Consider the following 72,089-nt stretch of genomic DNA (forward strand, 5'->3'; position numbering starts at 1 on the left):
ATATCCTGGAGGGGATGTAGAAAAATTGGGATGCTAATGCACTATTGGTGGAATTGTGAAATGGTCCAACCATTCTGGAGAACAATTTGGAATTATGCCCAAAAGTCACTAAAACTATGACTACCTTTGACCCAGAAATGACAATATTAGGTGTTTATTCCAAAGATAACAAAGGAAAAGGAAAAGGAAAAGGACCCTACATATGCAAAAATATTTTTAACAGCTCTTTTTTTTGATGGCAAAGAATTAGAAATTGAGAGGATTTAGAAATTTAGATACCCATCAACTGGGAAATATCTGTGGCATATGATTCTGATGGAATACTATTGTGTTATAAGAAATGATAAGTAGGAGGCTTTCAGAAAAACCTGGGAAAACTTATATGAACTGATGCAAAGTAAAGTAAGAAGAAGCAGAACAATGCATCAGTAATACAACAGTAACAGGAATGTTGTACAATGATCAATAGTGAATGAATTAATTATTTTCAACAATACAAGGATTTTTTTTTTGCAAGACAATGGAGTTAAGTGACTTGTCCAAGGTCACACAGGTAATTAGAAAGTGTCTGAGGTTGCATTTGAACTCAGGTCCACCTGACTCCAGGGCCCATATTCTATCCACTGTGCCACCTAGCTACCCCACAAGGATTTTTAATGAAAAATGCTGTCTACTTCCAGAGAAAGAGTAGATAAAGTTTGAGTGCAGATAAAGCATTATTTTTTAATTTTCTTTATTTTTCTTGCTTTTTTGAAACATGACTAATAAGGAAATAGGTTTCACATGATTTCAAATATATAATTGATCACATTTCTTGCCTCCTCAATGAGTAGGGGAGGGGCTGGAAGGTGGAAGAGAATTCAGCAATTTTCAAAAAATAAATAATAAATTTGTAAATAATCTATAAACTGTGATTCTTAGCATCCTTTGCTCCTTTTCCCTTCTGTTTGATACTATTCCTACAGATGATTCATCTTCTAAATTCCAACTTTTGCCCAGTCTTGTTATTTAGCTGTGAGTCAAGGAATACAATAGTTTATCAGCCACACGGCAATGGAGAGGAGCATGGTAGTTTGAGGAGGCTGCAACACAACACAAATGAGAAGGAAGAATGTTCAAGATAAAGGATATCATCAAAAAATGAATAAACAAAAAATGATTGCATGATTATACAATGAGAAAAAGGATTACTAGACAAACTATTGCATGTCCTTGCAATGTCAAAATTATATAGGAAGCCCTTCAGCATTCTATATGAATACTGAGTGATAGACTGAAGGGGAAGTTATGAGCAAGTCATGCAGGTCATTAAGCATGAAAAGGTTGCTATCTACACTGAAAGAGCACCCACTTCAATGAGATCACAATTCAATTTGAGCACTCATTTGTCTCTGGCATGTCTCACAAGTTTCAGAACATTTTAGACTTTAGTATTTCTCATAACAGCTCTTACAAGATAGTACTATTCCTAAATAGTAATCATCTTTAATCATAGAGGAAGCTAAATAGCACAGTGGATAGAATGTTGAACCTTCATTAGGAAGATTTGAGTTCAAATTCTGTCTCAGACACTACCTATGTGACCCTAGGCAAGTCAGTTGACCTCTAACTGCCTCAGCTGACCATCTGTAAAATGGGGATTTTAACACCTACCTCCCAGAATTGTTGTGAGGATAAACTGATATATTTATAAAGAGTTTTGCATACTTTATAGCTTTATATGAATGCTAGATATCGTTATTGTTGTCGCTGCTATTTATCCCTAGGTATTTGTTGTTGAAATTAGCTTCCATACATCTTTTTAAAATCTGAATTTGTTAGAAGTTCCTTGTACATTCTAATCAGTATCTTCATTGGAATCATTTTTATTTATGTTTTCAGAATTTCATTGCTGAGAATCTTTCCTCTTAGGTGAAATTCATCAAAATATTAGAATTAGTTCCCCCCGTCCCGTTGATTAACTGCTTAAAAACTGCTCTCCAAAATATAAAATACATGTGAGATTGGGACTGACTTCCCTCTCTCTATTGTTTACCCTATGATGTAACCTTCCTATATCATTTCTACTTCAACAACTGGTTCCTTTTTTTGGCAAGGCAATCAGGGTTAAGTGATTTTCCCAGGTCATACAAGTAAAAAGTGTCAAGTGTCTGAGGCCAGATTTGAACTAAGGTCTTTCTGACTCCAGACCTGGTGCTTTATCCATTATGCCACTTAGCTGCTCCCAACAACTGGTTCCTTTTGATTAATCAAGATCTGGTCCAGAATAAGAACTTTGTCATTTGATGAAATTCTCATTAAGGCAAGTCCCAATTCTACCAGTATAGCTTAAGTCCAACATCATTATATGTGAGGTTTAGGATCAATTTCTTCATGTAATTCAGTTGATCTGCATTTTTTCCTGCATTTTGGTCCTTTTGCAAAATATTTCCCCAGTGTTTCCCCTCTTAAGTTTTTGCATTTCCATATAAAAGTATATGATCTTAATATAATGGTACTCCTCTCACATTTTTTTTCAGCTAGTCTATTCTTTTAAAATAGAGTATACCCTTTCAAAGCTAAATTAAAATCACAAGTCTCATTCCATCAAGTATCGGTGTGATTCCTAAGAAAACAAATTTGCTTCCTTATGTGACAATTTCCATTTTGCCCTTTTTATTATCGATAATTTCTGCATAATGACTGTCATGTTGGATATGATTTCATTAATCAACAGACAAATGCCTACCACAGACCAAGAACTGCTAGACAATGGGGAACAAAGACAAAAACTGGTTAGTGCTCTCAAGGAGCTTACATTTAAATAGAAATGACATGTCCCCATTGAAACTATACTATACCAAACAGAGAACAGATACTAAGTAACTTTGTGACTGAGACACTAGTAACCAAAGGAACCAAGCCAGTATTGAAGGAAGCCAAAATACGTCACAATGTAGAGAAGAGGAGAGAACACAGACATTGGGGACAACCAGGGTAGACATAGAGATGGGGACTGGAATACCATCTGTGAAAAGCAGTACCGAGGCTAGGTAAACTAGACTTTATTGTATGTGGAGAGCAATGCTATTTAATAAGACTAGAAAGGTGGAGTGGGCCCACCTTTCTATTCCTTGTACTCCTTCCAAGAGTGAAGAACTTTAAAGAGGTTTTACATTTGGTACTAGAAGAAATAGGGAGTCATTGTATTTTTTTGAGGTGGGAAATGAGACTGGAGATGGGACATGGTTTGACCTAGACTTTAGAAAATCACTTCAGGAAAATCTACTATTATGTATCCTTTTGTTTTATATATGTTCCTCTCTGTTGTGTCATACCTTTTCAGATCATTTTTTCCATTATCTTTCATTTTAAATAACTGTTCACTAGATTCACAAGAATACAATAAATATGCTCTTACTTGTCCTTGTCAGGACCATATTCCATCTCTGATCAAGATGCCATAATTTATCTATAGTATAAGTCCTTGATTAGAAATCTAAATCCTGTACTCAGGAAAAAAAACTATTGGGGAATGGCTGAACAAATTACAATATATAATAGTGATGGAATACTATTGTGCTATAAGAAATGATGAATTAGGGGTGGCTAGGTGGCATAGTGGATAAAGCACCGGCCTTGGAGTCAGGAGTACCTGGGTTCAAATCCGGTCTCAGACACTTAATAATTACCTAGCTGTGTGGCCTTGGGCAAGCCACTTAACCCCATTTGCCTTGCAAAAATTTAAAAAAACAAAAAAAAAAAAAACAAAAAAAAAGAAATGATGAATTATAAGAAATTGTGAAAATAGGCTGACAATTCTACCTAAATTAAATTATTTACTCAGGGCAGTACTAATCAAACTACCAAAAAAAATTTTTACAGAGTTAGAAAAATGTAACAAAATTCCTCTGGAGGAGCAAAAGGTCAAGAATATCAAGGGAATTATGAGAAAAATGAAAATTAAGGTGATCTATCCATGCCAGATCCAAAACCATAATATAAAGCAGCAATCATTAAAACTGTCTATTATTGGCTAAGATATAGAGAAGTGGATCAGTGGAAAGAAACAATAGTAAATTACTAAAGTAATCTACCGTTTGGTAAACCCAAAGAACTCTGATTCTGGGATAAAAAAAAAAACTCACTATTTCGCAAAAAAACCGCTGGGGAAAACTGAAAAATAGTATAGCAAAAATGAAGAATAAACCAATACATCTCACGTCCTATTCCAAGATAAGGTCAAAATAGGGACAGCTAGGTGGCATAGTGGACAGAGTCAGGAGTAACTGAGTTCAAATTCAGCCTCAGACACTTAATGATTGTCTAGCTATGTGACCTTGGGCAAATCACTTAAATCCTTGCCTTGCAAAAACAAACAAACAAAAAAAGATAAGTTAAAATGGGTACAGGATTTAGACATGAAAGGTGATGCCATAAGACAATTAGGAGAGGAAGGAAGAGTATATTTGTCATATATATGGAGAAAGGAAAAGTTTATGACCAACCAAGAGACAGAGAACATTATAAAATGCAAAATGAATAATTTTTTACTACATTAAATTAAAAAGATTTTGTATAAATAAAACCAATGCAACCAAGATTAGAAGGAACACAGAAATCTGGGAAACAATTTTCACAGCTAATATTTCTTTTTTTAATAAATATTTTATTCATTTTTCCAAATATATACAATGGTAGTTTTTACTAATCATTTTTTTGTCAAGGCTTTGAGTTTTACAATTTTTCTCTCTTCTCTTTCCTCCTTCCAGCCCCTGACAGAAAGCAATCTGATAAAGGCTTTACATTTGTAACCATGCTAAACATAGATCAAAATTAAACGTGTTCTGAGAGAAGAAACAGATCAAAAAGGAAGAAAGAAAGCATTAGAGATATCAAAATTACATACTTCATAAGACAACTTTGAAAAATACAGATATTTCTAATGCAGAACTCATTTAAAAATATAGAGAGAACTAAGTCAAACTTACAAGAATAAAGTCATTCTCCAATTGATAAATGGTCAAAGGATATGAACAGGCAGTTTTCAGATGAAGAAATTAAAACAATCTATAGTCATATAAAAGAAATGTTCCAAATTACTATCGACTGGAGAAATATAAATTAAAATAGCTTGGTGGTATCACCTCATACCTATCAGATTGGCTAAAATGACAAAGAAAAAAATTGATCAATGCTGGAGAAAATGTGGGAAAACTAGAACACTAATGCAATTTTGGAGTTGTGAGCTGCTCCAATTATTCTTGGAGTTATGTCCAATTATGTACAAAGGACAAAAACACTGAACACACCCTTTGATCCAGCAATACCACTACTAGGTCTTAGAATGAGTCTGAAGATTACCTGGCAGGAGAAGATACCAGACACTGAAGTCCTTTCTTTGTTTTTTGTTTTTTGTTTTTTTGTTTTTTTGTTTTTTTGCAAGGCAATGGGGTTGAGTGGCTTGGCAAGGCCACACAGCTATGTAATTATTAAGTGTCTGAGGCCAAATTTGAACTCAGGTACTACAGACTCCAGGGCCAGTGCTCTGTCCACTGTGCCACCTAGCCACCCCTGAAGTCCTTTCTTGAGCTAAACTGCCAACCATTCAAACATTACTACAGAGAGTGCAACTAGGATAGATTGGGCACATTTTTCAAATACTAGAAGTATGTTTGCCAAAAAGACTATTTTATAGAGAACTCAAAGGGCAAGTGCTCACAAGGGGGTCAGAAGACACAATACTGGGACACCCTAAAGATCTCTCTTAAGAACTTTAGAATTAGAGTTGTGGGAAATCTGGGACACTATTGCATTGTTGGCGGAGCTGTGAACTCAACCAACCTTTCTGGAGAGAAATTTGGAACTACACCCAAAGGGCAACAAAAATGAGCATACCCAGCAATACCACTACTGGGTCTATACCCTGAAGAGATCATGAAAAAGGGTAAAAACATCACTTGTACAAAAATATTTATAGCAGCCCTGTTTGTGGTGGCAAAGAATTGGAAATCAAGTAAATGCCCTTCAGTTGGGGAATGGCCTAGCAAACTGTGGTATATGTATGTCATGGAACACTATGAACAATAGAATATGTTCTAATAGAACATATTAGAAACCAGGAGGGACGGGATTTCAGGGAAGCCTGGAGGGATTTGCATGAGCTAATGCTGAGATGAGCAGAACCAGAAAAATACTGTACACCCTAACAGCAACATGGGGGTGATGATCAAACTTGATGGACTTGCTCATTCCATCAGTGCAACAATCAGGGACAATTTTGGGCTGTCTGCAATGGAGATTACCATCTGTATCCAGATAAAGAACCATGAGTTTGAACAAAGTTCAAGGACTATTCCCTTTAATTTAGGGAAAAAACCAGATATTTTAATGTCTGATCTTGTTATCTCTTAGACTTTTGTCTTTTCCTTAAGGATATGATTTCTCTCTCATCACACTCAATTTGGAACAATGTACAACATGGAAACAAATTAAAGACTGACAGATTGCTTTCAGTGGGGTGGGGGTGGGGGAGGGAAGTAAGATGGGGGAAAATTGTAAAATTCAAATAATATCTTTAATAAAAATAAATTTTAAAAAAACTTTAGAATTGATTGCTATAGCATGGGAGACACTGGCACAGGGCCACCCAGCATGGCATGCCCTCATCAGTGAGGATGCTGCACTCTATGAGGAAGGCAGAATTGAAGCAGCTCAAAGGAAATGTGATATACTTAAGTTTAGAGTCTTCACCCCGTGTGTTCACATGGACTATTTGTGCCCAACCTGTGGTAGAGCATTCCAAGCTCATATTGGTCTGATCAGTCACAGTCAGACATACTATGATTTGTTTCAAACATAGTGATGTCATTTTGGTCTTCTTGGATAATGAAAGACAAGAATCAACCAACATGAACTGACACAGTAATAGCAATATTATAAGGTGACCAATGTGACTTAGATATGCTCAGAAATACAATGATTCAAGACAATTCTGAAGTATTTATGAAGAAAAATGTTATCCATCACCAAGGAAGGAACTGATGGAATCTCAGTACATGTTGAAGTACACTTTTATACTTAATTTTTCTTTCTTTTTTGGGGGATCGATGTTTTACTTTACAAGATGACTAATGTGCAAATATATTTTTTTCATGACCACACATGTATAACCTATATCAAATTGCTTGCTTTCTCAATGAGGACAGTATGGAGGAAGGGAGAGCATTTGGAACTCAAAATTTTTAAAACTAGTGTTCAGAAAGAAATCATGATCATGGTCATCTGTTCCCTTTCCAAATTTGCCTATTTTGGATCTTCTGTTCAATATAGGAAATAGTGATGAAATAACCTGTCCTCCAAAGTCTTTTTTTGTCCTGAATTTCATAATCCTTAGCAATGCTTTCTATGTTGATTAGAACCAACTGGTGGCATCATTTGTCCCCACATGAATTACTAGAAGTGAGTTGTAGTTACCAGATTTGACAGTTCTCTGGAAGGTTTCTATCACATTACTCAGATATGTTCCAGGAAGACAACAGATATCTGATGCTTATGTCAAGTTAGCAAATAGCAGACTTAAAACCACTGAGCAGGGAGTCACCACCCACTTTCCAATAACTGTTCACTGTTTTTCTTCTCTTTTTTTGGTCATTACTGGATTATCTATTATATAACATCACTTGTGTAGCTGTATTTTTTTTAAGAGCACAAGAACCTATATTCATAGTATAAGACTCTCTCTGGGCAAGAAAGCTTGTTAATCATAGTTTAGTGAAGTAATGTGTGTCTTCTCCCTCTCTTTCAGCCCAGGGGATAGTATGATGATACTATTTCATGTTTGGTTTGAAAGTAGTAATCGATTTTCTCCATATGATCTTAATGAATAGACATGCTCTAAAGCTACATTTTGTTCTAGTGAATCAAAAGCTGTTTTTGTTCTAAACAAACAAAAAAATTCAGCAAGACCATATACTTTCTAAATCTTTCAATCAACTGTATTCCACTGAAAATAGTGAAATGAGAAAATTTTTTGTGAAACTCTGATTATTCCTTTATCATATTTTCATTAAAAACTACTTTGGTACATGTGCATATTTTTCTCATTAAAATTTTTACAGAAATTAGAAAGTAGGCATAAGGATCAGGAGTTATTATACCTTCTCAGTCACTTGTGACATATGTGTGTGTGTGTGTGTGTGTGTGTGTGTGTCTTGGAAACTTTATGATTTTTTTTTCTAAAGTTGGTATCTGCCCCTCCTCATTCAGATATTTTAAAAACTGATTTTTGAATGCCTTCAGGTTTTAATTTTGGCATAGATTTTTTTCTTATGTGTATCTTGTAAAGCCCAGAGCTCTTCCTCAAATCATTTTTTTGACCTTCTCCATCAATTTCCTCATTAAGTACCAAGGTGTTCAAATACAAAAACTCCACTGTCAGGAGTATACACACATATTACCATAAAGATGCTTCAAATCTGTCCTATTTTCTATCTATTTGTTGTGTTCTTTTCAGCTTTATGTATAAATATTTCTGAGATGATTTGACTTCATTGGACCTCAGACCATGGCTCTCCATTTCTTTTCATTGTTTTGTAAATGTTCATAATCTTCTAACAAGCCTTCTAATTTTGTATTTTGTAGTAATGTTGATCTTGAATTTCATGGATTTGATCTATAAATAAAATGTTTGGTGATTCATCAGTTATTTTAGTTTCTTCACACAGCAACTGTTTTACACAGGTTAAATTTATCCACAATATGAAGCTAACCAGAATCTCTGTCTTTACTTTCATCTAATTCTCATTTTTGTTATCTAACAGCTTGTTTAAATAGGTTGCATTAGAGTTATTGTAATTACATGGTGTATCTTGCATTCTTTTTTAATTTTGTCTTGGATTAGTTCTTTGCTACAACCAATCAGCTGAATGTCAAATTTTCTGTCTATTTAGATATAGCAATTTGTGACACTCAGTAATGTCCAGTGTTTGCCTACTCTCTTCTGAATATTCTGTAAATATTCAATATCGTGGTGCTTGTGAAAAATCTTTGAGTCTTCAACTTATTTTATTTTTTTAAACTAGGTCTTATTATTCCAGTCTCCTTCCCTATGTTTACCTTTGCAGTGAAGGCACTGAGTATCATGACATACGTGCACTTCTTTAGGAGAATCATATTCTTCTTAGAATTTTCTTGTTTCTCCATTTTTTCAATGGATATAGGTACATAACTATATTCATAGGGATTTTTTGGTCTCTCCTTATTATGAATGCTATAGAACTAGATAACCAAGTATATCATGAAATCATTTTTTCAGTGGAGAGCGAAATTTATCTGACCAGTTTTTTCCCATTACTCTGAGGAAATTCTGCAAAATGTCTTTACAATTTGCTATTACATAATTGTGTCTTTTGTTCTATTTATGCTATTAATCCATTTATCTTATCTTAGGCTCCTAGTAACCTTCCATATCTCCTTATGCCTAAATCTCCTAAGTCATTTCTTCATCCTCACTGACCTAGAATGCATCTGATCCTCAGAACTTTTCCCCAAACACATCAATATTATTCCAAGTTATTTTTCCTTTCTTCAAAACTTGACTCCATAGTTAACCAGTTCAATTACATTCTGTCTTCTGCTCTCAAATCCTTTGTCTATTCTGGTCACCATTCACCTCTTATCAAATCCCAACCCTAGCTTACTCCCATCATCTGCCTCTCCCATTTCTATTTGTATGCATCCAAAGTTGAAGAAAAGCATTATCCACTTTGACTGAGTCCACTGTAAATTTATGAGATCATATTATAATATTGTCTCTCAAATTATAACCCTCAAATATAAATTCTGATAATACTAAAATTCCAAAGGCAGGCAAAACAATACATAAAACCAAACTGAAGCACAATTCAATGAAATAACAATTGAGCAAGTAATCTTGAGAAGCTGAGTAATTCAGAGAAAGAGAAAAACTAAAACTCTATGTGGTAAAAGACTAAAAAGAAAGGGGGGAAAAAGGAAGGAACTTTGAGAGAAGCTTTTATTTTAATTATATTGGGAAAAAGATCAAGGAAGGAATAGACTTGCCATTCAGGGTAGACAGAATGACAATTTTACAGGAAAAAAAAACAGATTTACTCAACTTTTATTTTACTTCTTTCTCTGCAAAAGAGAATAATCTTTGGAAAGGAAAGAAAAGAATCAAAGAAATGCCTTACAGGTAACTGAGCTTAATAGAAAGATATTAAGAGAGCACTTAGGGTCCCTTTATGAGTTCAAGTCAACTGATCCAAATAAATGACATTTTAGAATACTGAAAGAATTGGCAGTTTGATTGCTAAGTTGGTTGTTGATCTTTAAGAGCTGATAGAGAAGAGAAGGGCAAATGTTAACTTAATGATCCAAAAAGAGGAAGAGAGTAGAGTCTACAAACTAGAGGCCAATGAGCTTGACTTTGATTACTGGAAAAATCATAAAAAATATTTTTCAACAACCATATGAAAAGATGCTCTAAATCACTAATCATAACAAAAATTCAAATTAAAGCAACTTTGAGGTTTGACCTCATACCCTTTAGTCTGGCAAATATAATAAAAAAAGAAAATAAAGAATGTTGGGAGTGCTTTGGGAAAACAGGCAGACTAGTTCACTCTAGGTGGACATGCATTGGGCTAGCCAATTTCTGGGAAGTCATATGAATCTATGCCCAAAAAGTCACTAAAATGTACCTATCCTTAGATCCATCAATAACATTCCAAAACCTATAGGCTAAACCCCAAAGAGATTTTAAATAAAGACAAAAGAACTTATATGAACAAAAACATTAGTAGCACCTTTTTTTATACTACCCCAAATTGGAAACTGAGAGGATGTTTTCCTATTGATGAATGGTTAAACAAATTAAGATGTTTAAATGTGATGGAATATAAGGAATGATGAAGTAGATAGCTTCAGAGAAAACTGGGAAGACCTCTATGACCTGATGCAAAATGAAGTGAGCAGAACTAAAAGAACAAGTTAAACAGTATTAGAAAAAGAACTTGGAAAGACTGTATTTTTTTTGTACTTTTTTATTCTCATTTTGTACAAATGTTTTTTTACATTAATAAAATATTCTTGTTTAAGAGTAAATGAAATACCCCCTCCCCCCCATAAATATAGACTTGCTTGAGTGATAAAGTAAAGGGGAGAGAAAAAAATTAAAACTAAAAAAAAAAATAATAGTAATAATTGTAGGTATGGCCAAGTGGTGCAATGGACGAAGCACCAGCCCTGGAGCCATGAGCGCTCGAGTCCCCATCCAGCCCCATAGACCCAACAATCACCCAGCCGGGTGACATGCAAGCCACCTGATCCCCACTGCTCTGCAAAAAACAAAAAGAAGAAAAAAAAGACCCAAAATAAAATAAAATAATAATCATAGTAGGGGTGGCTGGGTGGCAGACAGAGCATTGGCCCTTGAGCCAGGAGCACCCGGGTCCAAATCCGGCCTCAGACAACCAACAATCACCCTGCTATGTGTCTCCAGGCAGGCCACTCAGCCCCATTTGCCCTGCACCCTCCCCCAAATAATAATAATAAAAAATGTGTTTCAGTCTTTGTTCCAACACCAACAACTCTGTTATGGGTAGATCGCATTCTTTATGGTAAGTCCATCGCAAAAGTTACTTCCATATTTTTCCAGCGTTGCCATTGCTGATCGCAAATCCCTCTTTCTTATTTCTCCACTACCATGTACTATATTTTCTTTCTCCTTTCACTCTGACTCTGCTGTAGGGTCGCTGAGTGGCACAGCAGACAGATCCCTGGTCCTGGGGCCAAGAGGCCCTGAGCCCCCATACCACCTCTTAGGCCTAGCATCCACCTGGCACTATGGTCCTGGACAGGCCTTCCAATCCCAGCCCCTTGCAAGAAGTAAAAAAGAAAATGTGTTATATCTGACCACTCTCCCCCCATGGTCCATCCTTTCTTCCTTTATTCACATCCCCACCACTTCCCCCTGCTCCCCCCCTCCTTCTTACTCCAGATGTCTATACCCCATTGAGTTGGCTGTTTCCACTCCGATCCACCTCTGACGAGAGTGAGTGTTCCCTCATTCCCCCTTGCTTCCCCCACTTCTATATCATTGCCAATAGCTCATTGTAGTAAAAAAATCTTATTATATGAAATATCTTGGTCTATTCCCCCTTTCCTTTCTCTTTCTCCCATCACATTTCCCTTTTTTTTCTATTGACTCCATTTTTACACCATATTTTATCTTTGAATTCAGCTTTCTCCTGTGCTTCAACTATAAAAGCTCTCTCTACCTGCTCTATTAATTGAGAAGGTTCATATGAGTATTATCAGTGTCATTTTTCTTTGCAGGAATACATGCAGTTCATCCTCATTAAGTCCCTCATATTTCCCCCCTCTCCTCCAATCTCCATGCTTCACCTGAGTCCTGTATCTGAAGATCAAACCTTCTATTCAGCTCTGGCCATTCCAAAAGGAACATTTGAAATTCCCCTGGTTCGTTGAAAGTCCATCTTTTTCCCTGGAAGAGGGCATTCAGCCTTGCTGGGTAGTTCATTCTTGGCTGCATTCTAAGCTCTTTTGCCTTCCAGTATATTGTATTCCAAGCCCTACGGGCTTCCAATGTAGTTGCTGCTAAGTCCTGTGTGATCCTGACTGCAGCTCCACGATATTTGAACTGTCTCCTTCTGGCTGCTTGTAATATTTTCTCTTTGACTTGGGAGTACTGGAACTTGGCTATAATATTCCTAGGGGTTGGGTTTTTGAGATCTCTTTCTCTGGGGGATCGGTGGATTCTCTCCATTTCTATTTTGCCCTGTGCTTCTAGAATATCAGGACAATTTTCCTGTAGTAATTCTTTGAAAATGATCAAGGCTCTTTTCCTGATCATGACTTTCAGGTATTCCAATAATTTTTAAATTATCTTTTCTAAGTCTGTTTTCCATATCAATTGTTTTTTTCAATGAGATATTTCACATTTTCTTCTAATTTTTCACTTTTTTTGGGTTTTGAAGTGTTGATTCCTGATTTCTGGTAAATTCATAAATCTCCCTGAATTCTATCCTTTGTCTGAAGGATTTGTTCTCCTCAGAGAGTTTTCTTATCTCTTTTTCCATCTGGCCAATTTTACTTTTTAAAGCATTCTTCTCCTCAATAACTTTTTGAACTGTTTTATCCATTTGACCTAAGTTGGGTTTTAGCATGCTATTTTCTTCAGCATTTTTGGGGATTTCCTTGACTAAGCTGCTGACTTCATTTTCATGTTTTTCCTGCATCTCTCTCCTTTCTTTTCCCAGTTTTTCTTCTAACTTCCTCATTTGATTTTCAAAGTCTTTTTTGAGGTCTGTCATAGCCTGAGCCCAAGTTCTGTTTTTCTTGGAGTCTTTAGATGCAGGAGCTCGTGCTTCCTCATCTTCAGACTGAGTATTTTGATCCTTCTTGGGCTCATATGCAAAATATTTCTCAATGGTCTTCCTCTTATTTCTCTGCTTGCTCATTTTCCCAGCCTGGGCCTGGTTTTGGGGTGCTTCCTGAGCTTTTGGGACACTCCCACAAGGGTCTCAGTGTGTGAGGCTCTGTCCTCCCTCCTGATATGTGAATGACCATAAGCACCACCCCCTCTGCCACGGGGCTGAGGTGGAGGGGGCCCTGATGTTCTATGGGGGGGCCTAGACTGCAATCAGTTTCTGAATGTGGTCAGAGCCCCAGAGTCCTGTTCCAGGGGCAGAGGACAGAGCTCTGCAGTCTCTCTCTTCACTCCCCTCCCTCAGCTCAATGGGCCCATGCCCTGGGGGCTGCTGCTTCCGGGCTCTGCCTGCTTCTGTTTCCTGGATCTGGGCTGAGGTGGCCACTCTGCTTGCTGTGTGCCCTGAGGGCTGGGCTCGCTCTGGCAGAGGTCCCCCGCTGTTCCCCCACTTTGTGCCCCATGCTCCCCAGGGTGTAGCTCAGAAGACTCCCCCACTGCTGTGAGCTGGGGTTCCCAGTGCCCTGGGGCTGCCTCCGGGAGGCTGAAGTTCTTTCACTCTGGCGCGCCACCCCTCTGGCAGGCACCCCTCCGACCCTGGGGAGCAGAGCCTTTCTGCTCTTTTCCAGGTTACCTTGAGTAGGAGAACTGCCGCACTGGGTCCCTCTGTGGGTTCTGTCTCTCGGAAGTTTAGTTAGAGTCCTTAGCTTATAAGTTTTATCAGAGAGCGCCTAAGACCTGATCCTTTCTTGTCACCATCTTGGGTCCACGGGAAAGACTTTAAACATGACTATGTATATTCAAAATAGATACATTTATAACACTGAGTTACACATATATGGCACATGTACATATATATGATAAACACAGTATGTGGGAATACACATGAAACTCCAGACTGGGTGAATCAAAAATTAGAATTAAGGTTGCCAGAAGAAATATCAACAACCTCAGATATGCAGATGATACCACTCTGAAAGTAGATGGTGAAGAGGAATTAAGAAGTGTCTTGACGAGAGTGAAAGAAGAGAGTGTAAAGCTGACTTGAAGCTAAACACCAAAAAAACTAAGATTTTGGCAAATGGTCCCATCATTTCTTGGCAAGTAGAGGAAGAAAAATAGAAGTAGTGACAGATTTTATATTCTTGGGCTCAAAGATCAATGCAGACAGCCACTGCAGCCATGAATTTTTAAGCACTTGCTCCTTGGGAGGAGATCTATGGCAAATCTGAACAGCATACTAAAAAGCAGAGGTATCATCTTGCCAGCAAAGGTATGGTTATTCCAGTAGCAATGAATGGCTATGAGAGTTGAACTATAAGAGATTCTTTCAAATTGTGGGACTAGAGAAGATTTTTGAGGGTAGCTTGGACAACAAAAAGATTAAATCCTTTAATACTTAAATTCATTCAGGCTATTTGCCAGAAGCTCAAACACTGAAGCAGAAGTTTAAATACTTTTGTCACATAATAAGAAGACAGACTTAATGGAAAAGTCCCTGATGTAGGGAAAGACTGAAGAAAGAAAAAGGGGATAGCAGAAAATGAGATAGTATGGAAGCAACAAGCATAAACTTGAATAGATTTCAAGAGGTAGTAGAGGATAGAAGGGCATGGCATGTTATGGTCCACAGAGTCATGAGGGATCAGACATGATTGAATGACTAAACCACAGTATGATATCCATGTCTAAAGCACACACACACACACACACACACACACACACACACATATATATATATATATATATGCATATATATGTATATATACAAAGTAAATTGAAGGTAAGCTCAGAGAGAAGGCACTAAAATTAAGAGGTACCAAGAAATGCCTGAGATAACATATATAAAATAATACAGATCTACAGTTTTCCCACATCTACTTTAGCTTCCTTTTCTTCATAAAAGGAAATAACATTTTCTGGTATGATTTTCCATTTGTGATCATTGTTTCCTTTTCTTAAGTGCTCATAGATCAACTCTAGAATTTCTCCAAGAATTAAATTTAAGCTCAATTTGAAGAGATGTTTTTGAAAATCAAAACAATTTTTTTCCATCTCTGGAACCATGATAACTTCTGCTATTCCCCACGATTCAAAGAAAAAAAATTTCTAAAACTTCAAAACTTTCCTCTGACAATTTTTTCTTTTCTCTTTAAATAAAATCTTATTGTTTTATGAGGAGATGAGGGGAAGAACTGATAAACTTGATTTTTATTAATTTAAAGCAATAGGGTTAAGTGACTTGCCCAAAGTCACAGAGTTAAGTAATTAATCAGTGTCTGAGATGAGACTTGAGCCCAGGTTCTCCTGACTCCAGGGCTGGTTGCTCTACCCACTGCACCACCTAGCTACCCCCAATCATGATTTTAAAAATCATTTCTCCTTTATTTCTATCTTGTTTAGTATTATAATTTAGACAAAAATGGAGTACACAATGCAAGACTGGGGGAGGACAGCAAGGGTACTTTATGACATGACTTTTTGTTAATATACATATTTTAAGTGCCTGAAAATTCTACTCTCTATCGATCAAGGTGTTTATTTGGTGCTTTTTAACCAGGTGTTAGGATGAGGGTTCAAAACCTCTGGCAGACTGTTATCTATCAATTATACCACATTGTCTTGACCTACACCATTATTGTAATATGCTTTCTAATAAGAAACTAATCTAGCTTATCTAATAATAGATAATAGATAATCATTTAATAGATAATAGATAAGGGGCAGCTAGGTGGAACAGTGGATAGAGCACCAGCCCTGGAGTCAGGAGCACCTGAGTTCAAATCTGGCCTCAGACACTTAATAATTACCTAGCTGTGTGGCCTTAGGCAAGCCACCTAACCCCATTGCCTAGTTAAAAACCTAAAAGAAAAAGATAATAATCATAATAATAGATAAGTCATTTCAATTCAGTTCAGATAAAGTCATTTAACAGATCTATTAAGCACTCAAATAGCAAGGCAGCAGCTAACATGGTTCAGTAGATAGAGCTGCTATAATTAGAATCAGGAAAATGAGTTCAAATCCTCCCTCAGACGCTTACTAGTTCTGTGACCCTGAACAAGTTATTTAATCTCTTTGTCTCAGTTTTCTCAATTGTAAAATAGTGATATAATAATAATACCTACCTCTCAAAGTTATTATGAGAATCAAATTAGATATTTGTAAAAAAATAAATAAATACCTAAAACAGTTTTATCTAAATGGTTACTCCCCTCTTTAAATCCTTGTTCAGTTATTCAGTTATGTCCCCTGAATCAGAATACCTCCAGGCCTTAAGGAAAATACAAATAAAGCACTGACAGGGTTCTAAAAGTGGGTGAGATAATGTTTTCCACCAAATTCTGTGCTCCTGTTGGTATGGACCCTCCCTTCACCTACTAAAATGCAACACTGATTCTTCCTTCCTTCCTTCCTTCCTTCCTTCCTTCCTTCCTTCCTTCCTTCCTTCCTTCCTTCCTTTCTTCCTTCCTTCCTTCCTTTTTTCATGTATTTTTTATGACTGAAAAAAAATTTCTCACCTGGTAGTCAATGCTTTGGTGGTGAGACACTTAGACTGGTCTCAGTTAGAAGATATCTAGTCCCATGCTGGTCCCACACTCAGAAACATTCCAGCTTAGACATGACAGACCTTGAGCTCCACTGGATTCACTTTTGAAAATCCAGTGTTATTTCTATGACATGCTGAGACACAGAAGGAGAATTGAAAATGCAGGGACACAGGTATGTCAGTCATAAAAATGCAAAACAAAATGATGAAAACTGAGGGAAAGGTAAATAAATTTAAAGAATTTAAATAAATAAAATTTAAAGAAACATAATTGACAATAGAACTAGACTTTGGAGGATGGGCACCATAGTCTTGAACATTGTTCTGAAAATTAATTGAAAGGATTTACAACATCTCCCACCTTTTCCTCCTTACATTTTTTTCCCCTTCTGTCTTCAGTAAAAATCAAATTCTGATTGGTTGCCATGACTTGCAGGTTTGGAAAAGTTGAGAGTTAGGCCTAGCACAGAATTATGCTTGTATCTGGGGAAGATAGGTTTGGAGGAGTTCTAAGAGACTCAGGATAGCAATTTATGTTTGTGGAATAAGTACATGGACAAAATCGCTGATTCTTTAAAAAAAAATTTTATCCTACATGTTACAACTGAGTATCTTAAACCTATGTGATGCACAGAGTAAATTCAGATAGTCTGATCTTAAAAAATTGTTTGGTAACTATTTTCAAGACAAAGACAAGTGAAAATGGATATTGCCATTCAGTTGCTTTTCTGTCTTGTCCAACTCTTGGTAACCCTATTTGTGATTTTCTCAGCAGAGATACTGAAGTAACTTGTCATTTCCTTCTCCATCTCATTTTACAGATGAGGAAACTGAAGCAAAAGGGGTTAAGTGACTTGTCCAGGGTCATACAGCTAGTCAAAGTCTGGGATGGGATTTGAACTCAGGGAGATGAGTATTCCTGACTTCAGGCCCGGTACTCTATCCATTGTTCCACCTAGCCACCCACAAAGACAACAAGTGGTATAACTAAAATACAAAATAATTCTATCTACTGCTATGAGTATGGTAAGGGAGAGATCTTAGACCAAATAAGAAATCTTTAAGATAGTCATGAGTTTTCATATACATATATATATATATATATTATATATACATATATATATAATTTCAATAAACATCCTTCAGGATAGGAAATTTCAAGTAAAAATAATTATATGCCGTAATATGAGCACTATTGCTTGCCAGTTAAATATTTCATTGTAACTGGTATATACAAATATGGACTGGTAAATGTTAAACAAACCACTCTCCAGGGGAAAAAACATACAGAGGAAATACATTAAACTTAAATCTGCATTATTAAAATGTTCTCTATCACTTGCTTAAATTAGACAACCAAGAAAATGATAAATATAAATAAAATAAAATGAATAACAAATATATACTGATTTTTAGTGTTTGCAGATTCTGAAAATTAAACAATCCTTTCTAGCTGGTTAGCTACAGCACATTCCTGTAGGATAAACCTATACATACATATACATATATATTAGATACAAATAGAGGGATATGCATAGCTATTCATACTCATGTAGATATAAAATAATCATGGATATGGATTTATATTTGGACAGGATTGTGCTAGAGTAAACTCTAATTCAGTCTGAAAACATTATTAAATTTTCAGAATGAGTAGTTACACTTCAAAAATTTGCAGTTACTAAAAAAAAGGATTTAATTTGTTGTTTTGTTGACTATATTTATATATCTTTCTCAGGAAATTGGGAAGACATTGATAATGCAGGCTAACCTTTAAAGTATGTGTACATAATTTCTTTTAGACCTCAATTATAATATATTTATCAGCACACTTCTATATTACTCTATTACTATTTAAGCATTCCTTGTGGTTAGCAGGAGTGAAGTCAAAGGTTCATGGAGTAGTTCATGAAGGAAAGGTAGATCAAAGTACTAGGTAACAGTCCAGCTGAAGAGAGTACAGGATATTCCAGTCCAGTCAGAGGCTGAAGGTGGAAATAAAGAACCATTAAAGAGTCAGCCTTTCAAAAAGCTAGCCCAGCTTAACACTTTGAACTTTGTGAAGACCCTCTAAAGAAAGAAAAGATGTTGAGACCATGTAGTTCCAGAGTTATGAATCATCTGGTGTACTTCAAATTCTTCCCTTCTCCTGGACTCCAGATATATTTGTTGGGGAAAATTACTTTGTAACTATATTTTCTGCTATGCCACTTGATTAAATACCTTTACTAAAGAACTAAAGTCTACTGATTGATTAAGGTAAAGAACCTGGTGGGGGCTCATGATCTAGCATTTGGGGCATGTAGTCACTTATAAAGTTACCCCTAGAACCTATGGAGTAACAGTCACTTCTCTAAGGACCCAGTGGTAGGATGAATAAAACCTCAAGGGAGGAATTCCATTATGTCAAAAGTTCCTTCAAATCCCCCCAAAAAAACTGTAATTCTCTTCAAGAGCCTGATCATCTTCTTTCTTTTCCTTCAGTAAGCTTTTTAATGAGCAAAACATTTCCTTCTTTTTGGAAGGACTATGATTTGAATTGGCAGTTGGTGGGAGGTGTAGACAGAGGTGAGATATTGGTATGGCTCTCAAATCCCTGAAAGGCCTACCCTTTGCCCATCTGTTCAGTATCACCGTTCTCTAAAGCAAGCACCACTGACTGTGGTTTCTCTGGACTTGGGAGTGAAACAGAGTGTGGTATTGCCGAACCACGGCTGATGTAATCATGGTGGTCAGAAACATTTCTGTTACAGCTATATTACATCGAAGTCTATAATTAGGGCTGACGGTTCTTCCTCTGAAGAACTTCCAGAAGATGGTCTGTGATGGTAATTGCACCATTTTATCTCAACATGTGAATCTAAAGACTGATCTCCCAGGCTTATGAAATTACAACAAACATGTTATTTTCTCCATTTGCACAAAGCAAATATGAGATGATCTCTGCAAAGATATATATATATATATATATATATATATGTATGTATAGAGTCTGACTAAAATATTTGTTTCCCCATTAACTAAAAACAAAAGAATCTAACTCTAATCACTTTATGAGCATGACTTACACCCTTAAAACAATGTTTTGTAGTGTAGTAGCTGTTTAATGCACATTGGAACTGAAAAAGAATGTCTTTGAGGCAAAATTGTCTTTTCTTCCCCAGCCACACACATGTGTTTATAGAGAGCATTGCTGGAATTACAGCCACTTCTTCCAAGCTACATCATCAGTTTTTCCACATTGTACAGAATGAGCTAATTTGTTAAGCCTGTGTGGGATGCTATCCTGCTCTCTGGAGTCATTTTCCTCTTCTTCTTCCCTGTCTCCTCTGTAATAGCATCTTGAAGAGTCATTGAATTGCTGAATGTTAGAGCTAGAAAGGTCTTAAAGGAACATGATTGCCAAGACATACACTTTAAAACAGTTTTGTTTTGTGTTTGTTTGCAAGCATGAAATACCTTATATTTGGAATTTCAGCATTAAAAAGGCTCTTGGAGATGATCTACTATAATCCATTAGAAAAATGCTCTCATGCTATCTTTGAGACCCTTCAGGCTACATCTGGGATTCAGCTGAATACAATTCAATAAATATTTATTAAGTACTTAATATATTCCAAGTAGGCACAGTGCTGAGTGCTAGGGATACAGATAGGAAAAAAGAAAGGTGGCCCCTACCCTCAGGGATCTTGCAACCTAACAAGGAAAGATACACCAAAGGAAACTGCAAAACTGGGGGTGGGGAAGATGCAATAACTACACTGTGCAAGGGCATCCTACATCATGAAATCTGGACCAAACAGAGCTGCTGATGAAAAGTGGAGAAGTAGCAGGAAAATTCAGATCCCAGACCTGAAGTGAGGAAGGCCAGAGTTTCAGAGTCCCTAAGTCTAAGTTGTTAATCTTTACTTTATTGTTGTTAATTTATAAATTGTTCTCCTGGTTCTGCTCACTTCTCTTTGGATCAATCCATACCCAAAAAGGGAAACTTTTTATAAAGTTTTTGAAGGTAATGGGGTTAAGTGATTTGCCTAAGATCACACAGCTAGGTAATTAAGTGTCTAAGGTTGAATTTGAACTCAGGTCCTCTTGATTCCAGGGCTGGTGCTCTATCCACTGCACCACCTAGCTGCCCGCCAAAAAAAGAAACTTCATTTTTCCTTTTAAAGATTTTATTTATTTTGAGTCTTACAATTTTTCCCCTAATCTTGCTCCCCTCTCCCCCACCTCCCACAGAAGGCAATTTGCCAGTCTTTACATTGCTTCCATGGTATACATTGATCCAAATTGAATGTGATAAAAGAGAAATCAAATCCTTAAGGAAGAAAAATAAAGCATAAGAGATAGCAAGACTACATAATAAGATATAGGGGATTTTTCCTAAATTGAAGGGAATAGTCCTTGGTTTTTGTTCAAACTCCACAATTCTTTCTCTGCATACAGATGGTATTCTCCATTGCAGATAGCCCCAAATTGTCCTTAATTGTTGCAATGATGGAACGAGCAAGTTCATCAAGGTTGATCATCACCCCCATGTTGCTGTTAGGGTATACAGTGTTTTTCTGGTTCTGCTCATCTCACTCAGCATCAGTTCATGCAAATCCCTCCAGGCTTCCCTGAATTCCCATCCCTCTTTGTTTCTAATAGAACAATACTGTTCCATGACATACATATGCCACAGTTTGTTAAGCCATTCCCCAACTGAAGGACATTTACTTGATTTCCAATTCTTTGCCACCACAAATAGGGCTGCTAATGAATATTATTGTACAGGTGATTTTTTACCCTTTTTCATGATCTCTTCAGGGTATAGACCCAGTAGTGGTATTGCTGGATCAAAGGGTATGCACATTTTTGTTGCCCTTTGGTTGTAGTTCCAAATTTCTCTCTCCTGAAAGGTTGGATGAGTTCACAGCTCTCCTAACAATGTATTAGTGTCCCAGATTTCCCACATCCCTTCGGTCATATTGGCCAGTCTGAGAGGTATGAGGTGGTACCTCAGAGATGCTTTAATTTGCATTTCTCTAATAAGTAATTAGAGCAATTTTTCATATGACTATGGATCACTTTGATTTCCTTACCTGTAAATATCCTTTGCAACTGTTAAAAAAAGGTGCACAAAAAATGCTTTGACCATTTGTCAATTGGGGAATGGCTTGGTTTTTTTTAAATTTGACTCAGTTCTCTGTATATTTCAGAAATGATTCCTTTGTCTGAAATACTAGTTGTAAAGATTATTTCCCAGTTTACTACATTTCTTTTTTTTAGGTTTTTGCAAGGCAATGGGGTTAAGTGGCTTGCCCAAGGCTACACAGCTAGGTAATTATTAAGTGTCTGAGACTGGATTTGAACCCAGGTACTTCTGACTTTATCCACTGCACCACTTAGCTGCCCCTACTACATTTCTTTTGATCTTGGTTACAGTGAGTTTTTGTCTGTGCAAAAGCTTTTTAATTTAATGTACTCAAAATCATCGTTTGTTTTTAGTGATGTTCTCCATCTCTTCCTTGGTCATGAACTGCTTCCCTTTCCATAGATCTGAGAGGTAAACTAGCCCTTGATCTTCTAGTTTGTTTATAATATTTTTTTATGTCTAAATCCTGTATCCATTTGGATCTTATCTTGGTATAGGGTGTGAGGTGTTGGTCTAATCTAAGGTTCTTCCATACTAACTTCCAATTTTCCCAGCAGTTTTTATCGAAGAGAAAGTTTTTATCCCAATAGCTGGACTCTTTGGGTTTATCAAACAGCAGTTTATTATAATTGTTTCCTGCTATTGCACCTAGTCTATTCCACTAGTCCACCATTCTGTTTCTTAGCAAATACCAGACAGTTATGATGACTGATGCTTTATAATATAATTTTAGATCAGATAGAGCTAAGCCACCTTCTTTTGCACTTTTTTTCATTAAATCCCTGGAAATACCTGACTTTTTATTGCTCCATATGAATTTACTTACAACTTTTTTCTAACTCATTAAAATAATTTTTTGGAATTTTGATTAGTAGGGCACCAAACAGATAATTTAGTTTTGGTAGAATTGTCATTTATATTATATTAGCTCGGCCTATCCACCAGCAGTTGATGTTTGCCCAGTTATTTAAATCTGATTTTATTTGTGTGAGAAGTGGTTTTGTAATTGTTTTCAAAAAGTTTCTGAGTCTGCTTTGGCAAAGAAACTCCCAGGTATTTTATATTGTCTGGTTCCTTTGAATGGGATTTCTCTTTCTATCTCTTCCTGCTGTATCTTGCTAGTCATATATAGAAAAGTTGAAGATTTATGAGGGTTTCTTTTATATCCTGCTACTTTGCTAAAGTTGCTATTTGTTTCCAGTAGTTTTTTAGATGATTTTTTGGAATTCTCTAGGTATACCATCATGTCATCTGCAAAGAGTGAGAGTTTTGTCTCTTCCTTCCCAATTCTAATTCCTTCAATTTCTTTTTCTTCTCTTCTTGCTAAAGCTAACATTTCTAATACAATATTGAATAGCAGTAGTGATAATGGGCATCCTTGTTTCATCCCTATCTTATTGGGAATGCCTCTAGCCTATCCCCATTGAATATAATGCTTGTTGATAGTTTCAGATAGATGCTGTTTATTATTCTAAGAAACAGTCCATTTATTCCAAAAAAGGGAAACTTTTAAAAGAGTTTAGTGATCCACCCTCCAGCCCTCCTCAGAGGGAAAAGAGAAGGTTGAGGGAGGTGAGAAAGTTTTTGAGTAAGCAAAGCTAAGCAATTCAGTGTGATGAGATTTCTGGTGATCCCACATGGAGCATCAGTTTGTGGAATCCAAACTAAGCTGAGCTTGTAATGAAAAATGTAGAGTTAATAATTACATATTACAGCCTGCTTTGACATTTGTAACTTGATAGCCCATGTCCAAAAAAAGAAAATATATTATTCCCCAAATCTACACTTCTTCCCATTTTTTCTGTTACTGTTAATGAGGCCACCATCATTCCAAGCCACCCAAATTCACATTATTGCTTTCCTCCTTGATACCTTATTCAATTCATCCTATGAATCAAATCAGTTGCAAAATCCTATTATTTCCATCTCTGTATCTTCTTTTCATTCACATAGTCACCACTCTAGTCCAAGTCCTCATCACTTCTTATCAGAAATTATTAATTTAGCTTACCTGTGCAACTGGATGGTATATTGAGTAGGTAGCCCTGCCTGGAGTCAGGAAGATTCATCTTCCTGAAATCAAATCTGGCTTCAGACACTTATTAACTTGTGTGACCCAGGTTAAGTCATTTAACCCTGTTTGTCTCAGTTTTTCACCTATAAAATGAACCAGTGAAGGAAATCGCCACTACTCCAATCAAGAAAACCCAAAATAAGGTCACAAAGAGGCAGACACTAACACTATTGAAAGGACAAACATCACTTGCCTTAAGTCTCTTCCCACTCCAGTTCATTCTCCATAAAGCCACCAAGGTGATTTTCTTAAAGTTGAAGTCTGACCATGCTCCATAGCTCTTTAGCAAATTTCAGGGGCTTCTTATGAGGTAGATGGATGTCCCAGTGAATAGAGCCATTGGGTCTCACTGGGTGTCAGGAAGATCTGAGTTTAAATCCAACCTCAGATACTTATTAGCTCTGTGATCCTAAGTAAGTCACATAGCCCCTGTCTGCCTCAGTTTTCTCAATGGTAAAATGGATATATTTCTAACATCTACTTCCAGAGCTGATATGAAGATCAGATGAAATAATAAATGTAAAATGCTTACAGTAGGCACTTAATGAATGTTTGCTCCCTTTTACCCTATGACCAAATACAAACTCTTCAATCTAGTATTTAAAGCTCTCTATAATCTGGTTCCTTCATGCTTTTTTAATTTTATTGTTTATTGTTGCACTTTATGTCCTCTGTGGTCTATTTTTTATTGATATTTTATTTTTCCAAATACATGTGTGAAAGTTTTTCAACATTCATCCACATGCCTATGTATATTTTAAATTACAAAATTTCCTTCCACCTCCCCTTCCCACCCCCCTCCCCTCAGTAGCGAAGTCAGATTAATATCTCTGTGGTCTATCTAAATCAACCTATCTGCCAATTTAGAGATGCCTCTCATTTCCAAATCTTTTTACTGACCTTCTTTCATGTATTTCTTCACCTTGGAATGCCTGGTTTCTTTTAAAACTCAGTTCTAAACTCTTTCAAAAATCAGCTTCTACATGAGCCTTTCCTTGTACTCTTGTCCATTTTTAGTGCCTTCCCTCTCAAAACTACCTTTTATTCATTTTGAATATATATTTCTTCTCTTCTATGCACCATTGTCCTTATTAGAATGTCTCGAGGACAGAAACAGGTTAACTTCTCTCTTTGAATCCTGAGCACTTAGCATAGCAGAGTGTTTGCACAGAGTAAGCACTTAAAAGGTGCTTATTGAATAGATGATTAGTCAGTTTGAGTCTGGGACAGAAGTTTAAATTCAATCAATCATATCTTTTAATTGAATTCAGCTGGTTATTTTCAAAATAATTGTGGCTTTGCTCAAACTGAGCATTCTTTGCCCCTTCAAAAAAGACCTTCCAGTTCTGAGCAGTCTTTACCCTAAGGTCTTCTGCACTTGCTACTTTGTCTAAACTGAGTTCAAATGTGACCTCAGATGCTGATTGTGGTGACCTTAGGCAAGTCATTTAGCCCTGATTGCCTCACATCCAGGGTCATCTCCAATTATATTGGTTTATATCTGGCTAATGGACCCAGATGGTTCCAGAGGAGAAAGTTAGGCAGGTGACTTAACCCAACATCCCCTCACTCAAATTCTTTTCATTTGCTTGTCATAGTTTCACTTCCCTGATTTATGTCTTTTTTGAGAACAAAGGACAAAAATCATTACCTTACCTCTAAAGAGGAGAAGATCTGGGGAATCCAATAATGAGACAAGTAACCGTGATATATGTTCTTTGGTGTTATACAATTCCACTGGTACAATATGGGATTTTAGAATAATCATATTGTTAAAAATGTGTGTTACAAACACTGAAATATGTAAACATCACCACTGCAAAATTGGAAAAAATCAATTGCAACAGTGTAAAATAAAATAAGGCGTTTCTAGGGAACAGCCCATGTGAAAAAAAAACCTGGAAAATCTCCTACCAAGGCATGCATACGAATTATATAACTTCAACAATGTATTTTTAGTAGAAATAAAGAAAAAAATTAGAAAGATAATCAAAATTCATTTACAGACTGTCCTAACATAGAATAATACTAGAACCTGATGTATTGTACAAGTATAATGTTAACAATCAAATTAACGTGACCAATTTTGTTAAATGAAAGCAAAATTGATTTGAAAGAATATAAAATTAAGAATACTGATTTTTTAAAATCAGGAGGACTTAATAATACCAGAACTCAAACAATATTATAAAGTCATATGGCCCTGGTTTATTAAAAAAAGTAGTACACCAAAGGAAACAACTCCTAGAAGCAAATGTGACATAACAATTTGATGTTTTATATACCAAGAACACAAATTATATTGAAGGGATTTTTCATTCAACAATAATTATGGGGGAAAGGAAAGTATTCAGGGAGAAAAACTGATTTACTGGTCTGTAACTTATACCATATACCACAATAAATTTGAAATGGATAAATATTCTAAATATTTTTTAAACTTCACTCCAAAAAATTAGAAAATAGAAAATTCTATCTTTCATAACCACTGAAAAGTGAGGAATCTACAACTAGGCATGGGATCTAAGAGATTATGAGACAAAAGAATCCATTACCAGTTGTTGCACAAATTAAATCAATGGAGCTAGAATCGTAAGAAAATATATAGATGGAGGTAAGTCTTGCATTGAAAAATTCATAGGGATTCAAACATATAAAATTAGTTTGTGTATTAAAATTATATATTATTTTATATAAATTGCATGCTATCCAAAATATGCAAGTGGTTAAAGAATGTGAAAGGCTTTCAGAAGAATGTAAACAATGAATTCTATGATCTGAAAATTTTGTTCAAAATTACTAATCAAAAAGAAAAATAAATTAAATTAGTGGAAAAATTATTAAAGGAAATATGGGGAAGACAGAAATACTTATTCACTACTAGTGGAATGTTAAATTGATTCAATCATTCTAGTTAGCAATTTAGAATTATAGCAGAAAGGTAGTAAATTATTCATGATTTTTAATTCAGTTTCAATCACTAGGGCTATAATCCAAAGGAGGCTTTTAAGTATAAGAAAAGACACATGTGTACAATAATATTCTTAGCAGCATTATTTGTGACAATAAAAATTTGAAAACATAATGTTTGTTCAACAATTAGGAAAAAACTGAACAAACTATGGCATAAGAATGTAATAGAATCATTTTCTATACTATAAGGAAGGGCAAATAGGAGATAAAAATGAACTCAGAAAAACTATAGGAAATGTGTTTGAAGTGATGTAGGTTGAAGAAAGTAAAGCCAATTAAACAACATGCACAAAATATAAAGGCAACACTAGAGGGCAACAAAATTTGTCATTGTCATGATCACACTATTTAATTCAAAACACACCTTCACTTTTCTATGACAATTGGTAAACTATCAAAGTGAAAAGTGCCAAGTACTATCAGTTGTAATCATACTTAGGAATTTCTTCTTAAATATTTTCAGGGAATATACTTTAAACTTGGTTGGATTTTTTTTTTGCAAGGCAATGGGTTAAGTGGCTTGGCCAAGGCCACACAGCCAGGCAATTAAGTTCTGAGGTTAGATTTGAACTCAGGTTCTCCTGACTCCAGGGCCAGTGCTCTATCCACTGTGCCACCTAGCCACCTCTCGGATTTTTTTTTAGTAGTGTATATTGTATGAAAAATATTGTTCTTTCAATTTTTTTCTGATAAAAAGAAAAATACATTGAAATATTGGTATGATATATATATATACACAATATAATATAAAAGTCAAAAAGTAAAATTAGATATATTAAACTCCAACAAGAGAGGCATAATATCCTCTCTTTGTACTCACTTGGTTAGACAACATCCAGAGTACTGGATTCACTTCTGGACACAACATTTTAAGAAGGAAATAAACAAATGGGAGAGTATCAAGAAGAAAGGAACCATATAATTTCAAGAAAAAAATAAAATGTTATTTTAGTGAGAGGGAGAGAGAGAGAAAGAGAGATGGAGCAGAGTATGAGGACTCTAATCCATGACATATACAGATGAGTTCAAAGAATTGCAGATGTTTATCTTGTAGAAGAGTTAGTTTACAGAGGAGAGGAGATTAATTTTCAAGTTATTGACTAGCTATCATAGGGAAGAAGGATTAGAATTGTTTTGCTGTCTCTGAGGGACCACCTCACACCTCTCAGATTGACCAATGTGACCAGAAAAGACAATGATCAATGTTGGAAGGGATGTGGGAGATCTGGGACACTTATGCATTGCTGGTGGAACTGTGAACTTATCCAGCCTTTCTGGAGAGCAATTTAGAATTATGCCTAAATTACCCTTTGATCTAGCAATGCCACTACTGATCTGTATCCTGAAGAGATCATGAAAAAGGGTAAAAATCCCACATTACAAAAATACTCATAGCAGCTCTGTTTGTAGTGGCAAAGAACTGGAAATCAAGGGGATGCCCATCAATTGGGGAATGACTGAACAAACTGTGGTATATGTATATGATGGAACACTATTATTCTATAAGGAATCATGAGGGACAGGATTTCAGAATAGCCTGGAAAGATTTGCATGAATTGATTCTGAGTGAGATGAGCAGAACCAGAACAACACTGTTCACACTAACAACATGAGGGTGATGATGAATCTTGATGGACTTGTTCATTCCATCAGTGCAATAATCAAGGACAATTTTAGGGGATTTGTGATGGAAAATACCATCTGTATCAGAGGAGGAATTGTGGAGTTTAAATGAAGTCTAAAGCTTATTATCTTCAATTTCTAAAATTGTCTTATGTATTACATAATTTGGCTATCTCTGATGTTTTCTTTCTTCCTTTTGGAACTTTCTTCTCACTTTTGGAACTGTTTCTACTCTCAACAAATTCAATTTTGATCTATGCATATCATAGATGCAAATTTAAAGACTATATCAAATTGCTTTCTGTCAGAGAGAGGGGGAGGGAGGGAGAAAAAAAATTGTAAAATTTAAAACCTTGCCAAAAAAATGATTGGTAGAAACTACCATTGTATATAATTGGAAAACATTGGAAATATTTATATATTTATACAATAGGGGAAAAAATTGTTTTGCTGATCCCAAAACAGAGTAGGACTATGATCATTGGTAAGAATTATCAGAAACTCTTAGTCCAGTACTTTCCCCAATATACAAGTCATAATTATACAATAAAGACAAATAAGCAATTTATAGTTTTAGAAAAAAAACAACTATTAACCATAGACAAACACTTATTGAGTGTTTTCTATTTGCAAGACCCTGAAATGATCTAACAATAAATCCCCACTAGGAGCAAGCCATTGGAGTTAAAAAGGTAAAAATGAGATAGTACCTAGCCTTGAGGAATGTCTACTCTATAAGAGGAAGCAACATGAAGACATATAAGTGTATATAAAATGGGTGGATGGAAAGTGAACCACTGATTCCACTGGTGAAGGAACCTTCCTTGATGAGGCAGGTCAACGCCTTCTCTGTAACTTACAGACCTGAATGTTGTCTGGAGCATAAAGCTTCACCAATTTGCCCATGAACACAACAGACAATATGTGTTGGGGAAGAATAATGGTCCCAACTCTTCCCAGTCCTGCTGCCAGCTCTCTACCCATTCCTTGATGCCATCTCTCCATACAAAATATATGCATTATATATATATGTGTGTGTGTGTGTGTGTGTGTGTGTGTGGGCAGGCACTAGCAACTTGGGAGAGCAAGTAAAATATGGATCAGATTTGTTTACTGGGCTATAATTTACAAAACTTTATTTTTGTTTATTTTTACAAAATTTATAATACCAGGAGATATGTATTATAAGTATTACTATTCCCATTTTTCAGATAAGAAAGTTAAGACTCAGAGAGGTGATGTATATAATCCCTAAATGATAGCACAAGAACCTTTATGTAAAAGCAATAAGTAGAATTCTTGACCTGACCTAAGTTCAAATCCAGCCCAGACCCTTATTATCTGGGTGAGTGGTGAGTCAATTAACCTCTGCTTGCCTCAGCTTCCTCATATGTAAAATAGAAATAATAATAGCACCTCAGGGTTGTTGTGAGGATCGAATGAGTTGATAATTGGAAAGTATTTAACACAGTGACTGGCTAACAGCATTAGTTATTATTATTATTATTATTATTATTATTATTACTGTCAACTTTCTTCCCTTTAGATCACTTGCATTACCCTGTAGAAGACCACTCTATATTCTGTGTACATGTGGGAGGGGTGGGGTGGGGCATTACAATGAAAGATAAGTCATAGTCCTTCATAAGGAGCTCACACTCAAGTTGAAGAGATCCAATCTAAAAATGAAAAGTTAGGTGTCCAAACAAGTGTTAAATGAGAACAGAAAAGAACAATGAAAGAGCTGTCACAAGTTGATCAACAATAATAAGCATAAAGCTAGGAACCAGAGTTATGATTTTATTAGTATGGGGAAATTCCAGGTGAAGAAAGTTCCTTAAGCACCATAGGTCACCCATCACCTTCTTCATCTGCAATATCTCTTCGTATAGAGCTGCCAAGAACTTGGAGCAGTTAAGTGACTTTGCCCCAAGTCACACAGTGAGAGCTGGCTTGAAGGAGGTCTTCTGGTTTCAAGGCCAGCTCTCTATCCTCTGTCATACTGCCTCCCAAAGTACTTCATAACTATTATCACAGCTGATACTCTTAAGAACCGTAGGAAGGATCTAGTGTAAATATTATTGTTCCTGTTTAATAGAAAATCAAATGGAAGCTCACACAGTGGCATCAATCTGTCCAAACTTACGAAGTGTATAAATAGTAGAGATAAGTTGTGACACAAAGCCAATTCATTTTCCACCATACCACACTTGTCTCTATGACAAATAAGTGACATAGACATTTAAAATTCTTGCTGCTAAGGCAAGGAGCGGTGGTCAAGGATACTCTGTCTACTGGGGGGAGCCAGGAAGAGACTAAGAAAATGAAAAATGGATAGAAGAAAAAGTTCATAATGAAGAAAACTCTGTTAGTAAATTAGAAAGGGATTCAAGAAGGCACAATGGAAGACATTGGCCTTGGATCTGGTGAGATATAGGTCTGAGGTTAATGGAATGAGAGAATGGGGAGTGATACTAAAATAAGGGATTTTTTTGCATCAGCACAAATTGCTATCCATAAAACTGGGGAAATGACAGTTGACTGAGTCTTCCATACTTCAGATTTTGTGATGATGGGGGTAACACCAGCCTATTCTCTTTTTTTAATTTGTTTTTTATAAGGCAATGGAATTAAATGATTTGTCCAAGGTCACACAGTTAGTATCAAGTGTCCCAGGTTGGATTTGAATTTAGGTCCTTCTGACTCCAGGGCTGGTGCTCTATACCCTGCACCACTTAGCTACCCTTTCTATTCTCTTTTCAGACATCAGCAAAGAAACTATTGAGCAAACAGGGAGATCCAGACACATTTGGGGGCAAAAGAATCTGGGAATTGAGTACCTAAAGACCTGACTGAATTCGACTTTGGTGCCCTTTCTTTTGTCCCTCATGTCCTTCAAGTGGAATATGAACTTGGTTGCTGCTGTTCTTCAAAAGAACAAAATGAAACAAACCAAAAAAATCATACAGTAGAAAACAAACAGAATGATGGAGGGCTTTGAATTCATATCAAATAAAGAGTATTTTAAGGAACTGGAGGTATTTAACCTGGAAAAGAGAAGCCTTGGAGGAGGTGGGGAGACTTGATAACTATTGCTTTCTGAAGTATCTGAAGGGACTTCATATGGAAGGATTACGTTTGTTTCTTTTGACTCCAGAGTATAAAACTTGGAACAATAGGGAAATGTATAAAGAGGCAGATTTAGGTTCAATAGCAGGAAAAACTTGCTCACATAAGAGCTGTCCCAAATTAGAATGGACTTCTTTAAGAGGTGGTAGGTTCTCCCTCCTCAAAGATCTTTTTTTATTGGCAAGGCAATAGGATTAAGTGACTTGCCCAAGGTCACACAACTAAGTATTAAGTGTCTGAGGTCAGAAGTCCTCCTGACTCTAGAGTTGGTGATCTAACTGTACTACCTAGCCATCCTTGCTCCTCAGCTATTTTAAGGAATGAATGACCAAATGATAATATCATGAGGATTCCTTTTAGGGAGAAGTTGGATCATATGGCCTCTGAGGTACCTTCTAGCTCATAAATTTATGATTCTGTGATTCTGAAGGTTTGCTGGCAGGGTCTTCTTTTAAATGATTTACACAGAACTGAAGTATCATTTTTCTCAGATAGTTTGGCGTAGAACAAAATAGATGATCTCTCCATATAGAGCAATACTTGTCAGAGCAAGATCCCCCACCCAGACTCGGGGAGGGATCAGGGACAGAAACCCACTTTTCAATAAGGACTCAATGTTGGCCAAGAGAAATTAGATTTGGGGGTCAAAGATTTGGTGATGGAGAATATCCTTGATAAAAGAAGATCATTATTTTTTGTCAGGTGGATTCAGTGACTTGGGGTAAAGGAAGGCTTGCCCAAGGTCACAAATTGGTTAAAAGACAATGTTGGAATTTTAACCTAGATCGTCTGATCCCAAAGCTGTAATTATTTCCAAGAAAATGCTTTCTAACTCATAGAACACAATGGGTGAGTCTCTTACTCCTCCTCCTCGTCATCACCAACATCACTGTAGTAGGTGTTTAATCTAGATTTATTTTTGAAAAATATATACAGTCATCTCTGGGAGTGCATTCTTCTAAGCTAAACATCCAGGTTGCCAATATGTTTCCTTTAAAGTCAATATAGTTTTTATTATAACTGTGTGATGGGAGAGAACTCCATCCTGTTGAAATGAGTCTGTAAATGCAAAACATTAAAAAATAAAGTATTGGTATTTGATATTCCTATATTTCAATATTCCTTTGATATTCCAATATGAAACTTAAACTGCTGGGGTTTTATGCATTTTTCTTTTTGCCTTTGATTTGTTCCAACTTTGAACATGCTTTGAATATATTCTTTAATCACTGGACTCTTGAGGGGGAGGGGCAGTGTGCGACACTTGCAACTTATTTCAGAGAGGACCTTACTGCAATGTGGCAGTTTCCAGAAATGGGGTCTGGCTTTGCCATCTGGGCTGCTCACTCAGGAAAACAAAGTCCATCTGCAAATTCAAATCCCTGGGATGCTAGTGATCCGACCCCCTGCTAAAGAAGATTCCCAGTATTACAGGTCTGAGAGGGTTCTCCCTAGGCTAACATCAGGGGAGATGTTTGACGTCCTAGATCCCATTTCAAAGGCAGAAGAAGAAAAAAAGACAACAGGAGGAGAATTATCATCCAGATTTAGTTTTCCTGCTTTGTGCCTGAAAATAATCATAGCTCGCATTAACAGAGGCTTTCCCTGCAATATGGTAGGTGGTAAAAATATCAAAACCCCCTTTAATATGAGGGAATCGAAGAAGCACAAATGTTGAGCTGGAAGCATTCTCAGCAGCCACCTAGAGCAATCCTCTCATTTTACAGTTGAATAAGCTGAGACCCAAAGATGCCAGGTAACCCAGTCCAGGCTCACAAGTAGGACTAAGTTCCAAGTCAGGTTCTCTCACTCCAACCCCAGAGCTCTGCTCAGAGGGTTAAGGGACTTGTCCACTGAGCCAATAACTGGGAACTATATCTGCTGACTCTAGGGCTATTTTTACTAACCAATATACCATGTCGTCCTTTTGATCAGCAACTGTGAGTTGCTGTTGATCTGCTTTTTGGAAGAGAGGAAAAAGCAAAGCAAGAACAGGGAGAAGGAATCCTCAGTTTCCCTAAACCTCTTCTCCCACATGGCAAAGGAAATGATCAACCTGACAAGTAGTTCAAGTCATTGTTCTGCTTCTTTGTAATTTTCAGTCTGGACAGCTAGGTCCTGGAGGACCTGAGTTCAAATTTCGTCTCAGACATTTAATAATTATCTATCTGTGTAATCTTGGGCAAGTCACTTAATCCCATTGCTTAAATATGTGTGTGTATATATATATATATATATATATATATATATATATATATATATGTATATAAAATTTTCAGTCTTAGTACAAATTACTTTCTATGGTCAACTGATACTGAACAACTTTACAAAAAACACATCAGATAAAATATTAGCCTACCTCTGGTACTTGGGGGTGGGGTGGGAGACAGCACTGTCTGGGAATCAGAAGACCTGTTTCTAGTCACTTTTACCCCTAAATGGGACATTGAGCAGATCATTTCCTATTTCTCAATTTTGTGACTTCTAAAAGGAGAGAATTGGGCTGAATGACCTTTAAAAAGCTGATATGGATATACCAAGGTGAGGCAATTTTCCCTAATTACAGGTTATTGAGATCAGTAATGTATGGTCAACTCCCCTTTTACATTACTGTCCAGTCTCTGGAGCCTTACAGGGTCTAGTCATGAACCAATGCAAAACGAACAAGGAAGCAAAAATGCCCCACATCCTCCTTAACAGTCTTGGCTGAGGTATAACACACAGCCATATACAATAATATTGAAGATTCCAAGATATGTAGCCATACAGCCACATGAGGAAAATATTACTACTAAAATGTTGGGATTAGATGTCAGAGAACAGCTCAGGGTCAATGAGCTGTTTTCCAAATGGCATCCAGCCCATTCTTTTCTTCCTATTCAATTCTGGGTCCAGTTCATTGTCCACCTGTGAACCCTGACCAAGATACATATGCTGATTGCCCAATTTACTTGGTGCCTCAAAAATGGATGGCAGAATCTGGGCAATGCTTTTGGATTCCATTGAAGAGATACTCTAGTGGTCCTGGGATAATTTCAGTTAGCATCATATTATCTTAAAATAATAGCCTTAAGAAGAACCTCAACACCTCAAGCAAGTCCTCTTCCATTTAGATAACAAATACAGAAAATTCTAATTTATAAGAAAAGAAACTTCAAATTTTAAATATTTAAGATGAAATGTTAAAATCAGAAAGAGAATGGTCACCTCAGTGTTCCTGTTTCCTCAGAAAGGCATTTTTATGGTTTCTCTAGGTTTCTCCCTTTTAATTATAACATTTTTCAAAACTCAAATAGTTCTATTTTGGAGATTCCAGCCTCCACTCAGAGGTTGAAATTTATTTCCTAGATCAGTCTACATTTCCTGAACAGCTCTATCCTTGATGTCTATACTTCATTAAAGCCATTCCCTTCCCACCTGTGAACAGAATTTTGCCCTTGCAGTCACCCTGAGCATCGATAGGTCAGTTTACTGAACATTATCTACCTGTCCCCCTCTGCCTTCCACCTCCATTTTATGTGTTATCTTCTCCTAGTAAGCTCCTTAAGGGTTTATATTTGTAAACCAGTGTTTCAGTCCTAATTGGAATAATGCAAGTGCTTGATAAAGGATTTAGCTTGCTATCCTTTATCTATCATCTCTCTATCTCTGTCTATCTATCATCTATCCATCCATGTATCTATCATCTATCATCCATCATCCAGATATCTACCTATCATCTATCATCCATATATCAACCATCTACCTATCTATCATTCATGTATCTTATCATCTATTAATCATCCATTTATCTATAATCTATCTATCTATCTATCTATCCATTCCCCCCATCATTCCAATTTATCTAACTACCAGAGACTTATCCTCTTTAATTTTTCCATAAGTGGCTGAAACTTCAGGAGACTTGAATTCAAGTCATGGTTGCTGCTTATTAAGGGCAGCTAGATGGCATAGTGTATAGAGTTCCAGTCCTGGCATTAGAAACTTCTTGAGTTCAAATCTGATCTCAGATAGTGTGGCCCTGGGCAAGTCATTTAACTCTGCTTCCCTCAGTTCTCTAATCTGTGAAGTGAGCTGAAGAAGGAAATGGCAAACTGCTCCAGTATCTTTGTCAAGAAATCTCCACATTGGAGCATAAAGAGTAGAACATAGGGGCAGCCAGGTGGCACAGTGGATAGAGCACTGACCCTGGAGTCAGGAGGACCTGAGTTTAAATTCGAATTCAGACACTTAGTTCTCACTTAGATGTGTGACCTTGGGCAAGTCACTTAATCCCATTGCCTTGCAAAAATTAAAAAATAGAAAAAGAAAGTAGCCATTTGAGTCCAAATGACTTGCCCAGTGTCACATCAATATTACAAAGTGACCCTGGACAAATCACTTGAATATCAAATGGTATAATAATCCTTAATATGAGGAAAGCATTTTGTCAACTATGATTCATCTCTCCTTTTAAAATGGTAGCTACTCTAGGATAACCCTAGGGAACTGGCTTTGGACAATGCTATCCCTACCTCAAATTAATCTACAAAGCTACAATAATTAAAAATAATTTAGTATTGGCTTAAAAATAGAGAGGTGAACCAGTAGAACAGATTAAGTAATCAATATACAGAAGCAAACAAACCCTTGATAAGCCCAAAGAATTTAGTTATTGGAGAAAGAATTTATTATTTAACAAAAACATTTTGAAAAATCAGACAGAAATCTAGAAGAAATTAAATTTAACCTAACATTCACATCATATGTCAAGATAAACTCCAAATGAATACATGACCTAGATATAGAAGTTATATCATAAAAAATGAAAGAATCCAGTATCAAATTAAACCTTGAGGCAAAGAGTGTTCATTACCAAACAAAGGATCAAAAATGACAAAGGTAAAAAAAATGATAAAATGTAAAAAAGTTGTGGGTGGGTCCAACCATTTTGGAATGTGATTTGGAAAAATTTCCCAAAAGTTATTAAATTGTGCATACATGCCATTTGACCCAATGATGCATTTATTAGGCCTACAAAACCAACGATACAAAAGAAAGAGTAAGATGTGTTTTGTATACAAAATTATTAATAGCAACTCTTTTTATAATGGCAAAAAGTTGGAAATTAACAAATCTTCCATCAACTGGAATATCAAAACAAATAACAGTAATGTTTGATTGTAATAGAATACTAACTTGCTTTAAGGAACAGATGATTTTAGAAAGACCTGGGTAGTCTTGCATGAACTGATTTATAAAGTAAGCATGACAAGAAGAATAATTTACACTAATAATATTTACATTATAAAATAAGCAATTATGAAAGATTTAAGAACTCTGATCAATGAAAAGACCAATCATGGTTCTAGAGGACCAATGCCAATGAATGTGACCACCATTTGATGACAGAGAAGTTATGGACTAATATGTAGAATGAAACACATATTTGGACATTGTCAATATAGATATTTTTTTGTTTGACTATGCTTATTTATTACAAGAATTTTGTTTTTCTTTTGATGGGATGTAGAGCCAGATAGAAAAATAAACAATAGTTGAAAACTAACATTTAATTTAAAATATTGAATAAGGTACTGTACAGGAGATGCATCCTTGTACACAGGAACATATGTACTCACCAGTGCCCTGGAAAATGTACTATAGAGTTCAAATGAAAGAATATAATAATTTCTCCCTTGGGTTCCCTCATGCAAACTCCTAGCCTTTTCCCCACTATCTATTTTCTTTTCTTCCCTTGTTCACTTTGTCTTTAGGAACTGTTCTCTGAGTATATTTATTAGGATAGCAAATAAAAGGAAGAAATTGAATGAGTAGCATACCTGGAGAAGAGAAAGCAATAGATTTTCCACTGAGCTCTTTTGACAGAGACAAACAGATAGATTGACAGAGAAACCAAAGAAAAGAGAGGCAGATACAGAGACAAGTACAGAATTAAAGATCCTATATTACAACTTCCTAGAGCAGATTCTGATGTTTCAATGAGAATTTTGTTTGGTTGGAAAAGTATAGCTGGATAAAGATTAGTTGGTCTCTGAACTCATCAGAAACCTATATTCTAGTGGTGAAAATCTTAGGCAGAAGAATAAAATTGTCATAGACCTAGGGAATGGGGGTTGGGATAGAGGAGAAAAACACTTATATGGTTATTGTCCATTAGAAATGCAAGAGATCTCATATCATCTAATTGAATCCCCTCACTTTACACTTCTTTCCCAAAAGGGTCAAGTGACTTCCTTAAGAAAAGCAGAGCGGCTAGGTGGCTAGTGGATAAAGCACCGGCCCTGGAGTAAGGAGTACCTAGGGTTCAAATCCTGTCTCAGACACTTAATAATTACCTAGCTGTGTGGCCTTGGGCAAGCCACTTAAGCCCGTTTTCCTTGCAAAAAAAAAAAAAAAACATTTCAAAGCTAGTTAGAGACTGTGACTAAAACACGTGTCTCTGAACTTCCAACCCAAGGCTCTTTCCATTACAAACATCAGCCTCCTACCACATTGAGAGAGGAATAAAAGAGTCAGACAGAGTCAGACACAGACACAGAGTGAAGTGGGGAGAGGGAGAGGGAAAAGGTAGCCCTCTAAAGGACCTCCTATACTACTAAAAAAACTTTTAAATATATAGCTCCAATTTTCATGATCCCTTCACAGAATTCTCCTGTGCCCCCTCTCCATCCACACTGAGAAAAACAGAGAATTGCGATGTGGAATCACAGAATTTTGCAGCTGGAAGGGACTTTAGAGATCTTGTAATCCAACCTCCTCATTTTATGGAAGTGAAAACTTGAGTTCTGGAAAAGTGGAGAGGCTTACCCATGTTCACACATGTAGTTAGTAACAAAAGACTAGATTAGGAATCAGGAGACTAGTCTGGGATCTGTCATTTATTAGCTATGTGACTGAGTCACACAGCTTCTCTGAACCTCAATTACTTATGTCTGCAAAATGGGAATAATCCTACCCTGTCTCCTTCACAGGATTGTTGTGAAACTCAAATGATATAATGACTGTGAAAACACTTTGTAAACTACGAAGCATGATGGAAATGTAAGGTTTTATTTTTGTCATTAACTTTACTTTTTTGATTCCCAGTTCACTATTTCATCCACTAAAAACCTAAGAAACTTTTCTGTCAGTATTGAGACATCAAACATTCCTCAACTTAATTAAAAGTTTCTTCCCCTCCTTTTCCCTCCCTCAACACAAAGCTTGGTTTCAATAATACCCATACAACTTTGAGCACATCATGTTACCATTCTTTCCTCATCACTAAAATTGAGATAATATTTGAATTACCTATAAAACCTATCCTTATCTTGTTTAGAAGAAAATGTGTTATAAAGTGCATTATAAATGTGTGATATTTCCCCTTTCCCCCTCTTTTCTACCTATTCTGATTCCCATTTCATTTCTTCCCTCCCTTCCTCTATTTTTTCCTTCTTCCTTTCATTTATCCATGTTTCTCCCTTTCCTTCTTTCTTTATTTCCTTACTTTATTTCTTCTTTCTTTCCTTCCTTTTTTCCCCACCCACAATCTATATTATCACAGAAAACAAGTCTGACCTTGTAAAGTCCATGTTTCTCTTGGAGAATTCTGAATAATTATATCTTTGGCTCATGCCTCCTACTCAGATTTTTTTCTTAGAAAAATCTGAATTTCACTGATTTTTGGTTGCCCTCAGTTCTTTTATAAGAACCAACCTAACAAAATGTGCAATATAGAATAAGCAAAGAAAAAATACAGAAAAAATTCATACCAAAGCCCATAACTGAAAAAAAGATAACTTTCTCTTAGAATCACCCAGGACCAAATATCAGCTCCAGACTCAAGCAGACCCAGGAATTCAGGGCTCCCCTCCATTGTAGGAATATGATTTGGGGTGCTAAAGAGTCAATCCCCAGTTCCAGAAATGTTTACCTTTCCTTGAGGTTCTATTTGATTTTTCTAGACTTAGTGTCATACTAACATTAAGGTCCCCCAAATTGAAAAAAATAATGATTGGGGTTTTGGGAGCTAACTTTTCTCCCAACCCAGGCACCCATGTGTCCTACACAGTCCACATGATCTAAAAGAGCAGTAAAAGACAAAGTCCAGGATGTCTCTATCCCTCAGTTACAGACACTCCTCTGTTATTTCACCACTAAATGCTTACATATCTTTTAAGATCCTCACATCAATCTCCATCACTCTTCCACCACTGCCTCCAGGTTCATATGGTATCTCTCTCATTTCCCTACACAAAGGTTGGGAGCATCTGGTTTCACACTCCTCTCAAGGTTCTTTTGCTCTTCCATGTAACTGCTACCATAGATTACATATGTTTCACTTATTTGGGAAAGTGATAGTAAGATGAGAAAACCCATTCACTCATCCCCATCCTCTGAGCCTCTCCTGCCCAGATCTGCTCCACTCTGCTAGCCTCTGGAATTCCCCTTCCATTTGTCTCGGACCTCTTCCTCCCATAATCTTCCCATTTCCCTTTTCCTGCTGAAAATTTACTCTCCCCAAACAATCCTATACCCTTGGATACTCTCCAGATCTAGTTGCCCCCTCTATTAACAAACTGGTCCTAGAAACAGAGACTTGCTGGCCATTGCCATTTTTCAGATTCTCCCTTTATCGTCATCATTCAATAATCTCTCCTCCCTTAAATTCACTAGTAGTCTCAGGGAATTCATCAAGTGGTTCATTATCTTCTCCCTCCTAATTCCTGTCCTTATACTGAGGATTTAGGGAAATGAACATTAAAACACTAGAAGAAGGAGTTGACAACCTTCGTTTTCAACTCTGTCATGATAGCAAATACTGATATTCTTTTTTTTTACCATTTTATTACCTTCCTTCCTTCCTATTTTTTGCTCTATTATCGCTCCTCCCTTTTCTTCTATTCTCTTTTATCTCTTTCTTATTCCTACCACTCTCCTTCCTTCCCTCTTTCTTTTCCTCCTCATCTTACTACCATTGGATCCCAGTCAGAGCTTCTTTCAAATGACTGCCTATGAGGACCAAACCTACAGAAACCACATAAACAGCATCTGCTGATGCTCCTACTCTCCAAAGCCAAAAGGAGCTTGTCTCCCATCACAGACTCCCCATACTCTGTGGTAAATAGTGTGTGCATACATGCCAGACATTTCCTCATCACCTCTATTTTTAGTCCAACTTCCAAATGAGCATCCTGTATATTTCCAATGTAATCTGAAGTGTAATAAGAGAAAATAATAACTTGATAAAATGTTACACACCAGGCTTCTTGTGCTGTCCCCCAAATCACAAGGCAGCTTCAGTAGCTGCTACCATATGCCTGCTCCAGTTTGGAAACTGCTTTTCATAAACTCTTTCCCAGTAATTTAGGGATGAGGTCTCTTTAATTAAAACCGTTCCACACTTGAAAGACCCAGCAGTAAGGACATGAAATGATTGATTCTGAATCCATCAGGATCTTTAAACTAGAAGAGTATGAACAGGAAACCCAAAGAAGTGGTGCTGGAATTTTAGTACTGGTTTTAGTTAAAGATAGAGACTTCACTATGATTTTTCTATTAAACCCCAAAATAGATGCCTACTTGGTTCTGTAACTCAGTGATAACATACTGCCTTCTTCCTTGTAGACAGTTTGCTTGATTTCTGTCTAAATTCTAGGAAAGAAAAAAGAAGAAAGAAAAGAAAGAGAGAGAGAGAGAGAGAGAGAGAGAGAGAGAGAGAGAGAGAGAGAGAGAGAGAGAGAAGGAAGGAAGGAAGGAAGGAAGGAAGGAAGGAAGGAAGGAAGGAAGGAAAGGAGGGAGGGAGAGAAAGGGAACAGAAAGAGAGAAAGAAAGAACACTGGCTCAGAAATCAGGAGTATGAGTTCTAACTCTCTTACTAAACTGCTGTTTAACATATTTAAATTCATCTTCTTTTTCTCTCCTTACTTTCCTCTGTAAAATGAGGCACTTGGATTAGGTGATCTGTAAAGTCCCTTCCAGATCTAATAATTTATGCTATATTGTCATAGAGAATCATATGATATATGGTTGGAAAATCTATGTTCTAAGGTCTATATGGATCTGCTCTAACATGTTATGATTCTATGACTGTATAATTATATTGGTAGGTTTGACTAAAAATCAAGCATAAGTTAGACTGCAAAATCATGATTGCAGTCCTCAAGACCAGTGTAATAGTATAATGTGAGGGGCATTGGCCCTAAATAACTTTTCTATTGACTTGTTATGTTATTTGAAATTCCCTCTATTAAAGTCATTCATTTAGGCAAAAATATTCTTTTTCAAGAATGTTTAAAAAATGAATATTTTCCTGGTGGAATAATAAAGTGGGACATATGCAGAGATATTGTAATAGTTACAGATGTAAAATTTCTTATAAAGAAGATCATGAACTTTTTCACCAATGTTTTTGATAGACTCACCATCTATTCAAGCAGTCTACATTAATTATTCGACCAGTTATTGGAGACATTCATGATGGGTATAAGTAGTCTGCAACATATTAACAAGCATGACTTACAAGGAAGAGGCAAACAACAATAATAACAAAACCATAAACAAAAATATAACTAACATATGCAGCGCTTTGAAGTTTGCAAAATGCTTTCTGTTTTAGATAGTTGATACTAAATAAATGTTTTATTTCTTAAAAATAATCCAAAGAAGAGGCAGCTAGGTGGCACAGTGGATAAAGCACTGGCCCTAGAGTCAGGAGGATCTGAGTTCAAATCCAGCCTCAGACACTTAATAATTGCCTAGCTGTGTGGGCTTGGGCAAGCCACTTCACCCCACTGCCTTACCAAAAAAAAATTTAAAAAATTAATAATCCAAAGATACTTGGTATCAGAAAAGGAGGTGGGTAGCTTGGTCACAGAGGTAGAGGAATAAAGATGAACACTTCAGGTGCTACATTGGTATCCTGAGGATACTTTTATAGGTACCGGAAATGGATAAAGGATGATATAGAAGTCATGGAAGTACCTCCTGCAAGATTGATAGACAATTCTGTGGAGCCAACAGGGTCTGTAGGTCTTTAAAGTTTACCACACATCAAAGCAAGTGGTGTAGGGTACCTTCTCCTTTATATTTTTACCCATTGGTAAATTAGAATCATTGGTGATGATAGTTGTTCTCTCATGTCTGTTACTGCAGCCTGCAATATTGATAGAGTATGAAGAACTAAGAAAAGGAACCTGTATGGTAATGTAATATAATGTACCCCTTATTTCAAGTCTAGACTGATTTGCACATTTATACCACTAAATCTAGAAGCTTTGGGTTCAACTTTGTCTTCTCTTTGTCTGTCTCCCTCTCTCTATTGTTGTCTTTGCCACTTTGTCTCTGTGTTCTGTCTGTCCCTGTTTATTTATTTCTGTCTCTTTCTTATTTCTTTGTTTCCTATTACTTTATCTCTGTCTGTCTCTGTTTTTTATGTCTCTGTCTCTATCTCTCTGATTATCATTGTCTTTCACTTTGTCTCTGTCTCTCAATCTTTCTTACTCTCTCTTACTATCATTTTGTCTCTATCTCTGTGTTCTATCTTTATCTATCTCCTGTCTCTTTTTCTATCTCTGTCATTGTCTTTATCACTTTGTCTCTGTGTTCCATCTGTCTCTCTTTATCTCTGTCTGTCTGTCTTTCTGTCTCTCTGTCTTTCTCTCTGACTCTTGGTCTCTGTCCGTCTCTCTGTCTCTGTCTGTCTCTTTTTCAGAGTGTGTGTCTGTTTGTGTATTTCTATCTCTCCCTTTCTCTCTGTTTAAAATCTTTTATTTAACTCCTTGAATTAGCTTGGAAATATCACTGCAAAATATCTCCAAAATGGTTGTGATTTCCGATGGGAACCACTATTTCTATTGCTTCCCTGATGGGGTAGAGTGTGTCTCTGCTTTCTACCCAGAATCATACCTTTCTCCAAACCATAGTCTGCTCTGCTAACATTAACCATTCAACAAGGATTACTAGACATTGGCTTCTCCTAACTTAGATAACTAAACATCAGTGAGCATGAGATATTTGTAGTTAAGCATTCTTTTGCTTTATAGTTAGATGTCCAGTAACAGTTTAACCGTTTAGTAACAAAGGACAAAAGAAAGTTGGAAGATACTGATTCAAAATGATAGAGTTCCAGGAAACAATCTGAAGATAGCAAGCTTCAGCACTGCTTCTCCAGGACTTGGTCAACGGCAAGCTCAAGATACATATAGGCTTAAGCGTCAATGAGAGATCACACCGTGCCTTCAGACTGAGGGAGATGACAGCTCTAATGTTCTATGCCCTAGTCAACACCTATTTGGAAGATTGTGTTTAGGTTAATTTGGGGCAAATGGAGAGACATTAACACAATACTTGTGTCAAGAGGATGGTGAACAGGTTGTGAAAGAACTGTCCAAAATTCCATTGACAGAAGAAGGGATATTTAACCCAGAGATCTTTACAAATATTTAAAGGACTAGCACATAACAAAGAGACAAGACTTGTGCATGATCCAAAGAGACAAATTAGGAGTAATAGGTATTTGAGTACATAGGAGATAAAATGTCCTAACAGGTAGAATTGTAACTGCAAATTTTTTATCCTTGGAGGAGACCACTCAGAGATGCTATATAATAGAAACAATAACTGCTCCCAGGGGGCAGCTAGGTGGCGCAGTGGATAGAGCACCGGCCCTGGAGTCAGGAGTACCTGGGTTCAAATCTGGTCTCAGACACTTAATAATTACCTAGCTGTGTGGCCTTGGGCAAGCCACTTAACCCTATTTGCCTTGCAAAAACCTAAAAAAAAAAATAACTGCTCCCAGGAGAGATGGACATGTCTACCTTAATTTAGAGATCCTTTCTACCACTGAGAAATTTATATTTCTATAGCATCAGAAACAATGAGAAAAGTGAATCCTCAGACTTTTACTTAGTGTCTCCTTTATTACTTCATAAGGATCTAAAGCAGGAAATCTTTTTCTTATTTTTTTAAAAAATATTTAATATCATTTTTAACTATATGCAATGATAATCTTGACTAATCATTTTACAAGGTCTTGAGTTTTATAATTTTCCCTTCCCTCCCTTCCCTCTCTCCCCCCAACAGAAAGCAATCTGATATGAGTTCTATATTTATAACACCATACTAACACAGATCAATATTGACTAAGTTGTGAGAGAAGAATTAAATCCAAATGGAAGAAAGAAAACATTAGAGAGAGGGGGGAAATGAGATAATACATAAGACAACTTTTAAATATTGAAGATAATAAGCATTTAAATAAGCATTTATGTCTACATTTAAACTCCATAATTCCTTCTCTGGATATGGAGGGTATTTTCCATCACAAGTCATTTAAAATTGTCTTTGATTATTGTTCTGCTGAAATGAACAAGTCCATTTGGGTTGATCATCACCCCATGTTGATGTTAGTGTGTATAATGTTTTTCTGATTCTGCTCACTTCATTCAGCATTAATTCATGGAAGTCTTTCCAGGCTTTTTTGAAATCCTGTCCCTCATGATTTATTATAGAACAATAGTGCTCATAATGTGCTTATATTTGTTCAGCCATTCCCTAGTTGATGGGCATTCCCTCAATTTCCAGTTCTTTGCCACTATAAAAAAGGGTTGTTATGAATAGTTTTGTTCATGTGGGATTTTTACCCTTTTTTCTGATTTTTTCAGGATACAGACCAGTAGTGGTTTTGCTGGATCAAATGGTATGCACATTTTTATAGCCCTTTGGGCATAATTCCAAATTGCACTCCAGAAAGGTTGGATCAGTTTGTAACTCCACCAACAATGTATTAGCATCCCAAAATTCCCACAATCCCTCCAATATTGATCATTTTCCTTTCTGTTCATATTGACCAATCTGAAAGGTGTGAAGTGGCACCTCAGAGATGCTTTAATTTGCATTTCTCTAATCAATAAAGATTTAGAGCAATTTTTCATATGACTATAGTTTTGACTTCTTCATCTGAGCAGAGAAGTGTCTATAATATTTCAACAGTCTCATGAAGCATATGGATCCCTTCTCAGAATAATGTTTTTAAACCTTGAAAATAAAGTACATTGGATTAAAAAGGAAACCAATTATAATAGAATAGTTATCAAAATATACATATTTTAAAAACACACATAAGTTCACATTCTTCAAGTTAAGAATTGTTGATCTAAGAGAGGAGAGATATTCTATAAAGAATTCAAGCATTCCCCAAATGAGAAATTCCTCTAAATCCCAAGAATGGTGATGACTCCATTAATACATTGTCATTTAGCTTCCTGAGGGAATGAACATGGAAGAGGCAATTCTAGCAGAAAATTTTAGTGAATAATAATTGTAGCCTAAATTTTGCAAAAGACTTGATACAGTTTTAAGCCACTGAAGTTTAAAATGCATTATGATGTTAGGAACCCTTTATACTACTTTTGGGTTTATAACTTTGTGAGATCTCATTTGATCTTCACCACAATCCCCAAAGGTAGTAGCTATTGTTCTCATTTTACAAAAGGAGAAATTGAGGCTGGGAGAGAGAAAGTGATTTTGCTTTTAGTCACACAGCTAGTAAGTATTGGGGGCAGGTTTCGACACAGGTCTTCCAGACTCCAAGCCCAGTGCTTTAATCCCTGTAGCATCCAGCTGCATCACTTAAAGAGGAAAAACTAAAACATTCTGGTGAGACCCAAAAGCAAAATGCAACAGGAACCAATGGACTCCTCTGAGTGCATCTGTTAAAACAGATATATAGGTTCATACATTTCCTATGACAATAGGATGTCAGCACCAGCAAGGACCTTAGAACCACAGAACTATAGCATATTAGAATTGGATGGATCTTACAATCACAGAACACAGAGCATTTAGTAAAAAATCCTCATTTATCAGAAGAAATGCTTCCAGAGAAGCATTATAGTGAGAGGAGTAGAGGACTAATAGCCAGTAGACTTTCATTAGAGCCTGGTTCTGCCACTAATTAGTTGTGCGACCTTTCCCTCTCAGAGCCTCAGTTTCCTCAATTCTAAATATGGGTCTAGTACTAAATCAATTGCTGTTCAAGACTTTTATGATGAAGAGCACTATGATAAATGACTTATTCAAGAACAGTTAATATACCAGGTATTCAAGTTTTAAAAATCAACAGGTTAATAACAAGCATAAATCAGAAATCAGAAAAATAAATCTGGAAAAAAAAGACTATTCATTTGATAAAAACTGAAGGTAGTTTTTAAAAGAACATTAATCTAGGTATACCATTAACTAACCTAATTTAATAGAAAAATGACACAGTAAGAGAATAATTTAACAAAATAAAAAATGAGTACAGAAAAATAAGTATTATCAGAATTATCATATATCATTATATTCCAACAAAACTGACACTTTTAAAGAAATGAATTGTTTTTCTTACAAATATTTAAAACATACAAAATATCAGAATTAGAAATAGATAATCTTAATGCAATCTGAGAAAAGGAAATTGAGGAAGTCATAATGAATTCCCAAGGGGAGAAGAAACAGATGATGAATTTTTAAATGTAATTCTCTAATATTTAAACAATGCTACATAAACTATAATCAAATTTTGAAAAAGGAAGGCATATCATTAAGCTCCTTTAGTGAGACGAAGGAAGGAGAGAATGAAGAAGCAAAGGAAGAAAGGGAGGAAGGAAGAAAGGAAGAAAAGAAGGAAGAGAGGAAGGAAGAAGGGAGAAAGAGAGGAGGGAGAGGGGGGAAATAAAGGAAATTTGATTTGGAAAACAACAAAAGACCTGTATAATCTAAAGTCAGAGATAGACTTGTCCAGAGATTTGAAGCTCCTCAGAGGTACAGGGACAGGGAAAGATTTCTCTCCACCTTTCCCAATGGAAACATTTCCCAATGAAGCAGAATCATGTGACCCCAACCTCTTTGTTTCTGTCATGTCCAAACTGTCTAATTCCATCAAGGAAAGGCCTCTAAAATACAAAACCCAGGCTTTGCCTTTGGGCCAGTGTCAAGTTTCTTATAACACAGTAAATCCGTTTGTTTTTATTTCTTCTTTCTGTAAACATTTCTCCATCTAATATGGTAACTGCTATTTATACAAAGCTATAAAAACAGAGGCCAGAACACAATAAGATTATAGTCTTATTTCAATACATTTGGCTAATAATAAAATAAAATCTTATATAGTATCCTTAGTAACCATTCAGGATTCTCAAAGAATTAATGTACATCACATTGAAAGAATTCTATTTGGATATAATATTTTCCACAGCTGTCAGGCCTTATTTAAAAGGCAATATCCTCTTTCTGGCATTTTATTTAGTCTCCATTTATCCCATATGTAGGATTGCTAATTCCATGATGTATGAGTCAGGGGTGTATGATTACATGAAGGTAATATGCAGAATGAGCTAGAGAAATGATTTGGTGTGATGAATGAAAATGTGGTGTGTTACCCTATTTGTGGAGTTGCCTTTCTCGTTGATGATGTGTGTCAGAAAAGATAGAAAACAGCAGGATTGAAATAAAACATTTTTCTTGGTGCCACTGGATATGCAGATAAGAAACAATTTGGAATAGTATCTGGAGAATCATCCTTGGAAGTAGAAAAATGTCGAATAAAAAAGTTAATTTTTAAAAAAGAAAGAAAGAAAAACCCAAAGTAGGTGTGAACATAACCAATGAGAACTTTCAAGAAAAATAGGAGTAAAAGATGTCATCAAGGAATGTAAAAACAGGAAGAAAAGATGGAGTGGTCTGTCATGAGGCAAGACCAAGAACTGCTAGGTGAGAGTAGTCCACTGGTACCATCATGAGGTCAGGAAAAAAGCAAACACTTTAATTCCCAGACCTCCAATTGTTATAATAATTCCTGTTTAAAAAATAAAACACACATTTTATAGGAAAGGAAACTAAAATTCACTCAGATTGTGACTTTTCAAGAGTCACATAGCTGGTTGGAACTACCAGCTCACTGGGTGGAAACCCTCTGGTGAATTTATAGGAAAACAAGGTTCAGAGTTGCACAAAATGGCCAGTAATGGATCAGTTTCTATTTGCACTGTTGGAAATAACTCCCAAACTAATGAGTTCATAGATCCATTTGAGCAACTGAATGAAACTTTTCATATCTACCTCATGGGCTGTTGTGAAGAAAGTGTTTTGTGAAAAGATAAGTGCTATAGAAATAGGAATCATGAACTCAACTGGGCCATGAAATTTATGTGAGTGAAGACTGAATGTTGTTCATGCCTTCTCATTTGGTACAATTTTCATCCTTGTCCTGTTATTAAACTTTCACAGTGAATCCGTCTGGTCCACTTGAGGGCTTTCTATTGCATTTGTTCCTCAAAGTCTCATGGATAGTCAATGAGACACAAAGACTGACCATTACCTACTCTTGCTACAAGATCGATCTGTCTCCTTCTGCTTTCCTAAAGGTCCTTGATAGTATCTTTGACACCTCTTTGAGGACATAAGTTGTTATTCAGACATAACTATTCATTCTAACTGCTTTTTTGCCACTATGTGTTTTTTCATTCCCCTTTAAGAGCATCTGCAATTTTGTTTCTCTTGGAATTGTGGCATAATATAGAGAACTGGACTTGAAGTCAGGAAGATGCGGGTTTGAATCTCACCTTAGATTCCTACTAGATAGGTGACTCTAGGTAAATCACTTGATATTGCTGATTCTTTGATTTCCTCGCCTAAAAAATGGAGATACTAATAGTACTCATTTCACAGGGCTGTGATAAAACAACTGTACATATAGCTATACAAACAAACACACACACATACACACACACACACACACACACACACATATATATATAAAATATATATACACACACATATGTATATATACACATACATAAACACACACACACACACACACACACACACACACATAGTACTTTTCAAACCCTAAAGCACTTTTATCAAAATTAGCCACTTTAATTACATGATTTGTAATGATATGGCACCACCAGAGGAATATTTGTGGGAAAAAAGGTGAATTTTTGTGACAGGGAGAAGCTTTGAATCATTGAAAACATTGCTCAATTTCCCACAGGCAATCTGGCCTACTTTATTCCTCTTCTTTTGCATTTCTGGACCTAGCTCCTTGACCATCTGCAATACCTATCCAAGATAAATGAACTACTAACTCATTGGATTGGCCACATCATATCATAATCCAAACAACATAAATTCTTCATCTATGTTTTCCTACATGGCTTCCTGGGAAAATAACTGTTAAGTGGTCATGGATCTCACTGAGGAGACTCTATAATGTTTCACTTTGAGGGAACCACAGAGGCCTCTGGAGGACCTCACTTTCTTTGATTTGGACTATTGGTCTTCTATGATAATAGTTGCCACCTTTGGTGATGATGTAAATTAAAATATTATATAAAGTGTCATTTTAAAATTGCTTTACCAGATCAACTTTACCCTAAAATCTCAAAGGAAGATTTCATGAGAATTGAGCAATTATTTATTAGATTTTAAAACTGGGAATGAACATTAAGTAGTTTTAGAATCATGGCACTGAGGGTGTGGCTAGGTGGTGTGGTAGATAGAGCACTGGCCCTGGAGTCAAGAGTACCTGAGTTCAAATCTGGCCTCACACTCTTAATAATTACCTAGCTGTGTGGCCTTGGGCAAGCCACTTAACCCCATTGCCTTGCAAAAAAAAAAAACCAACTAAAAAAATACCCATGGCATGGGTATTAAAGATCAATTAGTTTAAGCTCCCAAACTATATAGGAATCCTTTCAATAGAATCCTTGATTGATAGACACCTTAAGTGATGGCAAGGCCACCAGAACATAAGATATCCCATTGCAAGATGAAATAGCAATATTTGTTGGAAGATTCTTTATAATTGAGTTAAAATATATTTGTCACAAATATATTTATGACAGCTAAGTGGCAAGTAGATAGAGCACTACTGCTAGAATTAGGAAGACTCATCTTCCTGAGTTCAAATCTGACTTCAGATATGTACTAGCTGTGTGACCCTGGACAAGTCTCTTAACCCCATATGCCTCCGTTCCCTTATGAATAAAATAGGCTATAATAGGAAATGGCAAATCACTTCAATACCTCTGCCAAGAAACTCCCAAATAGGGTCATAAATAGTCAAACACTACTCAAAAAATAACTGAACATTATATATTATAGATATTTACATTAGAACTTCATTACAGTCTTCTAAGACAGTAAATACATGTGGTCAGGGACCATATCTTATCTAAACCTTGCATCTTTCCCCAGGACTTAGTCCATAGTTCTGCACATAGTTGACTTTTAATAAATGTTTATTTTGTTGAATAATCCAGGCATTCTCTAAGTAGAAGAGAAGTTGAACCCTACCCCCTAACGATTCCAGCTAACGATTCCTGAATTCTTACAGCTTCATATTGGTTCATATCTATCACTGCCATGTGCTTCTGCAGCTAACCTCTGCCCACTGCTCCTGGAGGTCAGAAAGGCAGAGTGGACACAAACTTCCATAAACATATGTACATAATTCAGATCCATTATCCTGCACTTTAGTCTGCATTCTGAAGGTGAAAAGGAAGTTAAAAGCTCAAGAGAGAGCAGACAATTCACTTTATAGACCACGAGATGAAAGAAAGATTGAGATATGTAGAATAAGTGGACACCAAAGATGGATGAGCAGTCCTGAAAAGGGATGGAAAGCCTTCACACCAAAGTCCTCTCTGAGCACCCATAAAACAGCTCTCACCTGTGGCTCCAAGAAGCTGTAGGATGTACCTCAACCACACCCCAGGAAACCATCTCAGCAGACAACCAAACCAGACTGAGGGTAACCACAGGCCTCAAACCCATTGGAGAGATAAGGGTTGTCTACCCCAAGCATGTGAAGATGATGACTCTGCCTCCCAGCAGAATGGGCAGACAAGAGCATTCTGTGCCAATAACCATGGAGGTGGATAAAGCAGGTGCTACAGAGCTCTTACTGCTTGGTCAGTCATTGAAGACACAAGGTCATCCATTGCATCCTGGGCCTTCACTGGTCAACTTGACTTTTGTCTTGCCTCTAGACTCTGGAAGAGAGAGTAAGACTGCTGATTTTGTGCTGCTAAGCCTCACTTAAATCCATTTCAAGACCACTTACTATATCAGGATGTCACTGATCCTCTTGGAAAACAAAGAAGGAAAAACAGATCACCAGGACTGAGAGCTGATTCTTTAATCATCAGAAGGCAGTTCCAATATCTGAGTCCTAATCCTGTTAGCATCCTCTTAGTTGTATGAAACAACTTTTACTTGCTCTGAAAGAAAATAATATATTAATAACAAAATGAAGAACTCAATTTGATCATTGATTCCCCCATTACCCTCCCTTTCATAATGCTCCCTCTGATTTTAACTTCACAAAAGAAGATGTCCCTCCCAGGGTAAGCTAAACATCTCAAATCTCATCCTCATGCTGCTAACTCAAATCCTGGTCCCTACCACCTGTCTCTGATTGAAGGACTGGAGGGTAGAGTCCCAAATTCTTCCCAAGACCTTTATTTATAGAGTGGACTGGCCTTTCCTGGCCTTTACCACTTTGCATTTGCAGCTACTAAACAATCCCCAACATCCAATACCCCACACTTCCCCCCCCAAACTGTTTTCCTGCCACCTAAATAAATGAATTATTTAGAATGTAAAGCTCCTTCAGGACAAAAATTGTCTTTCTCTTTAAATGTCTCTTGAGCACCTAACATTATGTCTGTCAAGTAGTAGATGCTTAATAAATGTTTATTGGACTGGGTTTTCTTTCTTCCATCTCTGGTATTCTATAATATTAAATTTCTTTTTCATGGACTACTATGATTTTTCTATAAATATGTAATGAAAATGATTTTAAGCAAAATCTGTAAAATTTTTATATATGTTTTTGTTCTTTGAAAAGTTGTTGGCAACTAACAATGATTAAAATCACTCAAGAATAGAATACGATGTTATTTTCATTACTCTGTGTCTTAAAATAATAGACATAGAACAAGGAAGCTCAAAAGACCCAGAAGTTCAGTCCTTCATTTTATTTTTAAAATTCATTTTATTATTAATTTACGGAATAAAACAATCTTTTCTATAACATAGTATAGTAAAAAGGTGATTGCACATAAAACTGCAAGTCTATTATGTACAATTTGCTATTTCCTTTAAATATTTAATAAAGTTTTCATGGAAATTTCTCTTTTTTCCTTTTTTTCTTTTCTTCCCACCAACCATAGAAATGTCTCAAGAAGGCCAAAATCCCCCCAAAAGAAGGGTCCCAGCAGTCAAACTCAAGTTCTCTCACTCCAAATCCCACCTACTATCTTTTGCATCAAATGATACATAGTCTTGGCAATATGTGGTGATCTTTTCAATGTAATATAACCATAATCCTATCTTATGAACAACATCCAGCAGCCTTTTGGCTATAAAAATATTTTTGTGCAACTTTCTGACCCGCAAAAAATATTTTTATAGCGAAAATGTATGACTGGCAACAGACTGTGTAATGTCAATGGTTTGTTAGCTTCACTGGAAAATAAACAAAGGTGAATATGTGAGTACTGGGGGATGGGGTAAACTCAAACAAATGTGATACTCAACAGCCCTTGGGTTGCATTTTTCCACAGCCAAATCATAGCACTAATTGCTTTATAATCAAGTTGTCTGCCTAAGCAATTGGATAATCCTAGTGAAGGATGGAATATGGAGAAGATTGAAGCCAGGAGGGGTGCACTTTCCTCTTGTTTAAGTTGCCTAGCCTTGTGGCACTCTGCTATAACAGAATGGAGCTGGTTTTACCTTTCTCCTCCATTCTTTTCTTCATTTCTCTTCTCCTATTCCTATAATATAGAAATCACCCAAAATTCTTTCCTTTATATCCTGCAAATCACAAAATTCACAGAATATTAGAGAAAGAGAGAGATCTTCCAAGTAAATACCAGTTCCTGAATTCGACAGCAAAAAAGTTAAGCCCAGAGGAAATGATCAGCTCAAGGTCAGAGACATGGTCATTTTAGGTCATACTGATTGTTATGAATTATATCCACTGACTCCTGGGTCCAATATTCTTTTTTTCCACAACATTACTGTCTCTTTTTCCCTTCTCTCTCCACATCCTCCTTCTTGGCAATATTATTCTTTGCAGATGATTTTCTAAACTTAACTCCAATCCTTACCTCTTTTCCAACCTAAAGTCTTCATTTTCCACTCTCTGCTGGGCATCATAATATTTATATCAACAGCAGTTTTAGAGTTTGAGGTCTTTCCAAAAGCTATAATACTATTGTGTAACAAACAGCCTCTGCTCCAATAGACATGCCACCTTCTACAACTTGGTACATTCTCTTTTTCTGGAATCTTCCATACCAGAAACATTCTTACTACCCATAACTTCAAAGGTAAGAAGTTAATCAGATGCATCTGAGAAACAACCTTTCAACATGCAATGTGTGTACTACCCCAGTAGAGTACATATGTCTACATGAGTTGTCCAAATGCCATTCACAGAAGATATAGATAAATATCTCTGGAACATTGTCTATTTCTTTCCAAGGGAAATTATCATTTCTGTCTTGAGGGAAAAAGAAGCAATGATCATGAAGCTAAGCAGTCTGTTCTTCAGTCCCTGAGAGAAGATTATATCTATTTGCTTCCCTAAATGCTGGAGGTTTCCATTCAAAGGAAAAGAACTATTTTCCTAATTGTTCATGGGACCAGGGAAGGGTTATCCCAAATTTATTTCCACCAGCTTAGTCCTTTCTTGCCAAATACTGGTAACACAAAAATCCTTCACAAATAGTGAATAATTAGTAAACTCACTTATACAAATAAATGGAAAACACAAAGCCATTACAGATTAGAATATACTAGAAAATACACAAGAGCAATGAGCTCTAGAGGCTGAACAGAATAAAATCTCACTTCAACCAAGAAAGAGGCCTTGATCTCATCCAAGGGAAATATATCAAAGTCTCTAGAGAGATAAGTTGATAACCAGGAGCATATCGGGAAGCCAACTTTCACCCCACATCTGCAACTTCTACAATGCATCACACTTCATGTCTGGAGCCCCAAGGGGAGTCTGGAACTACATGTGTCCTCTCTCATGAATGAAATACAGAATCTCTCCTCTTCAGAGTTCTTTTTCCAACCCTACCCCTCACAAAGGCATATACCATTGCATAAGCATTTTCTCTACTAATTCTGAGTCATACCCAAGCAGCAGCGCATGATCAGTTGTAATGGATACCCAATCTTGGTCCTTCTTCACAATAAAATGGGTATCTTGACAATTATACAAAGACTGCTCATAAGGTAAAGGATATTCTCCAGTTTGACAATGGTTTACTGCCTTCAGAATTGCAGTCCCACATCTTAAATTGCTGTCAGCTGCCTAAGATAGAGAAAGGTCTCCACATCATGAGCTTCACTTCCCCTGTCTGGGCTCAGAGCACTGGCAGGATTCCAGTCTCTGTCTCTATCCCTTATCTCTTCCTACCTCAGTATCCCTAATCAAGAACTTCAGGACCCTCTGGAATAGCACCAACCAGAGCACTTTAGGCTTCTAGGCCTCCTATAGCTTCTTTGGACAGAGTGCTACAGACTTCCAGATCCTGTGAAGCATCTCCATTCAGAGCACTGAGGTCTTCCCAGCCCCACAGAGCATCCTCCATCAGTGAACTTGGGGCACCTTAATAAAAGCCCCCAAAATTTCAGACCTGCTTACTGTAATGTGTGTACTCAATTAGTTCTCACTTTCAGCGATTACAAACTTCTGGATGTCTTTCTTTTTTTTAAGTCCTGAAATAAAGAATGGTGCTTTACTGTTGTTTCTCTTTGTATTTCTTTTTCTTGATTATTATGCAATCTAGTACTATTTATAAATCTTTTTTTGGAGTATATTTCAGAGAACTGGAATTCTCTATGAACCTCCCTCTTGTTCCTGAATTCTATGGCAAACCCATACTACAGATAACTATTGACCTGGAGCTAATATTCTCCCTTGTTCTTTAACTATTTTCATCTTCCATCTTTGGAGGTCTTTATAAGTAGGATTGTCCAAAATTGACCTATAGTTATTCCCTTCTTCCTCCCCCTCTCCTCTTCCTCTTCCTGATTGCAAGCTCCAGGAATATTTCTACCCATATTACAGTAGGGGCAAGGAAAAGGGGACTGGACCTAATTAATAATATAAAGGGTTCAGGTAGAGATAATGGATGGGGTGGGTTGAGTATGATAAAGAATAGGGAATGGAACTGAGATGAATGGAAATGAAAAACTAAAGAGAAGTAGCAGAAATACACAACATTAAATTTATGATTTTGGAGATATTAGGGAAACCAAAGATGGAAAAACTTAGAATGAGAAAAGTACCAGTTGCCTTATTGGCTGGAATCTTTCATATCTAATTAAAAGTTTATGGAACTGAAAAATAGAGGAGGAGGAAGACATATTAACATTTCTCTATCATTAGATACCATAGAAAATAGTTAAGTGTAAAAAGGATAGCAGTAAATGCCTCTATTAATTCACAGGAGACAAAATTGAAAAGATCATTAATAAAACTCATAGACTTAGATGCCTGTACATAAATACACACAGTATGAATAACAAGCAAAATGAACAGGAAATTCTAACATAGAATTGCAGGTTTGATTACATAGGTTTCACTATGATTAAAATATGACTTCAAGTTTATATCTTATTTTATAAAAGAATAGATAAAAGAGAGGAAGAACCTGGAACATCATAGTATATCAAGAATATATAATTATTTGAGGAAATTCAGGAACCAATGGGAAGAAGCATTTGGAGAAAGCATTTGGGGGAAGATCAATAGGAGAGAAACAAGTGATTTTGTCATCAGAACATACTACAAACCATCTGGACAAAAGAAGGAAATAGATGAGGAGTTCAGGAAATAGACCACAAGCCTAGCATATGATATAGTGGGGATAAGGGACTTCAGTTATCTGGACATCTGCTATAGTATTCTCTCTCTCTCTCTCTCTCTCTCTCTCTCTCTCTCTCTCTCTCTCTCCCATCGCAAATCAGAGCACCTAATAATATTCTATCTATGAAATTAATGGTAATTTCATCCTTCAAAAGCTGAAGTTAAAAGGGAAAGTGCTATTTTAAGCCAAATTCTAAAAAACAAGGAGGAACCAGTTACCAAAATAAAAATTGTGAGAATTTTGAGTGGAAGTATCTACTCCATTTTAGAATTTATAGTAGAGCAGGACTAGAAATGTGTCTTAGAGAAAACTAATTTCAATAGATTCAAAAAAATGAATGAAAGGATACTATGGTATAAAATTCCTTACAGAAAAAACAGTTCAAAAGAGATGAAAAGCATTTGAGAATAGAATTCTGACGTGTATGTGTGATTGTGAGTTTGTATGTATATATGTATGTGTGTGTGTGAGAAAGAGAGAGAGAGAGAGAGAGAGAGAGAGAGAGAGAAACAATTCTGATAATTAGAAAAAGGAGAAATTACCTTAAAAAGACCAATGTGAACTTCAACAACCAACTTAATTTCAAAATAAAAAAGATAGAAGGAAGAGCAGGTAATTAAAGATAAATATGAAAGTGTCACAGCCCTGTAAAAAAATGTTGGGTTAAAGATTCTGAGCTTATACAAGAAAGAAATGCAAAGGCCAGCAAAAATAGATTTTTAACTTTATATAGAATAAAAGGAGGATCAGAGAATGGAGATGTGAGTGAATCAGGCTATGAAATCAGACAATGGAAAGAATATAGAACTAATCAGTTTTTAGGGAAGTGATTGTAGGTAAGTTAGAAGAGCCTGGTAGTCCTCCATATCTCTAGAATTGGTTAATCACATCTCTGGATGTGGTATAAGCAGGCGAGCAATCTGCAAGAATCTGGGTTTTCCTCAGGGAAAAGGGGAATCAACAAAGGAAGGATTCTCAGTGCTAAATGGTGTTCTGTGGACCAGGTACTATGCCAGGCACTGGAGATTTTTTTAAAAAAATGGTAAAACAGTACCTACTATCAGGAAGCTCATATTGTAATAGGGGAGACAACATATAAATAAATAAACAGGTACATAAAAGATGGTTGTTTGTCCTTTATTTTCCAGTGAGCTCAGGAGGATAATGTCTTAACTTGCATTTGAATTGAATTTAAGTGAGGTGGGCTGTGCAGTCATCAGTCTCACTCTCTCCTCTGGGGTCCTCTGAGTCCAATGGCAAGACACAGGATAAGATGTCAGGGTTTAGGGCCAGATATAATGGGAGACCTTGGCTTTGATCTTTCCCGGGTCTTAGTTTATCTGAGGCAACCCCCATTTAGTGATTTAAGGCTAGGTAAGAAATGAAGTAAAAAGTGGCCCAGTTTGCCTACTCAAGGCAAAAAAAAAAAAAAAAAAAAAAAAAAAAAAAGCTAGGACAGGAAAATTCTCTGGGTTTCTCTCCAGAAGAAAAACAATTTCTATTTACATTCACTAAGAGACATCAAAACCCAAACAATGACCACTGAGAGCCAATGTAATTTTGGGTTTAAAGGCATGGTCTAGTAGCTCCATTGGAATCCCAATGGATTTTATCAACTTCTGGTTTTCCAGTGTTCTTTTTAAGAAATCATCAATGGGGGCAGCTGGTTGGCGTAGTAGATACAGCACTAGCCTTGAAATCAGGAGGAGCTGAGTTCAAACCTGTTCCTGGACACTTAATAATTACCTAGCTGTGTGAACTTGGGCAAGTCACTTAACCCCATTGCCTTGCAAAAACAAAAAACAAAAAAAAAAAGAAATCATAAATGAAATTACATGGGACAAAAGAGTTAATTATACCACAAAAAGTAAAAAAGAAGAATATATATCAAAGGAAAAATCATTAGCAGTGGAAGATCAGCTCATGACAGGGAGAAACCAGAAGAAGCCTTCCTGCGAAAGTTGAGATTTGAGTTGTCTTAAAGGAAGCCAGGACAACAAAGAGATGGAGGCGAGGAAGGAGAACATTCCAGGTATGTGGAACCAACAATACAAAGGCCCAGAAACAGGATAGAGAGTGTCACATTCAAGGAGTAGTATATAAGTCATTGCCATCTGATTTTAGAACATAGGAAAGGAAAAGTTCTTGTAACCTGGAAATCTGGAAATCGACTAGATTATGAATGATTTTAAATGCTCTAAAAAGAACTTTCCATCCTAGAAGTAATAATGAAGTAGAGAATATGTTAAGAGAAATGTTTTCTATAATTAATCTCTTCCCTCCAAACCAATCCTCCCCTCATTCCATTGTCCAAGCTATGAGATGAGGTCAATCAACATTTTAGTAAAATACCTTGCCCTTCCCTTCCTCCAGGTATAAAACAAGCCCCTATCAACAAAATAGTGTATTCCTGCCTTAGTCTGAAGGGAGTAAGTCTTTGACCTACCACCCTTCATCTTAGCTCTCTAACTTACTGCCCCCATCAATACAAACCTACCTCCTGCCCCTTTAAAAGTTCACTTACTCCTTAGTTTAACTGCTTGTCTTCTGATGAAGCTAGCCCACTTTTGGGGAGCACTTTAACCCCCCTCTATCTTTCCTTAGTGCCCATTCTCTCATGATGACCTTATGCTGTTGATGCTGTTGCTGTTGCTAATCCCCATTAGGGAATCATTGGCATCCAACTACCTTTATTCTTTCTTTTCCTTAACTTTTGCTAACCACAGAAATACTTAAATAAACCTTTTTGTCCCTAAAATTTCTTCTGGGTAGATTGGTCTTTTACATCAATTATTTCATTTTTCATTTTCCACTAATTCTTTTCATTTTCCTTTAAGCATTAAGAATCCACTAATCACAACAAATCAATATGGCTTCCTCAAGGACAAGTCAAGACTTGCTGACCTTCTTTCCTTTCTTAATAAAGTTGCTAGGTCAATAGATCAGGGACATGCTGACAATATTTAGCTAGATTTGATCCAAGCTTTTGATGAAGTCTGTCAAGCTGTTCTGATACAAAGCATGGAGCAATTTGAACTAGATGATAGCATAGTTTAGGTGGATTCAGAGCTATTTGGATGATTTAATAATTTAATAGCAAATTTGAAAGATTATTTCTACTAAAATGAAACAACTAGATGGTGTAGTAGATAGAGCTATAGTAGATAGAGCTCTGGTTCAGGAGTCACATTTACTAACTATGTGACCCTGGGCAAGTCACTTAACCTTGCTTACCTCAGTTACTTTATCTGTAAAATGAGATAGAAAAGGAAATGGCAAACCACTCCAGTATCTTTGCTAAAACCTCCAAATGTCATGCAGAGTCAGACATGGATGAAATGACTCAATAACCACAATCTCCTTTTGTTACTGATTAAATTTGTTTCTCTGAAAAATAATTCTTATTCTTATTTTTAAATTCCATTCCAATCTCCTTTACAGATGAAGAAGCTGAGATAAAGAGGGTTAAGAGACTTGCCCAGGGTCACATTGTCAATAAGGGTCTAAGGACAGATGTGAACTGAAGTCTTCCTGACTCCAAGTATAGCACTTTATCTACCCTGCTACCTAGCTACCCATAAGTAGAATGAGCTGCCTTGGGAAAGTAGGGATTTCCACTTTAAGCAAAAGTTCTATCACAGAAGAATTGTTGGTTAGATATGAATCGGAGTAGAGAGCTTCTGAAGTCTTTTCCCACTCTAAAATTCTCTAATTATAAGGCTGCTGTGGAGTCCACAGCATCAGCATCAAAAGTCTGTTCTCTCACATCATTAAAAACAAACTAGACAATTTTGATTACATTAAATAAAAAAGCTTTTGCACAGACAAAACCACTATAACCAAGATCAAAAGAAATGTAGCAAATTGGGAAACAATTTTTACAACTAGTATTCCTGACAAAGAACCCATTTCAAAAATATACAGAGAACTGAGTTAAATTTTCAAAAGAAACAAGTCATTCCCCAATTAACAAAAGATCAAAGAATACACAAAGTCAATTTACAGATGAGGAAATCAAAGCAATCCATAGTCATATGAAAAATTGCTTCTCTAAATCACTACTTATTAGAGAAATGCATATTAAAGCATTTCTGAGGTGCCACCTCTCAGATTGGCCAATATGACCAGAAAGAACAATGATCATAGTTGGAAGGGATGTGGGAAATCTGGGACACTAATGCATTGTTAATGGAGCTGTGAGCTCACCCAACCTTTCTGAAGAGCAATTTGTAATTACACCCAAAGGACAACAAAAATGTGCATACCCTTTGATCCAGTAATACCATTACTGGGTCTATACCCTGAAGAGATCATGAAAAAGGATAAAAACATCACTTGTATAAAAATATTCATAGCAGCCCTGTTTGTGGTGGCAAAGAATTGGAAATTAAGCGAATGTCCTTCAATTAACAAACTGCGGCATATGTATGCCATGGAACACTATTGTTCTATTAGAAACCAGGAGGAATGAGAATTCAGGGAGGCCTGGAATGATTTGCATGAACTGATGCTGAGCGCAATGAACAGAACCAGAAGAATATTGTGCACCCTAACAACAACATGGGAGTGATGATCAATTTTCATGGACTTGCTCATTCCATCAGTGCAACAATCAGGCACAACTTTGGGCTATCTGTGATGAAGAACACCATCTGTATCCAGAGAAAGAATTGTGGAGTTTGAACAAAGACCAAAGACTATTACCTTTAATTTAAAAAAAAATTATGTATTATGTAATTTTGTTATCTCTTATAATTTATTTTTCTTCCTTAAGTTTATGATTTCTCTCTCATCAATTCAACTTAGATCAATATATGCCATGGAAACAATGTAAAGACTAAACAGACTGCCTTCTGTGGGGGGTGGGGGGGAGGGAAACAAGATTGGGGGGAAAATTGTAAAATTCAAAATAAATAAAATCTTTCTTTTATTTAAAAAATATGTTCTTTCTCCAAGCATCAATGGGCTTCAGCATCTGGATAAGAAAAAATCCAATGATCAGGTCCCCAGGATCCAGAGTAAATGTAAAAGCAGAGTCAGCATCAGGAACCTTATTCCAAAATGTCTCTGGTCATGGTTACTAGAAGTTGGTGTCTTTGGTCTCATTGCTAAACAAAATTCTCATGTCTTAGTCTAATATCTGAGGCCCTAATAATGACTGGAATTTCAGTAGACCAGACCCAGGGTCTGAAGCATTCATCTAAGTAGAATGATGAAACAATGATCTCTTCAGGCAATTATAATTCATATTAATATCATACTTTAAAAGCACATTATATTATTATCACTTGATATGAATCTTAATTAGTCCTGGAAGTTGTTGCCATTATTATGTCCATTTTATGGATGAGACTGAGGGTTTTTTAACTTCTGAGAATATTATTTTATTTTATTTTTTCCAATTACATGTAAAGATATTATTCAACATTCATTTTTTTGTAAGTTTTGTGAGTTCCACATTTTTCTACTACCCTCCCTTCTCTCCTCATCCCCAAAACAGAGAGTAATATGGTATAAATTGTAAATGTACAATCATGTTTAACATATTTTCATTTAAATCATGTGGTAATAAAACTAAAGGGGAAAAAACTTAAGAAAGAAAGAAAAACAAAACAAGTTCTAAAATGTGAACATAGTATGCTTTGGTCTGCATTCAGACTCCACAGTTTTTCATGGTCTTGATCAATTTAATCAAATTATTTAAATGATTTTAGCAAAGATATAACTATCTGACATCCTCTCCACACAACAAGAAGTTTTACAGGAGTAGGTAGAACTCTTCTTATTGAACTGATTAATATGTTCAAGGAAATATACCCCATTCCTTTAATCCAGAATTTATTGGCTATAAACAGTTTGCAAAGTTGTAAAATTTAGGGTTGTTGTGATTATATTCCATGGCATTAAATCTTGAAAACATACATTAGCTCAGAACCATTAGAGGTTGTCTCTAAGCTGCTCCCGTCTGCTGACAAACTCAGTGTATGGAACCTAAAATGAAAACAATAGTAAATAGTCAATAGTAAAAACAATATCAGTAAGCAAAGCAAGCACAGACCAGATATACTGAAGAGTAGGAAAAGGGGAATGGGCATAAAGCACAGGTTCTTAACCTTTTGGGGGGGTCATGGAGATCTTTGGAAAGTTTCTATGGAACCCTTGATGATTTTTTTAGTATATATAATGATCAATTATATCTAATCTCTATCTATGTACCTATACATTTTATACATACTATTCATATGTGTATACATATAAGCATATGCATACACATGTTATACATTTCATATATACACACACACACACATATTCAAAATTTGGGGCTCCAGGGTAAAAGAAACCCTAGTACACGGAAGGGAAAGAGAAAAGAAAAATTAAATGGGCAATAGATTAAAAGAGGGAGAGAGAATTGGGAGGGGGAAGAATACAAGGATAGGGGAAAGTAGAAAGGGAAAGAGAAGAGAGAAAGGGAGAGGAACAAGGTTAGGGAGGAGTGGCTATGGAGAGGTAGAGAGAAAAAGAGAAAGGATAGAATGTAGTGTGAAACCTTGTACTGGAAATCAGAAAACCTGTATTCTAAACCTGATTGTTGCTAACCACTTACTGTGTGACCTTAAGCAAGTCACAGTTCTGTGGACCTCAAGTTTGTCTTCTATAAAATGAGAATGTTTGGAAAGAAGTTCTCTAAGGATCAGACATCTAATGACTCTAAGAAAGTCAAAAGATCCAGAAAAACTCTAAAGGTTTAAAAATATGTTCTTTCCTTAAGAAAAAGAAGCCAAAATAATCACTAAAATGAAAAAAATAAAAAACGAATGAATGAGAGAATGAAGAATGAATGAAAAAGGATTTATTGAGCCTTTACCAGATGCAAAGCACTGTGCTAAGTGCTAGGAATACAATTAGAAAAACAAAAACCGTCCTTGCTCTCAAGGAGCTCAGATTCTAATGGGAAAGACAACACATCTAAGAAGGAGAAAATACCAGAAACATTTTCTATAAATATCTTTTCTATGCCACAAAAGAAAGGAACATTGACTTCAACCTTCCTTTATCTGTATACTGAAGTAGAATCACATGCAAATGGGTAAGCTTTTAAACAGAAAAAAATAATCCTGGAAAAATAACATAGGTGTCAGTGTCGAAGTAAGTTATATTCATGGACCATGTTCTGTGTTGACAACACCTTATTTCCCAACTCAGTGAATCCTCACCTGCTAATGATATCAACAAGGTCCTGACCCAGCAACCTCCAGTCTTTCCCTGGAAAATATCTGGAGCAAATCATTAAGAGATCAGGTTCCCAGCCTCAGGAGGATAAGTAGGTGCTAAGTATCAGCCAAACTGGATTTGTCAAAAGCAAATCAGGTTGGCTTCACAGGCTCTTTTGTCCAATATTCCTGGCTACAAAACCAGGGAACATTTCCAGTTCATTTGGAACTAAAAGGGAAAGTAAAGAGCATTAAATCCAACCTGCTCAGTCTTACAGAAGAAGCCATGAAGACCCTGAGATGTGAAGGCTATTCGTCCAAAGCCACATTCTGAGTCAGGTCCATAGTTTTTGGAGACAATGACCCAGCCTAGTAGGATCTGCCAAGATGAGAGGAAATGTCAACCAGTTTTCAGTTCAGGGCAGAGGATTTTTTAATAAAAAATCTTGAGGAACATAATTAATGACTTCAAAAGAAACCTGAAGGATTATCTTATAGCAAGAAGGATTAGATTTATTTTGCTTAATCCTTAGAAGACAGAACCAGTCACAATGGGCAGAGGTTAGAGAATTCCAATCAATGGATAGAGGTGCCTTCTTTAATTTTTTTTTAATTTTCACATTAAATTTTTAATTTTTTAATTGATTAATGTTTTTTCAATATATTATATTAATATAATAATACTAATAATGAAACTCATAAGTCAATTCCAAACAATATATGATAATTGAAAACAAGAAAAATAGCAAAAATGAATAGCTTGTAACTAACTGATTGTACATGGGACCTTAATAGTCAATTCATTTGTGAAAAGAAAGGAAGGGCATGTGCCTAAACTTAGGAAAGTTAGTAAGATATCACTTATCATTTTTATCTGAAATTTGATATTATTTAAAGTTGTCTTCATTTATATAATTGTAATCATTTTGTATATAAGGTTATACACATAAGTACTTAAAGAAATGTTTTTTCTTCTTTCATTCCTTTCATTCATTTATTTGGTGGGGGGAGGGGGTTCTGTTTTCTTCATCTTCTATCATTTTGTACAAAACTCATATTTCATTAAATTCTTTCTATTTGCTATTCCTTATGTAATTAAGATGTACAATGGACAAAATAGTCTCAAAATCAAGAGGATCTGTGTTCGAATTCTACCTCAGACATGCAATGGTTCTGTGATCCTAGCAATTCACTTAACGTCTCAATTCTCTAAATAACTCTCTAAGTTGAAGAAAGATATCAATCTGTATTAGTAGAGGGCACTTTCTTACTCTTCAGTTCCCATCCATATCTCTATTCAACAACTCACTTGCAGTACTGTGCCATAGTTTAAGAAGGCCATTGATAAGCTGGAGAATCTCACAGAATTACAGAGTTGAAAGGAAATTAAAAGGCTATTTAGTCTATCCCATATCAGAAGAGGAATACCATTGTTCAATAGTCTGGATGAATGCTTCCCTGTGAAGGGAAATCTGGTATGGACAAGGATACCCATTCTATTTTTGTGCAGCTGTAATTGTCCAACTTAAATCTGCAAATGGATGTAAGGGCTTCTTAACAATGAGAGCTGTCCAACAGTGGAATATGTCATCTTAAGAGGGAGGGAATTAGTTCAACTGCCGTTGGAGTTGATTCAGATATACCCTCTGTCAGATATACCACTGAGAGGAATTCACTATTCATGTTAATGAGTTGGATTTTGGACATCTCTCAACTCTGTGATCTTCTTATTCTGTGGAGAAATCTTTAACATGCTTTCAGAAAATATATGATGGCTAAAATACAATCTAATAGGTTAGTTAGAGATTGGTGCTAATCCTACTCATGGGTACTCAAGACACTAGGTTCAGCTTCCCCATCCCCACTCTCACCCCAATCATTCTCACCTCCTTCTATTCACTCATTCAATATATCTATATTATACTATGATAGTACTTTGAGATTCTGAAAGAGAAAATAAAAGAAAAAATAATTCAATAATTTTAAGTGCTTACTATACTGGCATTTTGTTAAGTTTTAGGGATAGTAACAAAAATAAAACAAGGATCTAGGATTCCAATGGAGAGATATAATATATATGCATATATATATAAATATATATATATATATATATATATATATATATATATATTCAAGTAGGTAAATGCAAATTCATTTAAGGTAGAAAAGAGAAAGAACAGCTATGAATAGTAGGTCAGGAGATGCTGCCTGATCTGCGTCTTGAAAGAATCCAGGCACTCTGAAGATGTGGAGTTGAAAAGAGGGTGTATTTCAGGCTTAGAGGACAGCATCTCAAGTTCAGGAAAGAGCTAGTAGGCCAGGTTGTCTGGAATGTAGAATGTGGGATGGGAAGTAATATAAAATGTCTGGAAAGGTAAGAGGGACCAGACTGCAGAGGGCTTTAAATGTCAGTCTGGGTTTTTATTTTATTCTTACAGCTATAGGGAGCCACTGAATATTATTGACCAGGGTTAACATGTTAGACCCATTTCTTCTAAAGGAGAGTGATTTAAGTTATACAATTTGGGAAGGAGAAAATGGAAATTAGAAGTCAAGATGCCTGACTCCTAGAATTCTTTGAATCATACTTCCCTGATTCTTTTCCTTTTTTCTTTCTGTATTTATTTTTATGGACTTATCTTCCCAATACCAACCACCTTTTCCCTCTTCCCAGCATTTACACATTCAGGCTTTACACTACTTGGTTCATTTATCCACTTATCACATTCTCCATGTCCTCTTACCTTAGCTTCTCAATCTCACTGATTCTTTAAATGCATATTTTTTTTTCAAAATGCTCATTCCAACTTCTTCCTTTTCCTGATGAATCGATACAAACTGGGAAGAGGAGAAACAAGGCAATGAGTCTGAGGAGTCAGGAAGCAAAAGCAAGATTAGTGGGAAGAGAATAAGAAAACCACAGAGAAAATGAAAGAGCTTGACTACAAGAATGAAGAGAAAGAAAGAATGTAAAGAGAAAGTGATAAGAATGAGGAGAGAGAAGACTTCAAGAAGAAAAGGTAGAAAAGGAATAAGAATAGCAAGTAGGAAAAAGGCTTTTTTAATCTCCATATTATAGCTGGAGAAACTGAGGCAGAAATTCAGTGATTTACCCAAGATTGCACAGCCTGTGTAAAGCCAGATTTGAACTTAGATTTTTCTCGTCGATTTGAACTTAGATTTTTCCCGTCCAGAGTTCTAGTTCTTAGCCACATAACTGCCTCTAGGAAGTTCCTTTAAAGCAGAGCCTTATGTGAGGAATTTAATGCATGTTTGTTCAATTCAAACAACAAACATCTGTTAGCACTGTGTTGTGCTCTGGAAATGCAAATATGGTTAAATCTTCCCTGTCTTCACAGAGCACAGAGAACAAGGAGAAAAAAAGAGAAGAAAGAGAAGAATGAGAAATACAAGAAGAAACAGAGAATGAGGAGGAGAATAGAATGAGAAACTGGAAGACTAGGAAGCCAAAGAGGACAAGAACAATCAGTTCCTAAAATTATGCTCAGCTCATTCCCAAAAGAAGAGGGAAAGGGAACACTCATCCAAGTGCTAGACTCTTGAAGGATCTCACTGCAGCTTCTCCAAAACTTTTCCAGACTCAAGTACAGAAAGAGCTTCCTACCCTGTCTGGTGCCTGGACAAGGTATTCCTTTTTCTTGGAGGCCTTTTGCAGTTGAGCCTCATTAGAGCAGGGCCCAGACTTGCTCGTACATGGTGGGTGCCAGTGTTCTTAATGCATACTCTGACAGATACACAAAATGTGACATTTTAAAACCATGAAAGTCTACTAGAAAAGTCCCCACAGACACTGGGCTTTGCTCGGCCTATAAATCCTTTTGGTTCTTCCTTCCCTCCTCCCTCTCTTCACTACTATTTTCTTTCACAGTCTAACATTCTGAAGTCCAAATTCCAATTTTACTTCAAGTTTAGTCAGAAAGTAACCATTCTTCAACACTTTTCTCTGAGGTGATCTTGGCTTATTATGAAAAAAAAATAATAAGAACTCCAAAAACCACTTAAGAGGAGAGAAATCCTCTCCCCCTCAAGACTGGTTAGGGAAACAGACACTAATTCAGGTTTCTTTAAAAGGAAGCCTTTGGTGCCAATGGCAAGTTGAAGGAACTGGTTTTGCCAGAGTTTCTTAGACGTCCTTCTCCAACAAATTCATTCTGGTCCCATAACTCATAATCCCAAATGAGTTTCTTTCCAGAAATAATTACATATAAGAAAGCTTAGTCCAGGACCTGATGCAATAATGGAATAAAAAATACAAATATGACTTGGTTAAGCAACCCAGTCTTGGCAAGATTGATGTTGGCCCAGTATCCTAGGCCAGGAGGGGTGCAGAATTCAATAAGGAGAAAACCTGGAGATGATGCCTTCAAGACCAACTGCTCCATCATGAACAAGGGCAACAGCCTTCTTACTAGCTACCAGAACTCACAGCTGGGAGGTACCCAAATCACTTGAAGAGTTTTTTCCCCACATTATTTTGGCCCCAGAGCACTATGAGTCTAGAAAAAGGTTGAACATCCAATCAGTGCTGATCTGTGCCCTGGTTGGATGCTCATTTGCCAGGTACATTGTAGTAGAATTCTTTTTTTTTTAGAATTCTTTTCTCACAAGTGTACTGGGTTAGATGGTTGTTAAACTTTCTTGTAGAGTGGATTACAAAATACCCATTGATACAAAAAGGATTCAGGAAAATGTTGGAGCAAAGTGGAAAAAATTAAGCATATTTTCACACTTAAATGGAGCATTGAAATATGTGCTTACAATGAATACTCAGTGTTGTCCCTACAATCACCTTTCACTAAAGTCAGGAAAAAAAGGAGTAAATTCATTTGATAACTCTCCAGCCTCCACCACTGGTTCTGTGGACGTCTTTCTCTACCATACCCCAGATGCTTAAAAACTGTTTGACCCTGGACTAGTCACTTAATACTCTGCCCTTCAGTTTTCTCATTTGTGAAAATAGTGATAAAAATAATATGTACCTCTTAGGGTTGTTGTGAGGATCAAATGAGTTAACATATGTCAAGTATTTTACTTTCTAAATTTAGTTATGATGAATGAAGCAAAATTTGAAGCAAACATCAAATCACAGTGACCAGGTCCACTATACATTGATATTACATAATCCCAACTGGGCCCTCACTATGGAAAGGCAATCCTTTTACATCTCCCTAATTGATTCACAATCCCATTCACCACAGCACCTTTTCCAAACTCCTATTTTTTCCACCTCCTATTTCTCATCTGAGAACTCACCTCATATTTCACTGAAAAAAATGATGTCATATGTCAAAAGCTCTCTCTTCTCCCCTCCCCCTTATCTCATATTACTCAGATGCTTTCCGCTGATATTTTATCCATCACCCCTATCTTACATAAAGAGGTGGCTCTTCTCCTTTCCAAGGCAACTCCCTTTACATGCAGAAAAGCCCATTCTGGACTCTTCTCCATTAGATTGCCCTATCAACCTTACTTTCTCATTAATTTTTGATCTATCCCTGTCTCCTGGCTGTTCCCATAAAACCTTCAAACACACCCCTGTATCTTCTGTTCTCAAAAATATCTCACTTCATCCATCCAGCCCCACTATTTATCACTATTTATTCCCTTCAGACTACAAACACACCCATTTCTTTCCCATTCTTAAAAAAAACCCTCACTTCATCCATACATCCCCCCTGACTAGGATCCTCAATCTGTCCTCCTTTTTGTGCCTAAATTCCTAGAGAAGGTTTTCTACAGTGGGTACCTCCTCTTCCTTTCTTCTCACCCTCTTCTTAAATCTCTGTAGTCTGACTTTTGACCTTATTATTCAACTAAAACTCTTCTTTCCAGAGTTACCAGAGATACCTTAATCATCAAATGTAATGGTCTTTTTTCAATTTTCATTTTCCTTAACCTCTCAGAAGCCTCTGACACCATTGATTTTCAAGGCATTGTTCTCTCCTGGTTCTCTTCCTATCTGTCTGACTCTTTCTCTTTCTCTTTCTTCTTGACTGGACCTTCATTCAAATCTGCTCCCCATTGCTATATCTTGTACCCTGTTCTCTTCATCCACTATTTAATTTTGTGATTTTTATCAGCACTCATGGATTTAATTATCATCTCTATGCTAATGATTCCCAGATCTATTTATTCATCCCTAAACTCTCTCCTAATCACCAGATTTGCATCTTCTGCCAACTGAACATTTTGACTGGTTGTGCCATAGACAACTCAAACTCAACATGACCAAATGGAATTCATTATGTATCCACCCAAACACTCCCCCACCTTAATTTTCCCATTATTGTAGAGTACACCACCATCCTTCCAGTTCCCCAGACTTAAAATCTAGGTTTCATCTTGATCCCCCCCACACTCTCTCACCTTCCCCGTATTCAATTTATTGCTACATCTTGTTGTTTTATCTAACATCTCTTATATAATGTCCCCTTCTCTCCTTTGATATTTCAAACCATTATCACCTTATTCTTGAACTAATTGAAGTAGCCTGCTAGTTAGTTTTCTGCCATTCCTCTCCATACTCCAGTTCATAAGTGACACCTAAGCACAGGTCTGACCAATTCATCTACTTATTTAATAAACCAGTGTCTATCTCCAGGCTCAAATATGAAATTCTCTATTTAGTGTCTAAAGTGCTTCCTACCTTTCCCAATGTGAGTTCTGACTCTGAGCATCATTGGCTATTTGACTTTGTGCAGGATACTCCACTCATTCCTCAAGATTTCAGCCTCCTCACATTTAAAATGGGACTTCAGAGATAACCTGGATAAATCATGACTAACTGACTTCTTACATAAAAGTTAGTGACCATAGTAACACAGTTCAATATGTCTAAGACAGTATGGTATTATGGAAGAAGCAATGAACCTGGACACCTAAATGTAAATCCTGGCTCAGATACTTACTATTAACATTTTTGTCCTTCATTTTTGAAGAGAAGTGATGCCATGACAAGCACACGAATTAGAATTAAGTGATGGGGATGCCATGCTGAGTCAACAGCCTCCCTTCTCCTCTGGGTCCAGTGCCAGATATGAATCAGGACAACTGGAAATGGCCCTGGATGCGAGGCAATCAAGGTTAAGTGACTTGCCCAAGGTCACACAACTAGTGTCAGGTGTCTGAAGTTGGATTCAAACTCCCATCCTCCTGATTCCAAAGCCAGTGCTCTAATAAATCATTTAAACTTACTAAGCCTCAGTTTTTCTCATTGATAAAATGGGGAAACTAATACTCACATGACTTAATCTTACAAAGCACAGGATCTCATGTCAACGATCTTTTAGAAAATATGGTCCTGGTTCTGGTTGGAGAAAGGGATGTCGAAGTGAGAATGATAGAGGAAGTACCATTGGGAAATTAGAAGCTTCTCCAGGGAGGATGGAGGATTTGAAGAAATAGAGGGAGGAAGAGACAAATCATCATGGGGGATATATCAAAATTTTCTGAAGGGCCGGCACAAGCTCTTCATAGTCTAGATATTAGGGACACCTGCATTTCTGGTGTTCTCCAATAAATGTGTATGTAGTCTAGTTGCTATGTTGGCTGTTGTCACTAAGGGGAAGTTGGTAGAAGGGAGCAAGTGGAGAGATCTCTTTTCAGCTCAAAGATTTAAGGAGACAGCAATGTGAGTATTTCTGATGTTATTTGAAACAATCTCACTATTCTGTTTACAAAATAATAAACTGCTTAGTGAAATTTCAAAAAAATCAAGTAAGAATCTCTTTAAAATGAGGAATCTCAGCTGCAGTGATTTCAGATCCTCATTAGTGTGTGTGTGTGTGTGTGTGTGTGTGTGTGTGTGTGTGTGTGTGTCAGTGAGTTTTACTAGCATGCCACCTTGAAAGAAAGGCAGCCAAGAGAGGACAGGAGGGCTTTCTCTGTTCATGGCTGGGATACAGTGCCCCAGGGTCAGGTTCAGTGACCACCATCCAGAAGAATACTGAGTCTCTGAACTTTGGAATCAGCAGACACCAAATAGCTGGTAAGACCCAT

This window comes from Macrotis lagotis, chromosome 1 (assembly GCF_037893015.1).
Source record: "Macrotis lagotis isolate mMagLag1 chromosome 1, bilby.v1.9.chrom.fasta, whole genome shotgun sequence".
In the NCBI taxonomy this organism is placed as follows: Eukaryota; Metazoa; Chordata; class Mammalia; order Peramelemorphia; family Peramelidae; genus Macrotis; species Macrotis lagotis.